This window comes from Silene latifolia, chromosome 3, assembly GCF_048544455.1.
Source record: "Silene latifolia isolate original U9 population chromosome 3, ASM4854445v1, whole genome shotgun sequence".
Taxonomy (NCBI): Eukaryota; Viridiplantae; Streptophyta; class Magnoliopsida; order Caryophyllales; family Caryophyllaceae; genus Silene; species Silene latifolia.
The window spans coordinates 11,880,834-11,952,922 of record NC_133528.1 but is presented as its reverse complement, the minus strand read 5'-3'; the positions used below and the strand labels follow the sequence as shown (position 1 = coordinate 11,952,922).

Below are 72,089 nucleotides of genomic sequence, written 5' to 3'. Positions count from 1 at the left end.
GAATGGAAACTTAGAAGAAGAAGTCTTTATAAATCAACCTAAAGGTTTTGTGGTTGATGGTAAGGAACATATGGTGTGTAAACTTAAGAAGTCAATATACGGGCTAAAACAAGCTTCCCGACAATGGTATATTAAGTTTAATGATACCATCACATCTTTTGGATTTAATGAAAACATCATTGATTGATGCATTTATCTGAAAATCAGTGGGAGTAAGCTTATAATTCTGGTCCTGTACGTTGACGATATCTTGCTAGCTACTAATGATCTTGGTTTACTACGTCAAACCAAAGATTTTCTATCTAAGAACTTTGAAATGAAAGATATGGGGAGGCATCCTATGTGATTGGAATAGAAATATTCCGTGATAGATCACAAGGATGGTTGGGAATGTCTCAGAAAGCGTATATTAATAAAGTTCTAGAGAGATTCAAGATGGACAAGTGCTTTGCAAGTGCTGTTCCAATTCAGAAGGGAGATAAATTTAGTCTCAATCAATGTCCAAAAAATGAACTGGAACGTAATCAAATGGAACAAATACCTTATGCGTCTTTAGTTGGAAGCTTGATGTATACATAGACTTGTACCAGACCAGATATCAGTTTTGCTATCGGAATGCTGGGACGGTATCAAAGTAATCCAGGAGTAGATCACTGGAAAGCTGCAAAGAAGGTATTAAAGTATCCGGAAGGAATGAAAGATCATATGCTCACTTATAAACGGTCTGATCATCTCCTCGAGGTGATAGGATATTCCGATTCAGACTTTGCTGGATGTGTGGATACAAGAAAATCCACTTTTAGCTATTTGTTTCTTCTAGCTGGAGGAGCAATATCATGGAAAAGTGCAAAGCAGAGTGTCATTGCTGCATCCACCATGGAAGCTGAATTTGTAGCATGTTTTAAAGCTACAGTTCATGGTTTATGGTTGCAGAATTTTATTTCAGGTCTTGGAATAGTCGACATTATATCTAAGCCGCTGAAAATTTATTGTGACAATTCTGCAGCTGTTTTCTTCTCTAAAAACGACAAGTATTCGAAGGGTGCTAAGCATATGGAATTGAAATACTTGGCCGTTAAAGAAGAAGTTCAAAAACAAAGGGCGTCGATCGAACATATTAGCACAAAGCTGATGGTTGCAGATCCATTAACTAAAGGATTACCCGCTAAAGCATTTATTGAACATGTTGATAGAATGGGGATCATGGGATGTCATCCTTGATGTTGTTATGTTTTATGTGATCGACATTTTGAGCTCATTCGATTTTTTTCTTGTTTTTGTTTCTTTTACGAGACTTATTGAATCTTGTTATTTATGATTGGTATATATACATAATGCTTACGTAAACAAGATTATTTGTCTTTGACAAGACATTATCGTTGGACCGTTAATGAATGCCTTAATTATTGTGTCATTCTGAGTGTCAAGCTAGTAATGTGATACATGGAAGGGACTATGTCGATAAAATGACATAGAACCGCTATGATCCTTACCCGCCTTTATGCTTGAATTGATTTGACGTTGTAATCAATATCATGATGAAGTTATCTCATATTTTGCGCACTTATGTTATTCTAGATCAGATTATATACGTTTGAGCCAAGTGGGAGAATGTTGGACTTTTGAGTTACAAGTTCGGCTCATAAGTCCGTAATCGTTATTACTTTATTTTGGCTCAAGTATGGTATATTATATGGCCTAGTTTATGTAAAGATAATATTCTATTGGTTATAAAATAAGGTAAATTCCTAATATATTCTGATGGTGAATATGTATAAATGAAGGCTCTAGGGATTGGTCCTCTCTCAACCCATTAAAAAGAAGTTCTTACGCCTCCATCACAAAAGGAACTGCCAAGTGCTAAAGGGGTCAAGAGGGAGAAACTCAATCTCAGTAATAATCGTTTCCGCTGTTGCACTTAGCTTCTCATCATGGACCAAGGTAGGTGCTTTCTAATCTTACTCTTGTGATAATCATATTGTTCAAAGATCCGGGCTTTATGTTAATTATTGATTAAAACTTACCCATATATCTTAATACATGAAGTATAACATTTCGTAAACAGCTTAATCATCTACTGATACATAAGATTTACGGGTTAATAAAAAAAAACTTTACAGTTACATCATGAAACCCTTTCACTAATAGCATTATAAGTTAAAACAAATTATTATGTGGAGACGGCTAATACAAATATTTATGAAAAAAGTTATATAACAACTTTTTCATTTTCTGTATTTTCGCTTTATTTCATATAGTTACATTTTTTTGTTAGTTGGGTTTGTCTTATAATTATGTAAAAGGACTACATAAAAAGTTATTAAAATATCTCAAAATGTATCCAGTGTTAATTATTTTCTTCAACCAAACACGTGGTTCATAATTACTAAAAAATAAGCTTATAATTCCGCATTTTTTTGTAAACCAATCCTTTAATGAATATATAACATGATCTAACAAAGTCTAAATGTCCTATTCTTTTGCTTTCATAAACAATTGGATTTGTCAAATAGAAAATTTCCGTTTTTTAGGATCAAATTCAAAATATAGTCATACATCAAAACGATATAAAAACAAATTAATTAAAACAAGTTGAAATGGCATCAGCTGTTGTGGCTTTGGCAACACCTATTAAAGGGACAAGCGTTAACCATAAGAAAAATAGAATTCAAGTTTCTAATACTAAAAAACCTTTGTTTTTCTATGTCAATCTCGCAAAGGTTAGCCAACTATCGTCTCAATCTTTTGTAAGACCGTTATATGATGTAGAACAATTTTTAATAACTTATGCATCTTAAAAGAATCTCTTATAACCCGATTATACAATGTTTTATTGAAAAATCACATTATTTATCAAATTAGACGTATAGGAGAATTTTGTAACTACATGAAATAATATGAGTATGCATGATTGTAAAATTGCCTTAAACAAGTCATTGAACGAAATACATACCATGTTCCAAATTTTTACCCATGCATAATTGAAGTTGTTATTTGTATTTCATTTATATAATTATATGTTATATATCCATATGCAGTAAGTAGATTATACATCTACATCGGATGGTGTGTTTTTTGAGTTTTATGATAAAATTTTTGAATTTTGTTTTAAAGATTATGAGTTCTATTATAATGTTTTTGAATTCATTCACTTAAACATTAAGCTCAAAAAATTACAATATAACTCGAAAATATTACATATAAGCTCGGAAAATTTGAGTTTTGACGTCAACAAAATTAAAATGTAAATTATAAATTTAAACAAAAAAAAACTCAGAAAAAATACACGCATACTCAGTAACATATTAGGTCTGATGTACTATATCAGATGTGTATTCCTTTTTTCCATTCGCATAAGTTTATTCTTATGAAATTCCTAGCTTCCATATACAAGTATAGATTGACATTGTCATTGGCTCATTGCACATATATAAAAAGGTGGCTACAAATGATAAGGAAAATTATGGATCATAGGATTTTAATTTAGCGTGACGTTATTTTGATGCAGAGATACATTCAACAACATAATGAGGTTGAACTTTCAGCATTGGGAATGGGTATGTTACATTCTGTCTTCTGATCTCAACAATATGTTTCGAATGTCGGCTTGTAATACTTAAAGTAATCCAGCAGATGTCAACTAACTTAATTGATAAAGTCATGAGTTGTGATATTGTGACTCTCTTTACACCGAAATCAATTAGAATAATTCATTAATGAAAATGTTTTATAAAAATAAGTGCATAACTCCATACAGTCTTTTAATTCTTGATTATCATACTTCCTTTTGTACGAGACACCGTAAAACTAAATCAGTTATATTTGAAAACCAACTTAAATATGATGATAACTAATGTTATGGTGCAAACTTCTGAAGAATCCAATATTAACCCACATGTGAGTGTCCCACATTGAAGAAGAAAGAGAGATTGTACCACTTTATAACCAATGGGGCTACTCCTCCTATTGCCAATTGGTTTTAGGATGGAACCTCTCTTGTGTTGTTAAGTGGTCCGTCTCTCCTCCATTCGGGTAAGGCCTAGGCCCATTTGCATGATTTAACAAAACTCATGTCTCACATCGGTACGAGCCTTTTGGGAAGGAGTCCAAGAGTAAATCCGTGAGGGCTTGGCCCAAAGCGGACAATATCGTAGTATTATAGACAGTGGACACCGGTACAGCAGAGGCCCAACACGTGATATTTCACGCTTCCGCACAACAAGTGGTATCAGAGCTAGCCCAAGGTTCGACTTGGGCTAGACACAGAGATTCATCAGGCCAAGACTTGAAGGTGGACGTACACTATAAGGCGTGAAACGCCTATAGCTCGAGGGAGAGCTAATATGTTCGCGATAAGCGGGGTGGGCTGAGGCTTAATGGAGGGAACAAAAGCGGTTCATGGTAAGTCCAAAGGCGGTCCGGTATGGCGCGCTGAGGCAGTGGATTCAGGCCCCAGTCCAGGGTATATTGGATGCAGAGGAGTTTGGTACGCAAGTGTAGCACAAGCACCGTGAGACACTTGGTGTGTCGTTTAAGGGGAGGTTATCAAGATTTGGTGATGCGGATGTCTAAAAAGTTGGGGTTGTAGAGTGGGGGAGTTCTCCGTAGAGGTCAAGGCGGCTCGAGTCAAAGATGATGGTCGCTCAAGAGTAAATACGTGAGGGCTTAGCCCAAAGCGGACAATATCTTACTATTATAGACAGTAGACAGCGGTACAACAGAGGCCCAACACGTAATATTTCACGCTTCCGCACAACAACTAAACTTAAATTGAAATTATTTTTCAATATATAACATAATTACTTTTAAGTATACAAAGAGTCGGTCTTACGGTAGATCAAATTTGTGATAATCGTTGATAACATAATAGGACTAGGCAAGTAGGTAATTTATTTATTTCTAGAGTTTGTAATATTTTCTTCGAATTATGTGTGATACAGCAATTACAACTGTCGTCACAATAGCTGAGATTCTGAAGAACAATGGATTTGCACTTGAGAAGAGTAATTGTCTCTCATACTGTGTGTTAAAAAACTTTTTTTTCATGGACTATTGTTTTAATATTTCATTTACCCATTTCCAAATATCCACTTTGTTACAGAGGTTTGTACATCTACCATTGGTATGAACGATGAAAATAAGGGGCGAGTGGTGCAGAAAGCAAAGGTAAACATATATCTTTTTCGATTTTACTGGAATCTACAAAACAATTTTACATGTCACTCATAACTTTGGTTTAAAGTGAAGTGTTATGTATACAAGATCACTCATTATATTAAAAAGTGAGACGTTTTCTTGAAAATTTAAATGATTGAATGACTTTTTAGTGACAAGACAAAGATAGGTACATCAATTTAAAATCTATTGAAAATACTAATATCAAGAACGAGACTTGCTTTAAAGTAGGGAATCTTCTTGGTTGTTAAGTTTATATGTGAAGTCCGCGACCAAGAAAGAAATATTTTTTCACAAGAACATATATTGTTGATTTTGATAAGTTAGGTTGCTATATCTTTTGATGACTAACAACATATTTCACATCTTGTGTTCCAGATTGAAATTGTATTAGAAAAGACGGAAAAATTTGACTCTTTGATGACTCTTAGTCCCACAAAAAAACACGATAATGGCAACAACAACAACAACAACAACAACAACAACAACAATGTTAACGCTAACAAGACGAACGAGGACAAGCCCGTGCTCGATGAGAAGAAGGAAGAACAAAACCAAACCCATTGACTACTAATTTATCAACCTTTACTCTAGGTCATACATTTTTTTAGCCAGCTTTATCCTAATTAGCAAAGGTTTATATATTATCATAAAAAGATTCATATGGTACAGTCGTTAAATCTATATATGCACATTTCTATAGATGAGGCTATTTACAAAAATAGAATTTTGTAGTTAGACTTATCTAATTGGCCATATATATATTTAGTTGCTTATTATTATGTGAAATTCTGCTTGTATTTATTATCTTGTTTTTAACCTTTGTATTTGTATTATGTCTTATCCCATTATTTTGGGAGTAGTTTGTAAGTAAGTTGTGTATTTCATGACTAATAATGGAGTAATGGTTGAAAATAATATGTAGAGTTCCTTTTAAGTGTTTTTTTGGTGTAAACTGGGGTGTCCACCGTCAACAACAGTGGATAATCTCCTCGCCGCGCGTGCTCTCACGAAGAGGTAAACGGCTGGCCAAAGCGTTTGCTCCATTCCCATTGGCAGAGATCGAACCCCTGACCTCAAGAGTTCCTTTTAAGTGTGACCACCTCGTTTTTCCTTGCCATATAATATTCCATATTTATGCAAATATCGACCAGATTAGCCGATAAATTAAAAAGAGTAATACTCATAACCTGAGTTTAAAATTCGTCAATATCAAATCCGTCTTAATGACCCACTTTACACAAAAAGAATAATCTATATTTGATTAGTTCTGTTTCTTCTTTGAGAGTACTATCCTAAGGTTAAGAACATATATATAACTGGTACAAAATAAAGTATACAAGTAACATGTTATACACTTATCCCTACGTAAACTGAATAGGTTCTTCAGGTAGGATAATGCATTGAAGAGGTTAATTGATGATAAACTTAAATGACTAATGTTTAAAAGGAATTGAAAATACTACTTACCCATATAAACAAAATGAAGTTTCTTTTCGAAAAGCCTATGATAATATAGAACTCTATAGTTAAGCATGCTTGTTGGGGAGTAATCATAAGATGAGTGACATTTTGAGAAGGTTCCTAAGATACGCATGATTGCATGAGTGAGGCTAAAATACGCTAGAAATGAACTCGTATTGATATGTGGGTCATGTACACTGTTTGGTGAGTTACCACGAATAACCGAACCTAACCCAAGATTTGGGTCGTGTGTTACACAACAATTGAGAGAGCAGGGATATTAAGGGTCCAAGGATACTTGTTTGAACATTTTTCATGAACTAATCCAACTAGAAAAGACGATTTGTTTAGTTCAAATTAATAAGTCAATAATCTAGTTTAGGTAATTAATTTCTTTATTCACGTTAAATGAGTTTTGTTCAGTATCAAATCTTATAAATTCCGTTCAGTTGAATAAGTATAAATTGATCAATGCATTTTAATTATATTCAGAAAGTTTTAGTTCAAAACAAAACATAATCTTCTATAACAGGATCAAATAAATAATCTTGATATAACAATCAAATGGGCATATTGTGTTAGGAAAAGTAGGGGAGGGTTTAGAATTTAAAAATTGTATTCACCCTTAGAAAAGGGCAATGATTATGAATTTCACTTGGCAATATAAAGAATTGAAAGGAAAACAGAGAGATAATCAAAGTTCATTGCCCATTTTCATAGTGGTTGTTTAGTTGCATGAGGAATCAATACCTAGTAAATGTCAAACCACGTGAAATATAATCCCTTATCAAATTCATGGGATTTTATATGAAGTGTTTTTTTAGTCGCGTGGGAATGGATGAATTCGCATGTATCGCCAATTCATTAGGGAAAGGTAGCTTGGTAAGCAAATTTTGACTTCCATTATGTAGAAATTGGTAATTTATTTAGAATTTTCGAAGCCCACATTTTTTCAGCTTTTGGCAACCAAACAACACCATTATTTTGTAATTTTTAGGATTTTTAATTCATGTGATTTAGAAACGATAGCCACTATAGAAAAGTAGCATAACATCATACATCCGCTTCTCCGGGCGGAGAAATTCTATTGTGATGCACAAATTCTCATTGAAGATGGACACTATATCCATCACAAGCTGATGACGGACGGATAGTGCCCGTCTTCAATTAGACAAGTTGATTGTTATGTTAGAAGGGTTGCCCCAAGGGCCACCGAAGTGGGATCTTTTGTAACACCCCCTCATACCAAGGTACCTTACCAGGACTACCTAAGCATGAAAGGCTGTTACCATCTCGGTTGCCCGAGGTTAGTATAGATCAAAAGCGTCCGTCCCAAACACATTTATTAGAAGTACTGTAAAGTATTAATGTTTACAACAAAACAAACCCAAACCAAAACCAATACAGTGAATACAACTGAGGACAATTACAAAATCATAGCTAGGACTCGTGGATCGTGATACTACAACTGGTGATGACGACTTCCCATGACCGCCCAAGCTCATCAAATGCAATACTGTCAAGTCTGCTCACCATCCCCGAATGGATCACCGCAGTTTTACAAAACAACAACAACGGGTCGGTACCACTCAATCAATATAAGACAAAGAAACAATAACACCAGTGATCATCGATCTCACTCGAGAATCGACTACACACCGAAGTGTATAGCCCCGCCAGATTACCCATCGCAACAAGTAATCCTCGCCGCGTTGGGTGACCGCAGCCCATCCCCACCTAGTCCAGCTCATCAACGAGCGACTAACAATCCCCGTCCCTTAATGTGCACATCCCCTCCCGTGGCGGGTTCCACGGAGGGCGAACTAGGGTGTGAAGCCACTCCCGCAAGTGACTCCACCACAATCACACAAACCACAAATTGATCACAAAATGTCTCAACACCACAACCGTCACCACACAATCACATCACCACCGTCACCACAACACCCATAATCCGATGATCAGCAGATAACAACAAATACAACATAACTACAGTCTTAAATCAATTAACGATGAATCGAGTAGGAAACCCTACCTTTTCGCAATCCTCTTACGCTGCAATCAATCATACAATAAGCATAACAATTACCACATCGTCACCTACAACAATGATAATCAACAATCACATAACGCACACACTATATGCAAAACCCCATTTCCCCCAAATTCATAATCAAAGACAAACCCTAGGACAATCATCAACAAGCATGGGGAATAAAGACTTACCGACGAAAGGATGAATGATTGAATGCGGTTGCTAAGATTGTCCATACATACACAGAGGAGAGATTGGGAATGATTAGAGCGTCGTAGGTTTTGATTAGGTTTACAAACCGTGTTTTAGAAACTGATTTCTCAAATTTTATAATCTCTAAAAACACTCCCATCAACCGCTGAATTAATACTCGTCGGGCGGATACTCGGTCGAGTATGATGTATACTCGGCCGAGTATCCTCTACTCGGTCGAGTATTCATCTTACTCGGCCGAGTATTCCTCGGCAGAAGCCAAACAGAACATACACTTAGCACTACTCGGCCGAGTAGGCTCTACTCGGTCGAGTACTTAGCTTAATAAAATCCGTAGTGTTACAATCTTCCCCCTTAAAAAGAACTTCGTCCCCGAAGTTCCAACCCAACCTATAAAACATGGACACCTAACACTAAGTCTACCAACAACACTTACTTCCACAACATGACTCACGGTATCATCCCAACTACAAAGATAGCCTCTCGACACTAACTCCATAATATTATCGAATAACCACAATATAACGTTGCCAACCTTGTCTCACTTCCATAACACTCGAGCACTCAATCCACAAAAGAAGATCAATCATCAAAACGGAGTGTTACATTCTACCATCCTTAAAGCGAACTTCGTCCTCGAAGTTTACTCAAATACATAAACATCATCTTCCAACTGTCAAAACTATCGGACTCATAATCATTATCATACAACTGTCAACACTGTTGAAATATTCTCTCATTGCTAAACATCGAACTACTACAAGCACGGTCATGACCTTTAATCAAATCAATACAAATATCCGTCCTTTATACTACACCAACACTCTACTTCCAATTATACTACCATATGCACAACCATCAAAATCTCTTTTATCGCATCCTACTCCTCTTAAGATAAATGTTACGTCCTCGTAACTCACTAATACTAGATCCTTCGTTATACCTCTCATTATCTTCATCACCACCACATGTCAAAGATAACCACTTATAATAATCCGAATAGTCGCCATGCATATATCTTAGGCTCTCTTACTTAAACAACTCTCATCCTTCAATTCACTCGTCACACCCCCCTAACCTATACCTCAAAATCCTTAACTTAACCCAAAACTTCAACTCTTCCACATTACCGCAACATGACATATATCTTTATATAAACTATATAAAACTCATATCACCAAAAGCATAATTCACACTCCACACTTGTTACGTACACTCACACTAGATCCTCAAGTTCTTTTCTTTCATTACCGCAAAACTCATACATAATCGAACATGACACTAATTCCCAATATCCTGCACTCACTATCTCAACAAAAGATTATGAACCACTTGTCGCTTTCAGATCATTACAACACATATTCCACGAATCACTTGCCATGACTATGACTACCGATGCCTCATCTTAAAACAAGATAAAAATTATCAGAACAACTTCTCACAACCGTGTCCCATCAACAGAATATCACTATACCATGACAACAACGAAAACATATACAACTCTCTTTCACATCATACTCTACCCTCATTCCCAAACTGAAACGGTAAGAAACATCAACAAAACAAAACAACGATCTTTATGTTCAACCAAAACTCACAAGGAACAAAGAAAAACAAAACAACAATCTATGTTTAACCGGTATGCACTTACGAAAACTCGTATTATAGTCATCTCACCTACTCCACCACAACCGGTGACAACATCGCAACATTGCCACCAACAAATAGCACCACAAAGGTGCGAAAATACCCGCATCACAACAAATGAAATAAGTACCGTGCCATACACAATCCCATAAACACTGACTCAATATAACATCTTGGACAACAAACTTACTCAAAACTGCTTTACCAGATCACAACACCATACATAATACGGAATAAATAGACAAGAATCTCATGCATACCATCCATACTTTTCATGGATTAAACATATATCATGAATACACATGCAAGTATAACCGTCTTGTCGGACCACCCAAACTATCATTTTTTTTTTTTTTTGATCATCATTCCATTAAGTTACCGTATCCAACATATATTACAAACATTCATATAACAACTTTATGACTATCACACCATACCGCATCTCGTGAGGTCACAACCTCACACAAACATTTACATACTCCTAAGACCCATAATCACATCCAAATAGCCAATCCTGATTACGTAAGTTACCACTTGACAGTGAATACCTCTCATCCGGATTTAACCCAGGTGCCTTTCATAACATATCCTCTCATACCCACAATTATCACTCCTCCGAAAATTGTAGCCATAACATCAGTACCCAACTTCGAGCGAATACCTCACATATCTACATCTTATACTCCCTCACAACCAAACATATTAATTACCCCCACAAAATCAACCTCATTAAAACAACTAACTTCCCTAAAGTAACATCATCCTCAACCACTAGTGACAATACGATGGCACCAACATCCTTCATGTGATCACTCTCTTACTAACACTTCGTAATATCACAATCCGTTTTCTCTCTTTGGTTATCATCCCAAATAAAGAACATCCAATCCATCAACAAGATTTACCTCAATATTCTTCCCAATACTATGCTTAATTGTCATATTACCCGATTCCCCACCAAGATTTCATATCGTGCAAATTCTCTACCCAACTTTTACTTTACTTAGTTCCTCGAAACTCCTGACTAATCATGTTGTTCTGAAACTCCTATATAACCATTAACTCAAATCCTCATGCTAGTATCATACATCTCGACGATTATTTCTTACTTTATATCACATAACTTCGGTGAACATTTTCTTAGTTTTACTCCCCTCATTCTTTTCTTTTTACACTCGACAAAAGCAATTAACCACTCAACTCCTTATTACTTCTTACCTAACTCTTAAGTAATTTGTTTATTTCTCCCATAGCTCCACAACTCTAATTCCATTAATTCATATCAATATCTTATCATTCTTCTTATCATTTATCCTCTCTCATCTTGCTTCTCACTCACCCTTGTCACATCAAGTCTACACACTAATGGTTACTCTTCCATTAGTCGTATCTCCCTTTCGTATCTCTAGGAAACCAAAAATTTATGTCATACCGTTAATTTTCCATAGAATTACACACTAGGCTCACCCCTTAATATTCCAACTTCCCAAGCTTAGCCACTATCTACAAATCCACATCGCGACATCACTTCCTTTAAGTTCACTATATACCTCTCTTTCCTATCTTCTTACAACAACCTTCCATTACATATATCCTTAAGCAACTCTATCCTAGCTGTCTTCCTCCCTAAATCCTTACACATCCAAATATGCCACTATTCTTGTCCCATATCTCAATCTTTCATTCTCATGCTTCTTTACACTTACATCACCTTTGTCCATATACACTTACTTTTATACTACTCAACACACCGACTATATCACTCATCATATCTCACAAAACATGCTCTTTGCCTCAATTAGCTCACATTCTTCTTTTTTTTTTTCTTTTTTTCCACTATCTCTCACATGTCTTCCTTATCCAACACATGTCCCTCATAAGCCGGCATTCCCCCTATCATAGTATTTGGTAACTTACGTATCAAGACCGTCTCACATATAAGAGAATGCGTTAAAACTCAAAACATACATGTGTATATACCCTATGACTCAAACAATGTAAAAACATAGCCACCGGCTCAAAATAAAAGTAAGAACATAGCCACCGACTCAAAGTGGCCGCCCAATGAGGTACTCGGTCGAGTACAGAACATACTAGGTCGAGTACAAAGTACTCGGTCGAGTAACTATATTACTCGGTCGAGTTTTCGACTCCAGAAGCAAACTCAATTGTCGCAGAAGGATTACTCGGTCGAGTATTGGGAATACTCGGCCGAGTGGACCTTACTCGGTCGAGTATGAGACTACTCGGCCGAGTTCGGACTCCGACGCTAAACAAGTATTATCACGGAGAGATTACTCGGCCGAATATGGAACACTCGGTCGAGTACAAAAGACACTCGGCCGAGTAGGGACTACTCGGTCGAGTATCGCAGATTCTCAAGACCGTCCAGTTTTCGTAAAACAGTCATATCTCACTCGTTACTTGGTCATTTTGGGCGTGTGACCTATCGTTAGAATCGTAAGAGGACAAGCTATCACCTCAACTTGGAATTACAGCAATATCATTTCTAGAACTCGACTTATGACAGTTTTAAGACAACCCTTCCAAAATCGATTTGTATACAAATCAAAAATTTCTTTTCAAAACAACTTTAACATGCATAAAACAAGCAATAACGACCCAATGCTTCTAAAAACCAGTACATAGTTGAACATTTATCATATTCACATTAAAATTAAACACCACATTTACATATACAGACGCATGACCTTAATCACATGCTTCTACCAACAATCAAGCATTAAAATCATCATATTCATATGCACATGTACCACTACCATACTTTATGCTCAACATTGTATTAAACAGGTAACATGATCACATTCTTCATGCTCAATATCAACCAGATACAATTTCACAATTCACTTTTCATCTTTTACACTACTACAAAAATAGATAAAGAGGATGGTTCAAAACCGTCCTTACTTTGTAAACAAACCGTCCTTAATTCACCCGTCCTCGTTGCCTACGAGGACGGTTAACATAAAGTCAAACCGTCCTCTTAAGTTTTTAAAAGCAGGACGGTTGTGCATATGAACCGTCTTCTTTATGTTTTCTAAGAGGACGGGTGGAAGTTAGAACCGTCTTGTTTTGGTTACAAGGCAGGAACAGTTTTTACGCCAACTTCATGACGTTTTGTCAAGGAACCGTCTTCTACACTTTTTTTTTTTGAAATCAATTTCGCACGAATTTATGAATATAGCCTACACTAATATTGGCAAACATCCATACTCTTTCACAACCTGATTTTTGAAAAGGAAATCGTTTCATTCATACCCTATACGACAATAGTCGTATAGCTTAAATATTATATCCGGCTACATTTCAAAAAATCCAACTAATCTTACAATTATACTTTAAATCCCAACCAAACAAAACCAAACTATCCGCGATCTAGGTAATATGCAAGCGTTCAGCCAAAATACTTTAGACGTTGCCATCAAATACGTGCGCCTTAAACTCCATTGCATATTTAGCCTAAACTTCTCGCACCTCATCAATTTGCTCAACCGAACATGTCTCTGGAGCTTTAATCATGAACTACATACAAAGTAACCAAAAAATACAATTACAATTATTCACATACCAACACATGTAATTTATATAAAATGAAGTAAATATTGAAACAAAATAAAGAAATGGAAAGACGGGGATTTTTCTTTGAATGCTTACTGAAGTCATGGGAAAGAAACAGAGTGATCCTTTTGCCCTCTGTCCAAATTTAAATCCTTCAAAAATAGAAAAGATAGAAGCAAAATCATGCAACTTTTAAATACAAGAATATGGCTATGAAGTCATGTTAGAGTGATAGACCGTTAAGAGTTCGGAAGCTATCATCCCCATTGCCAACAAATCAATGACCTAACACGTACCTAAGTCAAAATTCCAACATCCTCTTGCCTAACCTACCTTGTCAAAATTGCTGCCTCTGATTGTACTACCTTCGTGATCAGTCAGCGACCATAAGTCAAGAGTACTCACACTTAACTGTTATAGTTACAGATTGCTGAATAGTTTACTACTAATAATAAACAAAATAAATTCTGAACACTTTACTTCATCGAACCATTGGACCTTTCTACAGCCCATCATAGTTAGCCTAGTTAACCTGGCCACTTATTAACCATTCCCATCGAGGGTAGGCCCTCAGACAAGGTAAAACAGCAGACCAAACAGCAGAGTAAGTCAACTTTTATACTTCCGCTTTTTCAATCATTTCTACACATTTGTTGAATATATGTGAGTTATATTTTAATCAAATTTATAGAATTGAATGTATGTTTTTCACAAGTAACCAAGTCAATTAAAAAGTCGTTCAAGAAAATGACCAAAAATTTTGAAGAAAATGATGATCGTGTACCTGTTTTTAATAGAACCGCTCATGGCCATAAAAGCTTCTTATACATTAGTAGCATCGTTAGCACTGGTCTCCATAAAAGTTATGCGTATATCATCAGCAAAATCCTAAATAGACCACAAAGTTTAGAACAATCAATTTTCATCCCTACACGTATTGTGTAAATTAAGCACCCAAATTTCCGTCAAGTACCTTAGCGGTTTCAAATGGTTGCCTGTGATTGTCATGAAACACTCTTGTCCAACAATGTCCCTCTTTGAAGCGCAGCGATTCTGAAACTCCATTAGTTTAGAGTGAGATCAATACGCCATGTTAAGAAGCACTCGTTATGGAAGATATTACAGAATACAGATGGAAGAGAATCTTACAATTTGAAGTTTGATAGTCTTTCCTTCTTGCTCCACCTGCGAATTTTCTACAACATTTAAGACAAGAATACGAGATCAAGCTGGCAGGCAACAGAAAAAGTTCTCTCAGTGTTCAAACACTTGGATAATAGACACTCACGAAATCAACTCCAATGATGCTAATGTAACTCTCTAAATACAAGTCATCCTGCAATGGCGAGGAAGTGGTATAGATGAACGGTATGCTGCAATGAAAACAACTTAATAGTTCATGGAAAGTCAATGGATTAAAGTTGGTACACAAAAAAATAGTCAGACAAATGCAACATCTTGCAATCCATAGGGGGAAAGAAAAATGCAACACGCCATACAAAAAGTCATATAATAAGAGGAATGCAACACAACCTTGACAATAAACTACAGTTTAACACCAGCCAGAATGAATGTCAAATCTCATACTCGGTATTTAATTACTATTTGTACTACTGCAGTATCATCCACAATAACCCCGACAGTTAATATCACAATAATGCAACAGTTACTTCAATTTTCTATTTATACAAGTGAAGTATCATCCACATAACATTCGTACCATGCTAAATTTTTATATTGCGACACACTAACATTCAGCAGCAAAAGGTGAAATATGGTGTAGTTGACTCACCTGAGCATCGAGTACTGTCGATAGAGTTTCCATTTGTTTTAACAACTCATATTCAATACGCTTGCTTTTCACAGAATCCCGTAGTTTTGATATTTTTACTCCCAAAGAATACAAATGTCTCTACAAAACAGAAAGGAGTACTTGTAAGCGAAACTCGATACCCAAAACACTCTGCATGTACTCTGAGAAACATCCAATTGCAAGTATCATCTATAAAGAATTTAAATTTTAACTAAGTAAGAGTAAAAATTTGAATTACAAAAGATATGTGCAATGATTCTTGAAGTTTTGAACCAATTGCTCATTCAATCCCTGGCTCTACTTAATTTTTTACCCAAACACAATCTCTTCCAAATGAAGGGATTAATAAATTACTCCCGTAAGGCATAAACATATATTTATCCGAATTATTTTCATACACTCTCTTTCTCTCGGTCATTTATTTACCTATTCCATTTATGAGTGTCTCATTCATTTGTTTTCCTTTTTATATTAGGAATTTTTTTGAAGCGTAATTTGATCATCCACATAACCAATTATCCACTTGTGTAATAACACCCCCATAAATAGTCCCCTCCCTTCTCCTTGATCTTTGTGCTAAAACGAAAGGTAAACAATAATCGAGACAAAGGAAGTACATCTTTAAGAGTAAAGCGTAAAGATACATTTACCATCAAGCGACATTTTACCATCAAGTCCGATAATTATTTTCCCCCAAAAGTATAGTCATATCCTTATTATAACTAGTAATTTTGATGAAGTATAATCCAAAATTTACTATTTGTTACACTATTTAAGCACATTGAATAAATGTTCAAAGTAGTGTGCATTAGGCGTTCAAGTGTCAATTAATTCTAACAAGTACAGATTTAACGGCATTAGTGTATAATTCCTAAATGCTAAACAGCGACAGTCTAGGTCCTCCTTGCTAAAACATTGCAAAGTTCAGACCCTGATTGTGGTTTTAGCTCTTAACATCGCTAAAATTAGGAAAAGATGAAGAAGAATTGATTCAAGTGAAGTCATCAATGCTTTTATGTATACTCAGTAAGTCCGCTTAGTTCTAAATATACTCAGTAAAACCAACTTAAACTAAAAAATCACAGAAATTTGTGAGCTTTTATGTCCCCTGATCATCCAAAAACCTAGTTAATGAAACTAAATGCAACACAAATCACAATCAAACTAGGAGAATTTGACAGAAACCTATTAATCAAAAACCCATTTAAAACAGCAAAAATAAGTTATATAAATGAATTATTAGGTATTAAATGAAGAATATGATATGCACAATTGATTTGATTGTTCAATTATGGTGTTTACGAAAACTATTTATACTAAATAAACGAATTATCGGGTACTAAATGAAGAATATGACACATAGTACCTCGATATATAAGGAGATGAAAGAAGAGATCAACGATGATGAAGGATAACATGGTGGTGGTGGTTTGTGAGGCGCGATGGTGGTGGCGTCGGGGTAGGCGATGGTGGCCTGGAAACGAGAGCCGCTAGCCGGTGATGGTAGGGTATATCGAGGCTTTGATTGTATTGTGTGAATAAAAGGGGATGGAGTGACGTAGTGGGGATTTTGGGAATTTTGATAGTCATTAAAAAATAAGAAGACGGTTCAGTAAATAACCGTCTTCTATATTAATAAGAAGACGGTTTTATTGACCAACCGTCCTTGTTACTTTTACAACGAGGACGGGTGTCTTTATTAACCGTCCTAAGTATGTGATCACTAATGGCGCCCAATTTATTGTCGGATATAAGACGGTTCCATCCCCAACCGTACTCTAAGGGGCGTCCTCTTAGCTTAAAATTGTAGTAGTGTTACCATGTTCCAACACTTAACATGCCAACATATTCCATGCTCAAAGTTTCAACATCAACAAATCGTCGATACATCTTTCAACTACTACCATATTCCACTTCTTTCCTCATTTAATCCAACCATGCACAAGATTCAAACTACAGATATCAAACACACATAACTCAAACATACAACAGTTTCCCCCATGTGACCGGCTTGAGATCGTAAGGGCCTTAATGCGACTTCGGACGTCTCCCAAGTCTTTGCGGTAGCTCCAAACAACTCTCCCCGGGTTCATTTTATTTAGACTCCCTAAGTTCATTGAGTTCATTAGTTTTAGGTGCCTAATCGTCGGCTCGATACCACTTTGTAACACCCCCTCATACCAAGGTACCTTACCAGGACTACCTAAGCATGAAAGGTCATTACCATCTCGGTTGCCCGAGGTTAGTATAGATCAAAAGCGTCCGTCCCAAACACATTTATTAGAAGTCTTGTAAAGTATTAATGTTTACAACAAAACAAACCCAAACCAAAACCAATACAAAGAATACAACCGAGGACAATTACAAAATCATAGCTAGGACTCGTGATTGTGATACTACAACTGGTGATGACGACTTCCCATGACCGCCCAAGCTCATCAAATGCAATACCATCAAGTCCGCTCACCATCCCCGAATGGATCACCGCAGTTTTACAAAACAACAACAACGGGGTCGCACCACTCAATCAATATAAGACAAAGAAACAATAACACCAAATGATCATCGATCTCACTCGAAGAACCGACTACACACCGAAGTGTGTAGCCCTGCCAGATTACCCATCGCAACAAGTAATCCTCGCCGCCGGTGGGTGACCGCACCCATCCCCACCTAGTCCACTCATCAACGAGCGACTAACAATCCCCTGTCCCTTAATGTGCACATCCCCTCCCGTGGCGGGTTCCACGGAGGGCGAACTAGGGTGTGAAGCCACTCCCGCAAGTGACTCCACCACAATCACACAAACCACAAAGATCACAAAATTGTCTCAACACCACAACCGTCACCACACAATCACATCACCACCGTCACCACAACACCCATAATCCGATGATCGGCAGATAACAACAAATACAACATAACTACAGTCTTAAATCAATTAACAGTAACTGAGTAGGGAAACCCTACCTTTTCGCAATCCTCTTACGCTGCAATCAATCATACAATAAGCATAACAATTACCACATCGTCACCTACAACAATGATAATCAACAATCACATAACGCACACACTATATGCAAAACCCCATTTCTCCCAAATTCATAATCAAAGACAAACCCTAGGACAATCATCAACAAGCATGGGGAATAAAGACTTACCGACGAAAGGATGAATGATTGAATGCGGTTGCTAAGATTGTCCATACATACACAGAGGAGAGATTGGGAATGATTAGAGCGTCGTAGGTTTTGATTAGGTTTACAAACCGTGTTTTAGAAACTGATTTCTCAAATTTTATAATCTCTAAAAACACTCCCATCAACCGCTGAATTAATACTCGTCAGACCGGATACTCGGTCGAGTATGATGTATACTCGGCCGAGTATCCTCTACTCGGTCGAGTATTCATCTTACTCGGCCGAGTATTCCTCGGCAGAAGCCAAACAGAACATACACTTAGCACTACTCGGCCGAGTAGGCTCTACTCGGTCGAGTACTTAGCTTAATAAAGTCTGTAGTGTTACATCTTTCACTTCCACGAGCGGATAGTACCACACTACCACCAATTGTGATTACAATTGGTCCACGATCCACACGTCACCTCAAACGAAAAAGAGTTGGTCTCTCTTCAGACGACCATTTTGGTCCGAAACAATAAGACGGGGTTTTGTGACCATCGTAACCATAATGTTTCAGCTAGTGTTACAGCTTATGGTAACTTGTTTTCCAAAAGATCCGTCTGAAACAAGAATTTGCGAACTAAAAATGAACTTATTCACTGAACTCCCACCGACCTAACCCATAACGTGCTATCTGTCACCTGCGCATAATTCACCGTCTTCATCTTTTCTGTGCTTTCAATGTCAATTTTGACTAAATCTCAACTTAAAAACTCAATCAGTTTTTATAAATTTTCAAGTAAATGACCGATCCTTGATTCTAATAACTTCATCAATTTTCATTCGAAAATTAATCCATTCCCATAATTTTAAAACGTAAAATTTACATCAAAAAGAATTTATATTCAACGTTTAAAATTTTAGGTATTCTCTTGAAATTAAAAGTACGATGATTTTTTGTTTGTTTAATGAATCATGTACTTAATCACATTACAATAATAGAGGGAGGGGGATTCGAATATAAGGGCATATTCACGTATATCCGTCTAAATCAGTAGATTTAGACATAACCTAATGTTCAGTTGTATTACAATGGAAGTAAGGGGATTTGAACCTGGACCTAGGCCCTGTTCTTTCTGGCTTATTTTCAGCCCACTTCAGTTCAGCTCAGCTCTATTCAGTTCAGTTCAGCTCAGTTCAGTTCAGTTCAGTTCAGCTCCATTCAGTTCAGTTCAGTTCAGCTCAATTCAGTTCAGTCCAGCTCAGCTCAGCTCCATTCAGTCCAGTTCAGCTCAGCACCATTACGTTCCGCTCATTTCAGCTTTACTCATCTTAAATTTAATAGTTATTATTAATTTTGTTATCAATAATACTATTTGTTTTAATTTTATTATTCTTTATTCTTTATTATTATTATTATAATTAATAATATTGTTAATATAATGTTAATAATAATTTATTTATTTTAATTACTATTATTATTATTATTATGAATAATAATGTTATTAATGTTAATATTATTGTTGTTGTTGTTATAATTATTATTGGTATTATTATTGTTGTTGTTAAAATGAATAATAATGTTATTAATGTTAATATTATTCTTCTTGTTGTTGTTATAATTATTATTGGTATTATTATTAAAATTAGTAACATTTATTATAAATATTATTGATGGGGCAAGCCCAAGTTCCCAACCGACTTGACTCACTAGCTAATACGGGGTCATACAAGTCAACACACTTGCCAACATGGTTACGGATTCACTTAAAATTGGTACCCTACTAATCACGAATCGTTAAAAGCGACTTCTATCAAGTTGATTACTGAAAATACATATAACACATTTTAAGCGAATCGCGAATCGTTAAGGCATATTCATAGCGAATCTGGTAACCATGCTTGCCAAGCCATCATTTGAGGTACACATAGAAACCTATAAATACTTCATTATTCACCAATCAATGGTAAAATACTTCTCACCAACAACTTCCTCTCTCTAGAAGTAAGACTACTCGAGCTACTATGAGAGGGCACGAAGATCTTAGCTTCAAGCACGGTCCCGACTATCCACCAGTACCGTAAGGCATCGGAGAAGGACCTCTTGCGAACCCTCTGAGGCCCTGTTTGTTACGCGTGCAAGATCCATCCGAAGAGAGCAAACATAGGCTCGATGTGCCATTTGAGATGAGCGCGTTGACCCGATCCGGATTCGAGCAACACTTACTTGAGTGTTTTTAGTCGAAACAATTATTTTTACTAATAATGATATTAAGAATATTATTAGTAAAAAATTACTACATTCTCCTAGTTTGAGTACCACACAAAACACCCTAGCCCATATGGAATTGAATTTGGACCACACAAAACTTACCAAAAAAGGAAAGAGGAACCAACACCCGACTAGCATGGAAATAGAAAGAGGAACCAACACTCAGACTAGGAGGAAATATTTTTTAATTATTATAATTTATGATTATTCATATAATATTCTAATTTTTTTCCTATAAATATTAATATTATACTATGAATATTAATATTATTATAGTTGTTAATAACAATAATATTAAATACTATTATTATTAATATGATTATTTCAGTTTAGTTCAGCTCAATTCAGCTTTATTCAGTTCAGTTCAGTTCAGTTCAGTTCAGTTCAGTTCAGCTCAGCTCCATTCAGTTCAGTTCAGTTCAATTCAGCTCTAAAAACCAGAAAGAACAGGGCCCTAGTCCAAATCCAAATACGATAATATTCTCGCATTAAAACCGTCTCAAATGATAATTTACGAGCCCATATACTCTTAATTGGTTGCCTCATAAAACGTGGACCAATTGTTGATCAGATAAACCTCTTTCGTAAAAACCTAAAAAGCATCCTCCTTCGTCTTCTCTTCTCTCTATCTCAATCTAATCTAATTCCCCTTTATTTCTCCTCAATTTTACCTCCAATTTCACTGATCATCGACGCCTAATTCAGCAATTCCACATTCCTGTAAGAATCCTTTCACTATTGTTAGCTATAATATGTAGGAATCCCCAATTTTTTTTAGGGTTTTATGTTGTTGCATCGTCAATTCAATTTTTGTTAGGGTTTCATATACTTGTAGACTTTTTTCTATTTGTTAAAAATCGTATGATTAATCACAAATTAGTTCCGTTTCCGCTGTTTAGTTTCTCTGTTTACGAGCTAGGGTTTGGGTATAGTGCGAAAGAGTTGAATTTCGAATGATTGTTTGTTTTATGTATTTAATTTTGTGGACATATATGATTTGGTTGACTATTGTTTGGGCTAGTTGCTTTTAATCCGTGAGCGAGGCGATAATTGAGTGAGTTCTGTGTATCTGCGATAGATGGGGTAAAAATTAGCATGCCGGTTTAAGCATACTTTTACAAAACAACTATTGACGTGAGGCAGGAATTGGTCTTGAAAATAGCTCGGGCTGTAAATTTGGTTGATTTTGGATCAATTTATGGTCGTGGTAACCATTAAATCCTTGATATACTCCCTGCATCACAATTAAATTATCCTCATTTTCTCTAAGTCAACGGGGTAAAGTTGCGCTCCTTTACCACTATAACACCAGAAAAGTCGTACTATGTAAATGGGATGGAGGGAGTATGATGCTGGTGAGTAATTCCAATTTATACTGAAGACAACATAAATACACTAGACGCCCAATTTATTTACTAGTGACAGTTTGGAAGAATAAATGACGCTTCTCATGGATTGATATATGCCTCTGCATTAATAACCTTTTGGACGGTCGGTGTGTTTACTGAACAACAACGTTATGGTATGGTTTAGGATGATTCTCTTGACCCTTTTCTTCTGGGTATACTATTTTGCTTAATTACAAGTTTTACAACTTTTAGAACGACTTATGCTTGTGTTGCCTTTGACTTAAGCTGGTGTTGAAGTTGCGTTTTCTTTTGTTTGATATTGCTGCTTGCTTCCCTAGACATGCTGTGCGTTGTCTATAACATTTTACTTGGTTTGTATGTTTACTCTATCAGCTGTAAGAATGGCAGAAGCTGAGCAAACTTTTGTGGAGAACAATGAGCAGCAGAACTTTTCTTTACCAGATTCTGACCAGCATGAACTTACTGTTGATGAGTTTGACCAACATAACATTAGTGGTGATCTGCATGCTGAATACGCTTTTCCTGAAAATGATGCTGAGAACCAAGGTTTGGTTGGACATGAACAAGGTTTTACGGGCATTGAGCCCGAAAACAATTTTGAAATGATCTCTGAGCAGAATTATGCTGAAAATGAAAATGAGCAGACATTAGACGGAGAGGAGCCTGATCAAGGTCTGGATGGGATTGAGTTAAAACAAGAATTTCCTGAAAATGAAGCAAACGAAACTCATAGTACTCCTGATGATTCACATGTTGAAGAAAAGGAAGAACACGGAAACAGTTTGGTAGGCGTACCAGAAGAAAAGAAATGGCCTGGATGGCCAGGGGATAGTGTTTTTAGGATGTTGGTTCCTGGCCAAAAGGTTGGCAATATCATTGGACGTAAGGGAGAGTATATCAAGAAAATGGTTGAAGAGACAAGGGCCCGCATCAAGATTTTGGACGGCCCTCCAGGATCACAAGAGAGAGCTGTAAGTTTCATGTTTTAAACTTAACGTTGGCCGAGCCTGTGTATACTTATTTCATGGTTACTCGTTTTCAATTGTGATACATGCATATTTTTAGATAGGTCAACTGGCCACTTCCTAACTTTATTCCTTTTTAAATTTTCTATTAGTTTGGTAACACACTAATTTTAAAGATCATTTTGGTTTCACATTTTCTGGAATATCCCTCCCCTCTGGAGGGAGGATCTTTCCTGTTGATAGAATTGAACATCTATGAGGAAACTTCATATTGGAAACATTGTTTTTAGTTTTTATAAATCAAGATTTGGTAAATGGATGATTTGCATGCCTCATTCTTGTGCGATATTTACATGTCTATATATAGATATTACTAGTATTATCTTACTGGTGATTGCTTTAAATAATTATTAGGGAATTCACAAGGGTGGCGATATTGAGTTGAGCTACTTTATAATAATATGTGTTGATTAACTTATACGTTATCGCCTGTTTTAATCTACTAAATTCTTTTAATTAACCTACCAATAAGCTAAATTATGAAGATATGTAACTCTACACCATCGCCGCAGTGTGTTTAGGACTCCTATCTATGACGACATAATTGGTGCAAGCTGTATGCTCTCTTTGCTTAACACATCGAGACTGTTTCTGGATGATGATATTTGATAATAATTGCTCGACATTGTTGTCAATAGACTGCTGCTTCGTTATATAAGAATGGATATAATTAGTGAGCCATTGTACTTTAATTAATAATACTCTGAAGCTAGGGAATAATTATTCTTCTAACTCCACTGGCTGAAAAGATATTAAATACAACCAATATTGGAAATAAAATACTGTATGATCGCTCGAGCAGTGGAGAACAACTGTTCATTTTTCACTTTTGAAGCTAAAACATCAAAAATCTTAAACACAACTATTGGATCGTACTGATGAGCTTCCTGATAAGAAGCCCACCGACAACATGAAGACAGAATAAAGATGTAAATTGGTAAAACACTTCATGGGAACTGAATAATACAGGGGAGAGTAAATGTATTCCAGTAAGGGATAAGTAAAATTTGAAGAAAATCTGATACTGCTGCAATAACGAAGATAAGTGTGTGCAGGTGTGTTGGCAGTTTCTAAGGCTTCAAATTCGTTTTTGCTGCCATTCCAAACCAGAAGCATTAAAGATGCAGATGCTGAGATCAGCTGGGGCATTACAACTATACAAGTGTCGAAAAAGTCTTATTCTCGTATAAAGAGTTGTACTTTGTATGTATATACCAAACCAAGAAGCTTTGCACCGGCTTTTGGGATCAGTGTTCTTGACGACTGGGGTTTGTCAACCAATTTCACATTCTGGGGAAGAACTCTTATCATGTTCAGCACTTACATGATGCTGATTATCATTGGCCAGCGGAGAGGTGCATTTTGAGCTTCTTTTGCCCATTTCAGACCTAAAATCACAATTTCAAAAACTCACTAAAGAAACTTAATGTATTCAACTTGGGTAAAACTTATGGTAATAGAAATCTTAAAAGAAAATTAAAACTTCTAACTAAGGAATAATTAACTTCACATTATGTAATAATCAATATTCTCTCAATTATTATTTTGTTGTACTGGGCTGATGTTTCATTTAAAATTGAACTCTAATATAACAATGTGCTTCTTGTAGTAGGGAGATTCTTTTCATATAGACCTCTCTATTATAATAGCCAATGTCAAGAAAAATTACATTGCCCGCCATGATTAAATGATTATTAATAATACAAAAGCGGTTGCTAACTAATATGGATAATCGTTGATGGTAAAATGGCCATAACAGTAGAAAATGGATAAGTATTATAGGATATCTATTAATGAAAACCAAGGTTAGGTCGTCCAAATACAAAAAGGAACCAAAAGGGTTACACTTGTAAAAGGAGCAAGATGCCTACATTCTTAAGCTCTCAATATTGTCTACTAAGAGTAGAAAAGCATAAATTACGATGTGAGTGAAGCACTTTACTTAAACTAGACAACAACATAGTTCTTTGATCATGAGGAAATAGTTTTCTAACAATGGTCCTTTCACTGCATATATTGAACTCGCACAAATCTCTTTTTAGCTTGACATGGAAATTGATGAGGTCTCGGTTAGTATACGGTTTTTTCTTTCCTCTGGCATTGTTGTACTTTAACTTTTTCACCTGTACTGTGTCTTCAAAAAAATTTGTGTAGAATATTGGGTTCTGTGAAGTATCCTGGCAAAAGGTAAAAAGCTGTGAAACTTTGTTTCCTTACAGGTAATGGTATCAGCTAAGGAGGAACCAGATTCTTCTCTTCCTCCAGCAATGGATGGACTTTTAAGAGTTCACAGACGTATAGTTGACGGCCTGGATGGTGATACTTCTCAGGCTCCACCTGCAGGGACCAAGGTTTCAACAAAATTGCTATTGCCTGCCACTCAGGCTGGTAATTTGATTGGGAAACAGGGAGCTACTGTGAAATCAATCCAGGAAACTGCTGGTTGTATTGTTAGGGTTCTTGGACATGGTAACACTCTGATACGTAGATTTGACTTTTAATTATAGCTGTATTTGTTGGCAATAAAAAGATATTGTTTAGCATAGTCAAAATTCGAAGTTTTTGGGATAAAACATAACCTTTGCCTTGTGTCTCGATTTGCACGCATGCTTTTCCAGATTTCCACCTTTCTGCAAGTAGTTGTACTTCATTGTTTTAGTATTGTAAATGAGCTTGTTTTCCTGGAATTGCAACAGCGTTGAGTAATATTGGCTAATTTGTTACTGCAGAGGACCGTCCTGCTTTTGCTCTTCAAGATGATAGGGTTGTTGAAGTTGTTGGAGAACCTACAAATGTTCACAAAGCTATTGAATTGATTGCCTCACATCTGAGGAAGTTTTTGGTTGATCGAAGTATAATATCTGTTTTCGAAAAGGAGGTAGTCGAACATATAATTATTCAACAAAACATGTTGATTGCGAAGCTTTGGTACTGATTAAAACTCGTTATCTCCTTCTAGATGCAAGCCAGAAACGCTCCCATGGAGCATATGCCTCCGCAGCAAGGTATGTGGGGTCCTCCTCAGGCTTTTCCTCCGCATGCAGGCCATGGGCATGGATACGGACCTGGCCCTCAATACATGCCTCCTCCACCGCGACAACATGAGAGCTACTATCCACCAGCTGATATGCCACTATCGCTAGACAGGCAGCCTCACCAAGGAATATCAGCTTATGGGAGAGAACCCGCTCTGACTCCTCATGCTTCATCTAATGCTCAATCTGCACCACCTATGACCACTCAGGTTCAACTTTTCTAATCTTCCGATCTGTGTCTGTCAAGTAATCTATGTATGACTTTCTTCTGTTGATTCAAACTTAATGCCCCGTGGAGGTAGTTAAAAGGGATAAGATATTGAATGGGTTTGAGGAAGGATAGGCAGGCCAGTTATTATCATATCGGTGTCTCCAAGTCAAGAGCGGATGGAGGGGGTAGACTTTTGGAAAATTCAGTATGTACCTGAGATTTGGGAGCGTGTTAGGCAGAAGTGATAAATCAAGTGATTAGTACTCTGATTATGTTAGACTGAATTCGGGTTATGTTAGATTGAATGTCAATTGATTTGACCACAAACTCAATAAGCGAGACAGCTTTGTTTTTTCTTACTTTCTGACCCCGGACTCAAACCTTATGCCCCCATCATCCAATGCCTAATTTTATGGTTCCACCACTCCCTGTTGATTTGAATTAGATGTTATACTGGGGACAAGGGGAAGATTGGAGTTTTTTTTTTTTTTTTTTGTGGGTTTGTTCATTTCCTTTCACCCTAATTTTCTGACGTGTTAACTTCTTATACCAGGGTATACAGCACATGCAGGTTCCTCTGCAATATGCAGATGCCGTGATTGGTTCTAACGGTTCCACCATAAGCTACATTAGGCGTGCGAGTGGAGCCACTGTCACTATACAGGAGACCAGGGGTGTGCCTGGTGAAATGACAGTTGAGATAAATGGCACTGCTGCCCAAGTTCAATCTGCTCAGCAGCTCATTCAGGTATTTTTTTGGTGCATTTAGTCATTAACCATGCTCTCAAAAGTGAGGTTTTTACTGAGCTTTTATTTAGTTGTTCTTATGGTCATTTATACTCTCTTCTACAGTCCCATTTTCCTTGCTTTTTTTCAGGGTCGTTCGATGAAAGTGCCCATTTGTAAATTTTTGAAGTTTTAATAGTGCAATGTCTTTGTCACTCACACATTTTGAAATCAGTTGCCTTTTTTTCGCCAATGGTTCACCTCATTCATGCAACCACTCCCATAACTACTGCTTACCGTTTTCGTGTATCCTTGCCTCCATAGATTAAAAAAGGGAGTAATTTCATGTATTATCGTTTGAATGTCCGATTTTGCATTGCTTGCAGAGTTTCATGTCAGATGCAGCTGCAGCGGCAGCGGCAACAGCAACCGCAGCACCAGCCCAAGCAGGTGGGGCCACAGAACAGGGGTACAGCCAAGGTTATAGCACGTATGCTGCTCCGGCCGCCATGTATGGAACAACACAGCCTGCTGCTGCAGGACAAGCTGCTCAGCCTGGAGCTTACGGATCTTTGTATGGTGGTAATTATGGCTATTAGTCCCGTTTCTGGGTTCTCCGAGCTATTCCCTTAATAGAGTTGCATTTTGTGTAATTGATTTATATTTTGGCTGAGAACCAAAGATCAAAGTTCAGTAACTGTTATGATGTCGTTTAATCGTCTTAAGATTCGTAGTGCTATTAGACAGCTTTCCAGGTTTCTCTAGCACATGTACTCGTCCCTCTTGTTACTGGGGAAACTCGAGAAACTCAGTCTACTTAATGCAAATCAACACTTGATAAAATTAACTTCATGTTTTCCACAAATAACTGGCCGTATAAGCATAACCTATACATGACATATAGCTGATTGCATGATAAACATGGGACTCTGGGAGTAATTGCTTGCACAAAATAAAGCAATTTACCGAAATAATCACAGTTTCTCCATAATATATTCCCTAATCCCTATGTGTAACCCGATTTAAAAAACAATAGCAGGCCAATTGCCCAACGTGGGGTTCCCAAAAAAAAAAAAGCGGCAATCTGCATTCGCTTCAACTCGCTCAATTTTATGCATGTCTGGACTCTTGCATGCACTGGTAGATACAGTCGAAATTGTAGAACTGTATTCCCCTGTTCGCCTTGGATGTACTCAATTTGTTTTGAACCAAAATTAAGTAAATGGAGAAATGTGATGAAGAATGAGTCCACATTCACACGAGAGTATTTTTGTGGGGCACATCAAAATAAATCCAAAATAACTCCACAAAATAACTCTACTGGATCCGTAACCCGTATCAGTGACTTAGTAGTTAGTACTGATAAATAACCACATTAACAGGTAACCGGAAGGCGAGATTTCTTTTTCTCAAGAAAGCAAGATTCCTCGAAGCATCCAACCAACCTTTAGATTTTGGAGAAACCCCATAATGAAAAATGTCTAACCAGTACATTATTCACTGAAAAATAGATACAGGTTGTACTCGGCACTGCACTACTATATAACCGCTAAAGTTTCTCCTGTTCATGATTTTTAACTCCTAACTAGAACTAACAAATGTAAGTAACTGAGTAACTGACCCCTCTCATAATAAATAGTCTGAAAATACTGAACTATAGGTTATAAGCTGTTTCATATACACTTGACAGGACACAGGTTGCCTGCCAAACACAGAAAACTGCAAATTCAATTAGCTGCAGCACATGTAGTTCTGAAGTGTCCAGTCTGATTGCATCGACTACAATGCACAACCCGTTTCTCACGACCACGATCTTCAGCCCTAACCCGTTTCTTCCTGGGTCTGCCAGGCAGCCGAAGAGACTTGGGAGGGTTGATAATCACTTGTGAAGAGTTGCTTGGATCCGAATCCTCTTTAGACAAATCTTTCCAAGAGGACCTGTCAGGAATAGGATGTATAGTCTGAGAGTATGTTTTCCTGTAAGTCGCAACTGTAAAACAGCTTTCCGTGAATCGATGAACATTCTGCCTGCAAGAAAGCAGGGCAGCCACGGCATGTGCACAGGGCAGCCCGAACAGTTGCCATCCCCTGCAAAGACAACAACGGTTTCTGATGTCCACGATCATTGTTCCTTGATGGGATATAATCTCAAACTCGGCTTCATTAGCTCGAAGCACTGTGAATGACTGAGCAAGCTCAATTGCCTCTGCCACGCGCCTCTCAGCGTTAGGAACAAGTATCGATGTCCATTTCGTGCTTAACTCACGCCGTTCATTGAACCAAGTCATTAGCTGCCTCCTTATGGACTCCAACATTTGAATGATGGGAAGGCCAGAGGCTTCAAGAAGCCAATTATTTATAGGTTCGACAGCGTTCGCTGTCAATTGGCCAAATCGGGTTCCCTCGAAATAGGCGGTGGCCCACAAGCGAGGTGGAATCCGTCGGATCCAATACCCAGCTTCTTGGGATAGCTCCTCAACCTCTAGAACTTTCCCCTCAAATTCAATTATAGTGAGAGCATGAGCGGCTTCCCAAAGAAGATTGGTTAGCAGTGTATTGTTGAATTCCTTATGGAAACTATCGCTTAAATGGCGCAAGCAAAATCCATGAAAAGCAGTCGGGAAATTGGCATCTACACCATCAACAATGGCCTTCTGTCTGTCTGACAAAATGGTCAACCTAGGCATGTTTTCAGTATTAGTATCAAGCAAAGTGCGAAGCTCCGATAAAAACCACAACCAATTCTCATCATTTTCCTCATCAACCACCCCAAATGCCAAAGGAAAGCGAGCACCATCCCCATCAAAGGCAGTGGCCAGTAGTAAAGTACCAAGATACTTACTCTTCAAATAGGTTCTATCAAGCCCAAGCAGCGGCCTACAAGCATTCAGGAAACCAAAAATCGATGCTTGATATGAAATAAAGAGACGTTGGAAACAGTTGTCCACCGGGTTACCATAAACCAATGCAATGCTACCCGGATTAGTGCATTTGACTTGTTCACAATACTGAGGCAAAACCCGGTACCCTTCTTCAACAGATCCCCGCATGGCTGCCATGATCCTCTCCTTGCCACGCCACGCTTGCTTGTACGACAAGGTAATCCCGTGAACTCGGTGGATTTCTTCTAAAATTTCCTTAGGCTTGCAGTTAGGGTTCTCCTTGAGACGTTGTTCAACTGATTTCGCTACCCACTGAACTGAGGCTTGCTGGTGACCAAGATGGGCTATCCCATTGCAGGCATGAGTGCCATGGAGAGTTCTTATAGTGAAAGTTGGAACCCCAGGGAGTTTTGCAGCATGTATACGCCAAGGGCATCCTGTAGCTGCACATCGAGCAGTGAACCGGGTCTTGTCAGATTTTATGGTCTGAATTTCAAAGTGGAGAGCAATAGCGGCGTCTCTCAACGCTCGACGACAGCTCCCAACATCTGGGAACTCTTGGCCCACATGAAGCTCATACCCAGGCACAATATCAAGAGAACGGGCCTGAACAACAGACCTACATGTTATATACTCTGGTTGTCGAATTCCCATATCATCTACAGTTTCAATTGACATGTCATGGTTATGTTCCGCGTTTAGCTCCATATTCTCACTGAGGTGTTGATTGTCAGAGACAGACAACTCATTGGTTTCTACTAAAGCCAGTTCGCGGTTATGTGGAGAAAAATCAGGACCTTCTTGATCAGATTTACACTTCATTTGCAATTTATTACCTTGCTCAAATGGATCTTCTTTACTATCTTCATTCTCTTGAGTCTGTTCTGGAGCCAACCTCTCACAGTCATCGGCTTGTCCTAAGCTAACTTCCCTTTCATGCACTTGTTCCAAATCCATATCACTCTCGTGGGCTTGTCCCAAACCCCCTTCATGTTTGTGGGATTGTCTAAATCCTAAATTATGATCATGATTATGGCCAAGCACCAAGTGTTGGTCGTGGCCTAAAGACAGTCTGTGATTTTGCCCAAGTATCACCTCATTGGTAGCCATACTTCCTTAATGTCAGTAGGAAGCTTTACAACTAGCACTGATCGTTACAATGGTGATAAACTACCCTCGCCGACAATTATCTGTCGAAAAAAATTGCATAGATCATTAAAAAATTTGATTAAAAACCTGTCATGGATCGCTAATCAAAACGACAAAATGCTCAGAAATCCCTTTTTATAGAAAAGAATGAACTTTGATATGCACAATGGGGATTGCAATTTGTAATTTTAATGTTTCATGGCAATAATAATGATCCACTCACTGAAGCAAGCATTAACTCGAGGTAAAAGTAAAACGATGGACAAAAGGAACCATTCCGAAAAATCTACAAGTTTTATCCAATCTACTGTATAGTCGTTAGCTTATGATGGATTAGGGAACGAGGTCACAGTAACTGGCAATGTTGACTGAAATCTGGTAGCTAACTTCAGTTTATTTGGCCAAACCGAGCATTATGAGCTCAGATGGAGTGTCCTAGTAAAATCAACTCTAGGTATTCCGAAGGGGAACAGGTGTACATTGGAAAAAAAATTGAAACAGCTGAGTAGAAGTAGAATACCAACGAAACAAAGGAACCGAATGACCTAGTAAGTTAATCAAGCTAATATTTATTAAAAACCATTATGAAGATTAGTGAACACTGAACACAAGCAAACTTCATAATTGCATTTCTCTATCTAAAAAAGATCGTTCAATCCGTGACGCATAAGTAGAACTAAGAAAGTTGGTTCAGCATAAAATAAGTTCACAACCCTTAATCCAACCACATATTCACTACAAATGTAGCAACTCATTCATGTGAATGTTAGAAGGCCCAAACCTAAGATATAACAATTGTACATTGTGAGACGGTCCCCTTATATAAAAAAACACTCCTTTGATAGTAATCACTGAGTACTTAACCAACAAAAAGACCGTCATATTCTATAATTTGAGACAGTCCTAAGTTTGTAAATGAAAACTCAACTTTCAATTAATCAATCCAGAATCAAAAACACCAAACCAACCTCAAATTCTAAACTGAGCTTCTCTCAAAACCCAAGAAATCGAACAACAAAAGTAATAATCAAATTAGAATCCCCAAACCTAAGATATAACAATTGTACACTGTGAGACAGTCCTCTTATATATTTAAACACTCCTTTGATAGTAACAACTGAGTACTTAAACGATAAAAAGACGGTCTTATTCTATAATTTGTGAACTAAATCAACTTTCGATTGATCAATCCAGCATCAAAAACACCCAAACAAGCTCAAATTCTAAACAGGGCATCTCTCAAAACCCGAAAAATCAAACAACAAAATCAATAATCAACAAAAAATACCTCAAAAAAGTGGAAACCCTAACTCAAAAACCCACACCACAATCCATCAATTCATCAATCAATCTCAATAACCCATCAATTCCACTCAAATTCCCAACTGGGTTTTCTTCAAACCTGCAAAAAATACCATAAAACATAAAAAGTTACAATCTTTGAAAAATCTAACACAGAATATAATCAATCTAAGAAAAACCCATGAAAAAATAAAAGAGAAAGGGAGAAAAATTACACAAAAATTAGTTGTTGATAACTGTAATTTGAAAATAAAGAGGGAAGAAAAAATTGGCGCGTAAAAAAAAGAAGAAAAGGGTAATGAAGGAAGAAAATGGAGAGAAAGGGGATTTAGAAGGGAGAGAAAGGGTGAATTGCAGGGATGAGATGGGAATTGCAGGTAGGGTTTGTGTTGGGTGATTGAGGGTATTTTTGTCATGTTTTGGATTTTGTTTTTATTTTCTGGGTTTGGATTTACACTATTGCCCCTTTTGGGAGTGTTGGGCTATCTATTTAATTTAGGTTTGAGTAGCCCATTGTGTGCAATAAATTTGTCATACCCCCTCGATTCCGCCCAATTATTTAGCACGATATTTGTGAGGGTTAAATTAATTCAGCTTGTAAAAAAAAAAAAAAAATTATATAAATGAGTTGTAGTTATAATAGTGTGTTGTAATGTGATGATTATAATTAAATTTTTTTAAAAAAAAAAAAAAAAGGTTTACTATTCAAAGGACTTTTAGATTAAGTTATTTTTATGTGAACCTATTTTTATTATTAAAAATAATTATAGATGATTATTATGAAAAAACATAATCTAACTTAAGTCATAATTTTAACGGTTTTTTCCCATGGTACCCTCGAACTTTGGCAGATTACACATGGTACCCCTCATTTTAAGTTTCTACATATGATACCCCTGTATTTACCTTTTTCTTTCCCAGAATGCCCCTTGCCCAACTTCCGTCATCATTCCGTTAGTCCTCTAACTAATGACCCCTTTTTTGGTTATTTAATACACTAATAAGACATAAATCATTAATTTATACAATAAACTAACTTCAATATCTAAATCCCAACCATCACTCCCCCACCCCACCCCCACCATGCTCAGACGACGTCGCCAAACCAGTCCACCACGCCACCATTATATCAACCATCAACATCATCTTTGATCACCACTACCCACACCAACAATAACCACCACCATCAGCCGCCAACAATAACAACATCACCAACTCACAAATAACAATCACCACACTAAAAAAAATCCAAATCTGAAAAAAATCTCACCAGAAAATAGTAGAAAGGCGGCGACATCACCAACCGCCCATTCTCCACCTTGTCTCTTCCAACCATCAACAATCCTCAGATCTGTTTGTTTTTTTCATAATAAAGGGTGACGACGAGTTGCACCGACGATGGTCGCCTGAACTCCAGGAGTGTCGACGACAGGTGGAAAAAGAAAGGGGAGGAGGAGGTTGTGCGTTGGTGAAGGTTGTGCGATGGTGATCACGGTGTTGTCGTGTGGAAGGAGTACAGAATGGGAGAGGAGGAAAAGGAGAGAGAGGCGACAATTGTGGGTTGTGGACTGGTTTGGCGTCGACGGCTTGGTGGTGGTGGCACGGTGGCGTCGACTTGGCGGTGGTGCAGTGCGGGAAGCTGTTGGCAGTTAAGATGATGATGAAGGTGATTGGTATGGTGGTGGGTGAAAGAGGTTGCTTTTTGGGGTAATTTTGAAGAAGATGGTGATAATTGGTTTAGGGATTAAGATATATTAATGTTAGTTTATTATAAAATAAGGATTTATGTAGTATTAGTGTATTAAATAACAAAAAAAGAGGGTTATTAGGCAGAGGAGTAACGGAGTGATGACGGAAGTTTGGCAAAGGGCATTCTGGGAAAGAAAACGGTAAATACAGGGGTACCATATGTAGAAACTTAAAATGAGGGGTACCATGTGTAATCTGCCAAATTTCGAGGGTACCATGGGAAATTTCCGTAATTTTAATGTGGGCCTATCATATGTCAATCAATTGAGCGGAAAAATTGTGACCAAATCTTAATCTTTTAGTTTAGTAGGATTGGGTTAAAAAAGGTTGTCGGGATCACTTGTCCCACTTTTATGTCCCATCTTGTGTCCCATTTCTTTAAGATCTTGACACGTCACATTTGAAATAATAAAAGTAGTAATATTATATCTCAAAGTGCTAACGTGTCATTAAGAAAACTAATGGGACATAAGATGAGACATAAAATGGAACAGAGAATCTGCTCTAACGTTTTGTAAGGAATCGTTGAGATTTTTTAGAAAAAAAAGATAAACACTACCCTTTTATTCTCTGTTTCTTCTTTTCTCTCTCCAAATTCTCCCAAAACCAAATTAAACTATCAAATTAAAACAAAAAAATACAACATTTGATGATTGAATCAGTAAGTTAACTAACAAATAATCTATAATCTGTCGAATTATAAACTTGTTTGGACTGTCTATCAATATCATATAGGACATTGCATAATATCATGTTTTACGCTCGAATCCGCAATTAAATTACGATGATTGTACAGTGTAGTTTGTACAAAGATTATATGTTTGTTAATTCGATTTGTAATTTACAATGTTGATTGGGCCGAAGACGTTTAATGTTAACGTCTATGCTGATGGTGGGCGTTAATACCCAACGTTGCTATTGGCATGAACGTTGAATGTTGACGTACATGCTGATGGTGGACGTTGACATTCAACGTTCATAATGGCCTTGGACATTGAATTTGGACGTTTGTGCTGGTTGATGTTCAGCGTTGAATATCAACGTCATTGCCTATGACCAACGTTGATGTTCAACGGTTGACACCCTCCGCAACGTTGAACTTGAACATTCCGTCCACCCTCCAACGATGAGTAGCAACATCCCATGCCCCCTCAAACGTTGAGTATCAACGTCCCAACAAAAAAAAAAACATTCCACCGCCAACAACCACGAATCTAACAGAAAACGAAATTCATACACCCACATTTCTCAAATTTAAATCAATTAATCAATTAAAAAACAAATTGAAAATCTGGACAAAATGGAAGATTGAGAAATAAAACCAAAACCAACGACATCGTTAGAGGATAGTGGCGATGGTTGGTGTAGTGATTGGCTGGCAGTGGTGGACGAGGTGTTGGCAGTGGAGGGGGAGTGGTGATGCGATGACGGGCGACGAAAATGAGAACAGAGATTGAGAAGAAAACAGAAATGAGAAGAAAGACCAAGAGGGGGAGTGGTAATTAATGCAGTTGTGGGCGACGGTTATTGCGATGGTGTGGGGTGTGGCAGCGGTGGTGGCAACAATAGTGGCAACGGTGGTTAGGGGATTTGTGATTGTAAATTGTAAAAATAAAAGAGTGAAAGAGTAAGAGAGAGAGGGGGGAAGGGTAGTTATGTCTTTTTTTAATGAAAAACGTCGACGACGTTTCGCAACCCGGTTATTTATCTTTGGTTTATCACAAAAAATAAGGAAATAATATGGGGGCTAACTATTAAATGACAAGTTTGCCAATTTAAGTGTGGAAGATCAAATTACTAATCAAAAGACTTTTCTAAAATAGAAAGATGAACACTTGACTATGACACCTAACAAAGTAAAGGGATGCATATAAATATGACTCATCAACTGTTGCACATACCCATGTTGGTACTAGGTTAAAGTCAACCTAAAAGTGTTAATGTACTACGCCTCCATTGACTTATTGTCCCTAGTCTTTTTAAAAGTTTTATTTTATTTTTATACGGATAACCAATATAGAAAAATCAAAGTCCAGAAAAGCCAACTTATTTTTTCCCTCTTACTTTCAGATAAGAAAACCCCATCTCGAGAAAATAGTTATGTATATGAAACATGCGAAATAAAATAAATAAGCCAATAAATCAATAATGATGTCCTAAAATAATAGATATAACTAGTGTAGTTAGTTGTAACTCTAAATAAGAAAAGCTACACCTTTTTTACTCTGTTTGCACCTTTTTTTACACTTGTGAAATGTGATATATTCATATAAACTAGTTTTAAACCCGTGAAATTCAAGGGATGTTTTATATTTTATGGTTAGATGATTACCTTTATGCTAATACTCCATATATTGTTAATAAAGTTAAAGGTCATACGAAAGTCGATATTATATAAATGTAAAACACCACAAATTAGAGTTGGTTATTTGTACAATTCGTGTCCATATTATTTTAATTAAACGATAAGTTATAAGTTTAACACAACCCGACCCGACCTCATCCATTTTTTCAGGGTTAAAACCTAAAAATCTCGAGCATTGACCCATTCGATCTGGAACCCGAAATGAGCCGTTAATTTAAGTGAAACCCGACACGAAAACGTCGACCCGTTGAGGAAAAGATAAATTAAAATAATTTTTATTAAAATATCAATATTTGTTATATAATGTATTTGAAAAAAATAATTAAAAAATTAAACATTGTGTAACACCCCGATTTATAAAGGGGCCTCTAGCAAGACATTCCCTAATAAACCGGACTGTTACCATCTCGGTTTCCCGAGGTAGTGAATAACAAATTAAACTCCAAGGCAAATTACATAATTTCTTTAACTTAACCTTTTTACAAAACCTCATTTACATCAAATTACAAAGAACTAACATAAATAAAAGTGAAAGTCTTCTAAATGATGATCTAGCTACTAAGTCTTCTGATCCAGTGTCTCACGCCCATCAAGCTCCCGTCCTATCTCTTAAACCTGTCAAGTCTGCTCCCCAATATTTGGATCGTCACAGGTGTTCACGAATACACAGGGTCAACCACGAGGTTGAGTAGGGAATACAATGAAACAACAAAATATGATATGCATGCTCCTCCGTCACCTCCACCTCCATCTCAACTCATATCTCATAACCCGTACAACCCAAATGACCATACCGATCCCCTTAGACTATATATCGACCGTAGCCGATCTGCCAGCTCGCAGCTGAGGACACCAGGGCAAGTCCTGCAGAACCCGCCTGGGCCTTATCACAACATCATCATCACCACACTATCCTCCAACTCCAATGCACATGAAATGCTTAACAGTAAACAATGCAATGCAATATGTATACCATTGAACTGATCAATTATAAAATCATGCCAGCTACAAAATGTTGTGATAGCATACTCAATACGATCAACTCGATCAATCACAATCCAGTATATGAGGCATAGCATAAAGCAACAACCACGAAGTAAGTCAACGTTCACAACTTGGTCATACGAAACACAACAAATCAACACCATTCAACAACAACGATAATAAGTCAAGTGTATTCCCTACCTTTTCGCAATCCAAGCACGCACAAGCAATCAATTATGATCCTTCACATATCCATCACCTACATAACATAATTATGTATAATTACCACCTACTCAGTCAATTAATCATTCACATAACCTAGACTCATCGTAATTTAATAGGAATATCAACTTAAGGAACAAACACGACTTTCCCTGATTTTCCTGCACATGGCAGACTCGGTATAAAATGAATAACTAATTCCAGAAAATTCAAATTGATGCAAGGCCAATTGAATTGGAACCCCATGAGTCTTAGCTACAAATTATATCTAACGTGTTTTTCTCAAATTCCAAACTTATCAAGGGTTTTCAGACTGATTTCCAAAAACTGACAGAAACCGTCGCATAAAAAGTATTGATTCATAAAACGAGTTTGACAAATGATTCTTAAGTAAAACCAACGCCTAACTAATCTAAACTCTTTAAATTAAATATATGAAAAAGACCCAGCACCAATTCAATATCTAAATTATGCTTTAGAAGTAATCTTTCAGCCTCTACTGATTTGCGGACTTTTTAGATAGATGTTCACAAATAATTTCTTCAGGAAAAACTACACGGTGAAATGCTACCAATTTTCACAGACATAAACTAGGCTTGGAATAAACATGAGTCTCTTCTTTAACTTTTTGCAGCCCATGGCTTTAAGACAGGTAAAACACTCAAATAACACAGACCAACGAATCTGTAAATTGCTGTAACTATTCCATTCATTTATCTCATACAATTTATAATCAAAAACCCTCAAACCAATTCTAGGGTTACGAAAATTATCCCAATACTACTATAATTATGCTAATAATTGAATAAAGAGGTAATAGGATAGTCTACTTACGAAATAGGATGAGAATAGGCTGAGAAATCGCCTCGCAATTCCTCACGCGGCTCCCTTCACACACGGCTCCCTCTTCTCTCTTTTCTCTCTTTTCTCATGGTTAAAATGAATATGGTGATAGGGAGATTAGGGTTTGGTTAGATGGGTTATACATATAGGATATGTGCTATTAAGACGATACGGGCCTAGCCTAGTTAGATTAATTAAAACCCGAGTCACATAATTACCCGAGTCACAAATACACTACACGACCCAGCTGGTAACTCGGCCTAATATAATATCATATTAAAATACCGGGTATTACAGTCTACCCTCCTTAAGAGAAACTTCGTCCCGAAGTTTACCCTCTCTACCAACCAACGCAAACGAATTATGAAACGCATATACAAAAGTTTGTAAGGCACCCACCAAATTGAATATTAAACGCAGTATTACATTCCACCCTCCTTAAAATAAACTTCGTCCCCGAAGTTTAACCATAACAGAAACACATCATGTAACACTCCAACATAACCCACACAACGCATAACCAATATAGCTAAACTGAGAAATCACACATGAAAGTATAAAGATTTTACAATCCTACCCTCCTTAAACATGGTTACGTCCCCGTAACCTTCATTATTATAACAAAAGTTCTCAAACTACTGCTAACAACCGAAAGAGGATAAAAGATTCACAACTCACGTTCAAGTTAACTAATCCCTACTAAAGACAATCAATATACAAGCTCTCTCAAGGAAGCTACGATTCTTCTATCGGGCCGCTAAAGACATCGCCACGGATCGGAGCAAAAGCCACGTTGAATAACTTAAGACATTTCAGTATTAATCTAAACACTCTTCATATCAATCAATACATGCAATAACATTCACAGGATCTGCTTGTCAATCTAATTTATACATTACTACTCAGGTTACAAAGATGAAGATGCTTAGGTGCTTACATATGGTTCATGTCAAATAGCATATTTTCCAAGAAATATTGGTCGAATGACGAATGACGAATGCACATTGATTGGCAAATTTTACAAGCTTATTGGTCGAGTCAGTCAAGCGAGTAAAACAATGATATTGGAAAGTTAACATACAATACTATCATACATAAAATTTCATTCTTGGTGTTAAATATATTTAAACTGCACCCAACACCATGACATAAAAGATTAAATGTATTTAACTACACCAATTTTACAAATATTCATTACATATCATGCTAATATCAACATACCATGTTAACACACAACTCACTTAAATCACCACATTACATTTCCCGTTTTGACATTCGTAACTAACCACAACCCACTAATTCACTACATGAACGAACAACATGACTAAATTAACCCACTATTTGTGACTACGTTCTAGCTTCATTCCCTCGTACTAGCAAATATCATGAAACCATACAACCGGGACACTTTGGTGAAATCTCATTCAAATTTATACTCACACGACAAAATTTAACTTCATTTTCAAAACTTTTACTTTCATACTGGACGGTAAATAACTTTCTTAACATAAATCTTATAACAGAGCCGTCCATAGAATCCATTTAACTCAAAATCAGATAAACCTAACTCAATTCCTTCAAACAATACAAGCTTAGGTGTCGACTCATATTTCGTAATTTACAGGTTCATCTTATTCATTTCAGTCCTATCTTTACTAATGAACGACTATTACCTCAACATCAGGATTTTAGTCGCACTTCTTTACTCAGTTATATTCACGGCTAACACGACTACAACATTTAATCGGAGACCCCTTTTAGATAGTACACATTCCCTGGTGACGTCTTGTCAAAGCATACGATTCGTACCATAATGTAAAGCAAGTAACTACAATTTAACTGTGTTCGATCAAAATTTTACCTCTTTATTACAGATCTATTTATCACAGGTTGCATGGTCACACAAAAGTATAAGTACCAACTCAATTACATGTTAAATTTTAAAACGATTTATCACGTCATAAGAACTAGACAAGAGTCTAACCATATAGTCAATATAAGAAGATTATTAGTTTAGATCGGAGGCACACTATAAAATTCCCAGTTAAACTCCTTACGGAACCATCGACTGTGCGTCATGAGTAATTAACTTAATAATGTAGAAGCCAAACAACTGAAATTACAATTGAGTATTAATAGTTATGTGATTCACAATAACAACAAAATTACTTCCATATCACACATATGTTTAACATTTTAGCAACCATACCATTCAATTGTATCCATCAACTCAGTATAATTCATTTTCAACAAAAATAAAAGATATCGCATAAACAACTTAAACATGTACATATACCATCATATAACTTGTAAAACATTATCTATGACAAAAGATTAGTAAGGTGAACAAGTTCTCTGGTTTGCACGGTTTGAACAAATAGGCAACTCGCGGCTCAATTAAACGTAACTATAACGACTATCATTTAAACATACGTATGACATGTGAATCATCAAAGGGTTATCTCATTATAATTCGACGGTTCGAGAATATATTTCAAATATCGTAACTATATCGTAACTATATCAACTATGTTTCAAATATCGTGACAATTGCAACAATCACCTTAGCATTTCATGACAATACAACTATGAACATATCCAATAAGGAACAACAACACTATTTATTATCATATCATAAGTTTAGGTTCAACTGAAATAAATTAATGCAATGAAAGTAATAAGTATAACTATAGGCACACAGACTCACATAAAAGACATTAGAACTCAGATGACATCCTACATGTGTGAACATTTAGACATACTCATTACTACCATCCATGTGTAAACATTTAAACATAATTATTTTAAATATTCATGCGAGTATATTAGAACAATCAAGTTAATATTTAACGCCACCAACTTTACCAAGATATGACAATATAGTTTTATATTTATATATATCCGACCACTATACAAATATGATGAACACACCAGAGATATTATAACATGCCAAGTATAAAATATGCAAACAACTGGACTCGTATAAAATATTTCACCCTCGATTAAGAATCAAATTAAGCTATTCAATTTCACTCATACTATCATGCCAACAATGTTATAAACTAAACTTTAATTTTTTTTTTTATCACTAGTTAAGATACATAACCAATGAATATGTGTGCTACTATCATCATATAAGGACACTATAATTTCACATTAATAAGGCTCATGAAATAATCGAACAACTGCATGAAAACTCAACATAGCATTCACATTTTAAAAGTTATGATTCACGTTGTAACTTCCAAAAAAATCACGAATAAATAACCGTTCAACGAAAACTTGAGTTATATTACTTTTTATAACATACAGAGAGTTAATAATTCGTGAGAAAAAGAATGAGGTCCAAAGCTCAAGAATTCAATTTTTAAAGGATTTTACAACTCAGTTGGTCCAAACAAGTATGTGACAGCAATTGGTCCGAAACTTGGGTCAGTTTGCAAAACTTACCATTTAATTTAGAGACATCAAGAATTTTCGTGGCTTATCAATTTGAAAACATATGCGAATCTTCTGATCGATGGAGTTGGAATTATGCAAAAATTATTAATACAATTTAAATGAGGATTTTTACAAAATCGTTGGTCAAAACATCACTGCACAGGAACTTCCTGACCACAGCCCACTAAAACATTTATTACTCCTAATCCATATATCCTATAAGCATGAAACAAACGCCAAATGAACACTAACTCACGAGGCTATCTCTCATAAAATTTTCATCCAGAGGCAATAAACAAAAAAGAAATGGCAGTAAGGTCAATTAAAGAGTAAAATCAAACAAAACGAGTTTCAGCACTAGGTCATTCTTTACTATGTTACAAGCTCTTATGAACATACTATGTATACTAACCCATCCCAACTTAAATCTCACACTTTGTACTTACGTAAAAATATATCCCATAGAATCCCTTCGCATCTCGATCTACTCCTTACATCTAAATCACGATTGCTATGACTAGAAACATGCAATTCAATAGTGTTTCTGATTACTATCACAATACTATACTAGCATGGCTTCGGGATCACATAACCGCATATCATAAGACATAATAGTACTATCAACACGTCATTCAATATCCATCCAGATAAATATCATCAATTCGCAATTATTTCTATGCTCACGATTACCACAATCCAACACTTCATTGATTATCAACCTGAACACGAAAATTTATTTCTCATCTCCACAACATCATATGATCACGTCATCATTCATACAAAATACTTACCGTAACGTTGTCCTGCAGCATGGTTAGAATATATGGGTCTCAAGGTGTACATCCACTCGATTATATCCAAGGTTTTCCTTCTAACTACCCCATTCACTCAATTTATCTCGGGTTACCTGGTTCAAAACTGAGAGGGCAAAAGAGCACGCATTAAGGGCGCCTTCTTAACCGCACTGTGAGCTCCTAACAGTTTATTCCCGGGGGTTCATTTTATTTAGACACATCCTACGTTCATTGGGTTCATTGGTTTAGGCCTGAGGATCGTTCGCTCTGATACCACTTTGTAACACCCCGATTTATAAAGGGGCCTCTAGCAAGACATTCCCTAATAAACCGGACTGTTACCATCTCGGTTTCCCGAGGTAGTGAATAACAAATTAAACTCCAAGGCAAATTACATAATTTCTTTAACTTAACCTTTTTACAAAACCTCATTTACATAAAATTACAAAGAACTAACATAAATAAAAGTGAAAGTCTTCTAAATGAAGATCTAGCTACTAAGTCTTCTGATCCAGTGTCTCACGCCCATCAAGCTCCCGTCCTATCTCTTAAACCCGTCAAGTCTCGCTCCCAATATTTGGATCGTCACAGGTGTTCACGAATACACAGGGTCAACCACGAGGTTGAGTAGGGAATACAATGAAACAACAAAATATGATATGCATGCTCCTCCGTCACCTCCACCTCCATCTCAACTCATATCTCATAACCCGTACAACCCAGCCATACCGATCCCCGGTAGACTATATATCGACCGTAGCCGATCTGCCAGCTCGCAGCTGAGGACACCAGGGCAAGTCCTGCAGAACCCGCCTGGGCCTTATCACAACATCATCATCACCACACTATCCTCCAACTCCAATGCACATGAAATGCTTAACAGTAAACAATGCAATGCAATATGTATACCATTGAACTGATCAATTATAAAATCATGCCAGCTACAAAATGTTGTGATAGCATACTCAATACGATCAACTCGATCAATCACAATCCAGTATATGAGGCATAGCATAAAGCAACAACCACGAAGTAAGTCAACGTTCACAACTTGGTCATACGAAACACAACAAATCAACACCATTCAACAACAACGATAATAAGTCAAGTGTATTCCCTACCTTTTCGCAATCCAAGCACGCACAAGCAATCAATTATGATCCTTCACATATCCATCACCTACATAACATAATTATGTATAATTACCACCTACTCAGTCAATTAATCATTCACATAACCTAGACTCATCGTAATTTAATAGGAATATCAACTTAAGGAACAAACACGACTTTCCCTGATTTTCCTGCACATGGCAGACTCGGTATAAAATGAATAACTAATTCCAGAAAATTCAAATTGATACAAGGCCAATTGAATTGGAACCCCATGAGTCTTAGCTACAAATTATATCTAACGTGTTTTTCTCAAATTCCAAACTTATCAAGGGTTTTCAGACTGATTTCCAAAAACTGACAGAAACCGTCGCATAAAAAGTATTGATTCATAAAACGAGTTTGACAAATGATTCTTAAGTAAAACCAACGCCTAACTAATCTAAACTCTTTAAATTAAATATATGAAAAAGATCCAGCACCAATTCAATATCTAAATTATGCTTTAGAAGTAATCTTTCAGCCTCTACTGATTTGCTGACTTTTTAGATAGATGTTCACAAATAATTTCTTCAGGAAAAACTACACGGTGAAATGCTACCAATTTTCACAGGCATAAACTAGGCTTGGAATAAACATGAGTCTCTTCTTTAACTTTTTGCATCCCATGGCTTTAAGACAGGTAAAACACTCAAATATAGGGATGTCAACGAGGCGGGTATAAGCGGATACCGCCCCGCACCCGCCCCAGTTGGGGCGGGTATGGGTACAGCTTTCGCGGGTGATGGGGCGGGTACGGGTACAAAAATTCCACCCGCCATGGATGGTGGGGCGGGGATGAGTTTTACGTCATACCCACCAAATACCCGCCTACCCACAAATTATTAAAAAAATATATATATTATTATGACTTTCGATAATGTTATTTACTAATTTTATTGAAAATCTTAAACTAAGATTATAAATATGAAGATTTACGAAAATTTATAGTGATTAAATTACATTTTATTATAAAAATATTGACAAAAATTATGACATAGGTGGTTGGTGGGTAAACGGGGCGGGTACGGGTCTAGATTTTCTTTTGGTGGGGCAGGTACGGGTATGGAAACTTGTACCCGCCATGGGTGGCGGGGCGGGTACGGGTATGGGAATTGCTTGGTGGGTATGGGTACGGGGGAGCCTATATCCACCACCGCCCCGCCCCAATGACATCCCTACTCAAATAACACAGACCAACGAATCTGTAAATTGCTGTAACTATTCCATTCATTTATCTCATACAATTTATAATCAAAAACCCTCAAACCAATTCTAGGGTTACGAAAATTATCCCAATACTACTATAATTATGCTAATAATTGAATAAAGAGGTAATAGGATAGTCTACTTACGAAATAGGATGAGAATAGGCTGAGAAATCGCCTCGCAATTCCTCACGCGGCTCCCTTCACACACGGCTCCCTCTTCTCTCTTTTCTCTCTTTTCTCATGGTTAAAATGAATATGGTGATAGGGAGATTAGGGTTTGGTTAGATGGGTTATACATATAGGATAGGTGCTATTAAGACGATACGGGCCTAGCCTAGTTAGATTAATTAAAACCCGAGTCACATAATTACCCGAGTCACAAATACACTACACGACCCAGCTGGTAACTCGGCCTAATATAATATCATATTAAAATACCGGGTATTACACATTGAATATGATTAAAATATCAATATTAAATATACTTTAGTTTTAAAAAAAAAAATTGCTGATCTATAAAAGGCGTTAGATACTAATTATTGACCCGCACTTTACCCCTAATAACCCGACCCATACCCCATATTACTCGACCTGTATTTGAAGTTTTGAACCAACCGTACCCGTATGATCTGATCCGACCAACACGTTTGAGATATATAGGCAACATAAAGGATATATAACCCCACTTAAATGGTGTAAAAAATTATCGGGAAAATAATTTCAAATGAAGCCCGTCATTCTACCCTCGTATACACATTAAAAAGTCATCCGAAAATAATAATAATAATAATAATAATAATAATAATAATAATAATAATAATAATAATAATAATAATAATAATAATAATAATAATAATAATAATAATAATAATAATAATAATAATAATAATAATAATAATAATAATAATAATAATAATAATAATAATAATAATAATAATAATAGCAGATCACCATTATACAGGAGGTGTCTATACCTGGCACAATAAGCAAGCTCTCTCCCCAAGATGGGCTAAATTGGATCGTTTACTGGTAAACTCTCAGTGGTTTTTGCAATTTCCCTCTTCTGTTGTGACTTTCTTACCTGCTGGGGTCTCAGACCATGCTCCAGTGCTGCTCAATGTTCCTTATGCTAGGGTGTGTAAGCCATCCTTTAAGTTCCTGAATTGCTGGGCACTTTCTGGGGGTTTCCTTCCCCTTGTCTCTCTTAACTGGGTAAACCCTGCTTATGGCAGTAAGATACACTCCCTCTTTTTAAAATTACGAAGGCTTAGAGGTGGTCTTAAACATTTGCACTCTTCTGAATTTTCTGGAATCAAGGCTAGGGTTGCAGAGGCTAAGGCGAGCTTATCTAACTGTCAAATTCTCCTTCAAGCTTCTCCTCTGTGTCCTTCCCTTATTCTTCAGGAAAAGGATTTGCTTCTTACTTATACTACTCTTAAGGCTGCTGAATTGCGAGTTCTTTCTCAGAAAGCCAAGGTCCAACACCTCAAACTGAGTGATGCTAATACTCACTATTTTTATGCTAGCATTGCTGCTCGCAGAAATAGAAATACTATAGGGGCCATCAAGGATGCCCAAGGTCAATTTTGTCAAGGGCACAAGGAAGTGACGAAGGCTTTCCTTACTTTTTATCAAACTCTCTTGGGTTCTACTGAGCCAGTGCAGGCTCTTCCAGCTGATCTTTTCTCTTCCAATACTCTCTCTGACTCCCCTCAGCTGGAGGCTATGGTTACCTCTCGTGAGATTGAGCTTGCTCTTTTTTCTATTGACAGAAACAAAAGCCCTGGGGTTGATGGTTATAATTCTGGTTTCTTTAAAGACACTTGGAGTATCACTGGCCCTGATTTCCAAGCTGCAGTCCAGGAATTTTTTGAAAAAGGACGAATGCCTCAGGTTGCTAACTCTACCATCATTGCTCTTGTTCCAAAAAATGATGCTCCTTCCTCAGTGACTGAGTATAGACCCATCTCTTGCTGCACAGTTTTCTATAAAACTGTGAGCAAGATTCTTGCAAATAGGATGAAGCCTGTGCTGAATTCTATCATAGGGCTAGAGCAGGCTGCTTTTATAGAGGGCAGGGACCTCTTTGATAATTCCATGGTTGCTCATGAGCTTGCTTTTAAATACAATAGGAGCCTCCTGACACCTAGATGCATTTTAAAGGTTGATATTCGCAAAGCATTTGATTCTGTTAGCTGGGATTTCTTATCTAGTTGCCTGACTTTATTTGGTTTCCCTGAAAAATTTAGAAAATGGATCTTGGCCTGTGTTACTACATCCCACTTTTCTTTGAGCATCAATGGTTCCATAGAGGGGGTTTTTCCTGGCAAACGGGGTTTGAGGCAAGGAGACCCTCTCTCCCCTTATCTATTTGTCATTTGTATGGAAGTTCTTTCTAGATTGCTGAGGAATCTGCCCATTCATCCAGGCTTCTCCTATCATCCCAAATGCGTTCAAGTCAAATTAACCCACCTTATCTTTGCTGATGACTTACTGGTTTTTACCAGAGGAGACCTCCCCTCTGTTCTTGCTGTGGATAAGTGTCTCAAGTTCTTTGCTGCTCTTTCTGGCCTTCAAGTAAACCCCATGAAATCTAATCTTTATTTTGGTGGAGTTAATCCTCATGTCAAGCAGCTCATCTTAAGTACTACTGGCTATGTTGAAGGAGATTTGCCTGTTAGATACCTGGGGCTTCCCTTGTTCAGTTCCAGACTCACCCAAAAAATGTTCCTCCCTTTGCTTGATAAAATCAGGGAAAAAATTTCTCACTGGGCCAACCATCAACTCAGTTATGCGGGTAAGATTGCTCTCATCAACTCTGTCATCTTTGGTCTTCATAATTTTTGGGGTGCAAGTGTCTTATTGCCTAAGGGAGTTGCTAAGAGAATCAATAGAATGTGCAAAGATTTTTTGTGGGGTGTTAAGGAGGGTAGCAGGAGGATGGTGTTCAAAAGTTGGGAGAGCTTTTGTTTGCCTAGACAGGAAGGTGGCATGGACATAAAGGAAATTCTCAGTTGGAACAAATCACAACTTATGGTCTGGGTCAAAAAACTCATCACTGATGCCCCAAATATTTGGGTGAAATGGGTCAAGGCTTACTTGTTAAAAGGGGAAGACTTCTGGGAATTTCGACTTACAGCTGCTCACTCATGGTTTTGGGGTAATGTCATAGCAATGAGGGACTGTTTGCTTCAAATCACAGGTGGGAAAGCTCAAGCTATAACTTTGTTGTTGACCCCTGATTACAAGCAGCAAGTTTATCAGCTGCTGAGGACTAAAGGCTCGCCATTTCCTATGCATAAGTCCTTTGGTGACTCGTTTGCTTATCCTAAACATGCTGTGGTAGGTGTCTTGGCGGTTCAAAACAAGCTCCCTACGGTTGATAACTTGTGCAGTAGGGGTATGGTGCTGGTGAATCGCTGTGTTTTGTGTGAGCATCAGGCTGAGTCTGCGGCCCATTTGTTCTTTCAGTGTTCTTACTCAAAGGAAATTTGGCTAGGAGTGGCAGCCTGGCTGAGGTGCATCTCCTCAACTGATCTGCGTCTTATTTGTTCCTGGTTCAAAACCCATAACAGGGGGCGCAGTTGGCTCAAGAAGCAAAGAAGGTGTGCCTTGCTTAGCTCCATTTATCTTATATGGGCTGAACGCAACAAAAGGGTATTTCAGAATCTAGCTCGTCCTCCCTCTGCTCTGCTTTGGAAGGTCAAGTATTTGGTGTTTGTTAGATCTCAATGTAATGACAGTTAGCTTGTCTTAGTTTCTTTTTGTTGGTTTCTTGATTTGGTTTAAGGTGGCCTCTCTGGCTTTCCTTGTAGGAATTATAGGATATGTACCCTCTAACTTTATATTTAATATAATGATCATAATCTTTCTGCAAAAATAATAATAATAATAATAATAATAATAATAATAATAATAATAATAATAATAATAATAAGAATAATAAGAATAATAATAATAATAATAATAATAATGCCTGTAAAATGTATTCATAAATTATAGGTTAAGACAACCTCAATTATGAAACTGTTCATTTTTGTTAATAAAAAAAACATTTAGTTTTATTGTTAAATTAATAAAAAAGCTGTCTTTTTATTTAATGAGTTAAAAATTATAAAATAAAAGGGTCTTACACCATGAGACGGTCCATTTTTATAAAAATAAAAATAAAAAAACTATTTATTTAATGCTAACAAATAAGTTGTCTTTCCACATTATAGAATTGTCTCACAGTATAAGACTGTCTTAACTTAATAATTACTGACAACCACAATAGCTGATGGAGTATTTTTTATTTTTTATTTTACCATTACTGTAGCTTGTAGATTAACATGGTTAAGAGTGCGTTTGTGAAGAGTACCACCAATATAGGAATTTAAAATATATTCCGTAATTTCGGTTATAAATTAGTTTTAGAATCATATATTCCCTAATTTTGCTTGTATAAATATATTCCATAATTTTGCTTGAAACAATATCATCTATAGTAAATTATTTTATAATATATTTTTTCCATTAATTATATGAACTTGAAATATTCGTGAATTTAGAGATTGATTGATAATCATAATTTAATTTTAGTAAATAATGATATGTTTTATATTGCTTCTTTAATTGATTTAAGTGTTATGTTAAACTTTTTTTTTTCCCGCGATATGCGCAATGTTCAAATAACTCAAAATAACAACTCAAAAAAATTACAGAATGCCATGTAAACATGGCTGAAATGATTAATATATATAACTAGTTTAGACCCCACGCAATAAATGCACGGCATACATAGAGTTTTTTTTTAATAAATTACTTATATAATAGTGGTATCTCATTAATTGTTCATATTTATCATCATTGTATTTTTATTTCAGAAAAAAAGCTGTAATTGACACGATTATTCAAGAGAATTGAGTAATGTGCTGAAATATAATTGAAATAAAATATTTTTTATACCACAAATCTAATGATTTCAATTTTTTAATTCTCTTAACTTTTTTTTTTCACGAAAGAATAATGGTGATTTACAGTTTTGTTTTATACGTAATAGGTTTTGTTTTATAGGTATATGGATGTAAGGGTCAACTCACTCTCATATAATATCATAATTTTTTTTTTTGGCAATTTATAGTTTTATATAAATTTTATTTATATTTTTGTTAAAATATTATAGTTTAGAGTTTTATGAAAATAATATAATTTGATGAAAAGATTAATTTTAATGAAAATATAATAATTTAATGAAATAAAATATACTCCCTTTCCCTTTCTTTTGGGCACAAAAAATAAGAAAGGGGAAGAAAGAATGGAAAGAATTAATATAATAGGATAAGTTGTAAAATTTATAGGAAAGAGAAAATAATAAAGAATGAATAAAATTTACCAAAAAAGGAAATATGGAAGATAATCAAATAGTGTGAAAAAGGAAAGAGGAAAGATAATAGGAAATTGAATAGAGTAATTGTTAGTTTTTTATTTAGTGAATCCAATTAATTGTAATTAGTTTCCCTATTTAAGAAGATGCTTTTTGGAGTGAAAAATTAGAAATCATCTATTCTTTTAGTGGATAGGTGATGGTTTATGATGTACTTTAATTTATACGTGCTTTTCAGTGATATTTGAGATATTCTTCACTTCTTCAGATATGGTTATCATTTTGGGTTATAGTATAATAGGATTATCTGAAGATCATTGAATAACATGTACCTCCTTTGTTATTAGAGTATTACATAATGGAGCAAAAATGTAAACAATATTTGGATGACAAGATAACCAACCACTCATTTAAACTCGTCTTTTTAATAACTACGATATATTTGCTACTGTAGAAATTTCAAAAAAATTCTTAGGTTAAAAATTAAAAAAATTTAAGATTTTTTTTGAAATTTGTAATCTCTATCAAGACGAAATAATCTTAGGGAATAAAAGTTGTAAAGAACAAAAAAAACATACTCGTATATGTTAAATAAAGTTTTGATCGGACCTACTTGGACCCTAGCTCGATCTAGCTCAGCCCTAAGGGCCGATACTGATTGGGCCATACTCGACCCTACTCCTTGATTTCCAAGATTCAACGTAAGACTTTCCCAAGATTTGGGTAGATTATATTGGGAGTTTTGTCTCAAGATTCATGTCAAGAATCACCAATAATCTTACCCTTAAAACAAGAAAGTGTCAACATTTTTTAGTAAAAATAGTCATTTAATGATAAAATATTATAATTAAAGTTGTCGTTTTTTAACCAAAAAGCTCTTGGTAATATTTTAGCAAAAAAAACATTTACATTTTATTGTAAAATGGTCACATCTAATCAGACTGGCCCATCTTAATTTCAGACGAAAATAATATGTCTGAAACAAGAATTTACTTTGCTCAATTCTCTTTTACGACCCTTTTTCTCTCATTTTTGTAAATACATTGATTGAAAAACAAGGCGAGCTATAATTCTGCAATAATAATGAAGGTCTTCACCATTCGATGACGGTGCATTTTTGGAGTATCATTATACACCTTGTATGACTGTATGAGGTGTTCTTATTATCATTATATCATTATTATAATATTCATTTTACTTGTTTTAAAATATAAGAAGTATTACTTACTCCATCTCAATCATTTGTTATCTTTGGTTTAACACAAAAATTAAAACAAGAAAAGATGAGAGCCAACTATTAAACGACAAGTTGACCAAATCTTATCTATATTAATACAAAAGACAATACTCAATCCTCAGCGCGCCACGTCATTAATGCAATTTTTTTTTTTTTTGGAAATTCATGTTATGGTGGGACCCGTGAGTGTGCAATGTATTTATTTCTTCACATTTCCGTCTTTTCAAACATGCGATAAATTCCGTCTTACAACAACTTCTATGAAATAATATTATGAAAAAATTCTATGAATTAATATTATGAAATAATTTTATACATTCCGTGTAAATAAAATTAATAACATATACGCGGAATGAATTACAAATGCGAGTAAATGAAATTGAATTACATAATTTTTAAAACAAAATTACATAATTTCAAGAAGGAACGAATAACATTTATATACGGGATCGAACAGAAAACGCAAATGAATTACATACATATGTTAAAGTTGATTATATTAGATTATATTTCTTTTATCCGGATGTAAAGTTTTTTATGTATGCAATTTTTATTTACAAGAGTAGATTACGTTATTTCCTTATAAACCAGTGTATGTGAACACATGTTTTTAACAAATTTAAACATAAATTATGTAGATCGTAGATTTAGACCAATTAGATAAGTACAATAGAAATGCAAAAATAAATATACATCCAAAAACATTAATACTGGCCCAAATACATACCCGTGCAATTTTGCACGGGTTTAAAACTAGTTGAGGGTAAATGATAAAATCTCTATCCCTATACTATAAAAGCCAAAACATTTTTTGCAGTTCTATTGGTCCCTTATTTTTGGGGAGAGAAAATGCTTTGATTTCAGTAGGTCCCCCCTCCCACCATGTTTTTTGTGGGAATTAATTACCCTCCCCCTTCTTAATCTCTCCATTTTTTTTATTTCCAAGTTTCATGCTAACTACTATTAAAATCACCACTCAAAAAAATCCAAATTATTAAAATCAACATGCAATAATATAGATATATTATAATCATAAGAATTTTTATCTAAACCAAATATCATGTAGATCAACCTTTATTCAAATCAAGATGCATGTGTTTAAAAAAACCATTATTAAACTTATTTTATAAGAAGAGCATGGTAAAAGTAAAACAAAGCCTAAATTATACTTCTATCTTCACCGCACAATCAATCACACATCCTCTTTGCTTAATCGAGTCCCCTCCATCTCTTTCCCTTTTATGTTTTATATTTTTATTTTTACACACTCAAATTTTTTGTATCTTTTACGTTTTCATAATTCATCATATTATACTGAAAAAAATATCAAAATCTCTATCTAAAAAATAGGTTTTCCATCATATGACATGAAAATTCGATTTTCAGTGATATAGGGTTATTTACTTTTAATATTTGATTATATTCTTCTTACTGTATTTGTTTACATACTTGTGAGATGCATGTAGTCGATGTGAATTAATAATATTTTTTTTAGATTTGTTTAGTTAATTGATGATATTATTATATTTTGATTTTTTAGTTTAATAATGGTTTTTATCTATGTTTTTTTTAAAACACATGCATCTTGATTTGAATGAAGGTTGATCTAATTTTCATGATTTTTGGTATTATAATCCCATATCAGATGATTTTTTTTCCAGATATATATTATGATTGATAATTATTTAATTTTTGTAAGATTATTAATATTGAGTATATGACTAACTTACTGAATAATAATTATAGATACAACTAATAGTTGGGGAAATTGTAGGGCACAACTGCACAACAAAAGAGTTAGCCATGTCGATCTCTAGTACAGTTCACATCGATGGGATAAAAAAACATAATTTATGCGACATAAACATGCATGGTACGGAAAAAAGTATCCTTAGTCGTTTATTACAAGTCTTTGTGTAATTTAATTGATCAAGTGAGCATCGATGTAAATGCGAGTTTCTAAAATCAATCAATTTTGAAATTTTAGTTTTTATTGATAAATACTGCCATTTACAATTTATAATAAGCCTTATATGTGACTATGCTAGTATACGACTGTTTTATCTTTAATTTTATATGAGTATATATGTTAAAATTTAAAAAAAAAAAATTAAAAGAACTGAAATTTTTAATATAAGAAAATTATTGAACTTTTTAATAAATATATATCGTAGTTATTAAAAAGACGAGTTTAAATGAGTAGTTGGTTAATTTCCCATCCAAATTTTGTTTACATTTTGCATGTTTATTCAAAGCTCTTACAAAACTTTGCGTCATTATGCAGTACTGTAATAACAAAGCTGATACACATGTTTAACAGCTGATGATGGTTCCGCCATGCATGACAATTGTGTTTATTAACATTAACAAAATTAATATCCGCGCACTACAAGTTACAACACACTGCTCGTATAATCTAGCGACAAAAAGGTTTTCATGACGAAAATGCATCAACAGTTTCACTTCGAACCAAGTATTAAACATGTATTATCGGACTTCAGCTATGTCGATAAGGAGAAGATCAGAGTCAAATCATTTCATAAATAAAAAGAGTTTTTGTTACCAAACTAATTGACAACAAGTGAAATAATTCATTTATTAATTAGGTTACTACTAATGACAACAAGTGAAATAATTCACTTATTAATTAGTTACTACTAGAAAAGATAAGTTAAAGACAATTCTTACAAAAGCTACACTTTACTTTCAACTGGCTTTTTTACCTTGCAATCTCTCATAACTGCAATAATAAGTCTAACATTTTCTATACGTATATGTTCTAGACCCCGCTTATTAACACGAAATTCGGTGCCCAATATGAGATGTCTTTGAAGAGATAACTATATAACACTCCAATTTTTAATCTCCGTTAGGGTATCCTCATCCAAGTCAAAACTCCTTATCACATCCACCTCCATATTTCTCTGAAAATATCGGACCACACAATGGAATCTAACCGGCTCCACAATGTCTATGCACAGGGTAATGAAGTTATTTCTTTAATCACGACTGGTATACAACCCGTATACCGCATTTCTCAAATTTGTTATCCTAAAGTTTGTCTATGCCTATGCTATCGGTTGCTTGCTCGTAGCTTGCCTTAAAACCACCATCTCCAACATCACTTGGCATAACTTTACAATCTCTACATTTTCGCTCAGCCGAATTGTTTTTCGGGTCATTAGTGTCAGGTTCACTTGTCCCTATTCTAAATGCAACAAAATAGACTGTAGCTCTCACGCACTTCACCGTTACATAAATACGATCTTCGTCCTGAGTCATTTCAAACAACACGTTCATTAGGGATGAGACGAAACTCCAGCTTGTTATCGGAAAACCTTTAAGGTCTTTCGAAACCGAATAACTCGTACGTAACGATATACAATAGCCATTATACTTCTCCCAAAAAAGTCTTGATAGCCCACCTAAATAATCATTTTTGGAATTAAATTCCGGATCATCTAAGTTAATTATGAGATCTTCCATTTTTTTTAGTTTAAAAAATAAGTGAGAAATAAATATGGAGTAAAAAAGGTGAGTTAAGTTTTCTGGTTTGTGTAGAGGGTTATATTGATTTTATGATACTCCAACGTCTAGGCCTGCTAATGTCTTTAATGTTTTTTATTTTTTTATTTTACAATTAGAAATGTCTTTAATGTTAGACTACAAGAAAACAACCATATATTACTTTTTTTTTTATAGGACATATATTTTACTTCGTACTTAATGAGTAGTTTTAATTAGCCTAAGGTATAATTTTTCGAACAAAGAAAATGTATTAGATCCTCCATTTTTTTTAAGCTTAAAAGAAAATAAATGTAGCCAGTTATTTGAAGGTAAAATGAATGTTGTTTGGCCCAGTTTTAGAAGTGCTTTTCCATTGAATAAGCACAAGCTAGGCCAAAAAATCAATTTTGAAGAAGTTAAAATAATTTCTTTTAAGCCCAAAAGTTAATTTTGGGAGCCAAAAGTAGAAGCATCAATTTGGTGCTTCTAGCTTTTACTTTTATTTTATAAATTTTTAATGCATAAATGACTACTTATATGTTGTAAACATGTCAAAAATAAATAAATTAATACTTATTAATTCATATTTTTTCATTCTCTACAAATCGAGACCCATCTTGATATACTTTTCAACAAAAAATTTTATTTTCCATCCGCTTACGTAAAAAGTGTTGTTGAGAAGTCGTTTTTTTTGTAAAATATTAGGCCAAACACCAGCAGTATCGAGAAGTAGCTTATTAAAAAACTCATTTTTAAAAGCAAAAACAGTTTTCGTAAAGCGGGACCAAACATGCCCGTAATGTGATTTTGATCATATAAATTTACGTATTTATTAGGAAATTAAAATAGGCTAAATAAATTACGTAATAAACAAATACAAATTGTACATTTTTTGTGATATTCTAAATCCTAAAGATAGCACTTTTATAAAGACATTTTCGATATTTGTGCTTGTTTTGAGTAAGTTTCTTTTGCTTTCGTTCGTAGGAATTTTAATAAGGTTGCGTGTGGACTAGCTCATGCAATGCCATGGGTTGCTGACAGACGTAGTTGGAATGTTGATCTTCCGAATTGGATAATGTCTTTGGTTCTTGATGATTTAATAGTAAGGTATTAACCCTTATGGGGTTTTTATCAAAAATAAAATAAAAAATAATAATAATACAAACAGTGTCGTTAAATGGATTGTGCAGTATTAAATGAGAATTTGTGAAATTCTTAACGCTCCTTTAAAATTTACAAAATTAGTCGTCAATCTAACGATACATGGTGAAATAACTGTGTAAGTAACTTACATCGGTTAAAACTGGTCGCCAATCTAATGACATGTGGTAATTGATAAAAAATTTCTATACTCCCGTCTTAAACAAAAATTACATTGGAGTGCTTAATATAATTGATCGTTATATAATATAGTATAGAATATAGTCTTAGACAATATTTACTCGTACAAAGGTAAAATTACTCCGATCAATATGCTTTCTTGATATCTTATCTTGCACCTTTTATAAAAGTGTTAGCCCAGTTTTACTATTCAGTATTCACTAATGCATAGTATCTTGTAGAATGAATAGTAGCAAGCAATTGGGTTGGGCAATTGGTTATCATGCGAGTTTGGACAGTGATTTGTTGGGGATTCTCTTTAGGCTGGGCTAACAATGGGTTACAGTTTCATCTTACCTTTCTCATCTTATGTTTCCTGTTGGGCCTATTCTTACAATGCCCTTTGTTAACCCAACCACACACACTCTCATTAATTCCACTTTTCCCTCTGTTCCTCTCCGACTTTAGTTCCTCTTCCTCGTTCATATTTTCCAATCTATTCTTCAACTTCAGTCTCAAAATCCATATAAATTCTCCTTTCTCTTTGTTTATCTCATATAGCTTTGGTTGAGGGGTTTCATTTAGTGAGCTTCTAATTTTCTGGTATACATTTCTTCTTCTCTTTCTCCCTTTTTATGGAAAATGTCTACCTCTTTTTCTAAATTAGGGTTTCTATTTCAACATTAATTGCAATTTAATTCACGTTATTTCTGCAATTCTGCTCATTTGAAGGCTATTGCTATTGATGATCCTCGTATTATAGATAGTATTGTTGCGCTAATTAGTGGCCGTTTCCCTCTTTTCAGCTGTGGTTTACAAATTCTGCTCGCAAATCTCCTCAAGCGGTCTCTAATTCTATTTTTTGGGGTTTTCAATTTGATTGGGATGTGGTAGCATGGGGCTGCGCTTGGTAGGGAGGTCTGCGGATCGATCCCGCACAACTGCGATTGGGAGGGGTTTAAATACCGTAATCCTTGGACACGCCCCGAAATCCGGATTAGTTGGTCCAATGTGGTTCGGATTACTGGATGGTTTAGACCGGAAAAAAAAAATTTGATTGGGATGTTGTTAAGGTCCTTTTAGGTGTTAATCCTATTACTAATGTTTTTCTTATAGGTCCGACTCTTCTTCCGTATCCGATTTGTTGTTTGCGTTTTATCGAGTTGTACTGCATTTTATGTTTATCATTTACACATTCGTTCTAGATTCTTTTATTTTTTTTTTCTTTTACGTGTTTTTTTTCTCCTTTTAAACAGATCTTATAAGTGATTCAGAATATTAATTCTCTTTTTTTTTTTTTTAATTTGATTTCAATTGTGCACTGTTGATTTGTTAGGTTTTTCTTTCGGATTTGTTTGTTGATTATGTTGTAGTGTGTAGGTGTTTCATGGTATTTGTGTTGTTGCTTCACCTGCTCTACCTCTTAAACCTGAATAAAGTCAAATGGAATTATAGATAGGAGATATGATTGACTCAGTTTGTGATAACTTTAGTCACTGGCACATTACTTTAGTAGTTTGTGATATGGTATGATCTGATTAACTTAGTTTGTCGAAATTGAATGCTTTTTTGTTGTTGTTTTATGGGCCATAAATGTTAGGTATAATTCTAATACCCGGATATTTAAATACCGATAAAGGAACCTTGAGATGCTTGAGAGAAACCTTAGATTGGACGAAAGACCATTTGTGAGTAAGACATAGCGGCGTATTGGACCAAGTATAACCTGTACGAGATCTAGTGGAGAGTCCAATTACCGAGTAGGTAGAACTCGGTCGAATACGAGTTGTACTCGACCGTGTAGGTGGCACTCGACCGAGTGGACTGTCAAAGACCGATATAACTTAAGACGGGATAACATTTCACCTAACTCTAATTCATTTCTCTTTATCTATAAGACTCTCCCTAGACCTCTCCCACGATGTTCTAGCTTGAATCTGAAGTTGGTGCTTCCTTGCCCCCACCTTATTCCCGATCTATCCTTTGTAAGTCAGAATCTCACTTTTTCTATTTTTCTTATCTTAAGACCTCACGTTTGGGGGTTTTGTTATGGGTAATTTATTAGTATTCTTATGGGTAATTAAGGGGTGTTAATAAGGGGTTTCGTGTTGTGTAATACTCCCTCCCATTCCAAATAACCTTCCCTCTTTCCTTTTTCATCTATTCACAATACCTTCTCTTTTTTCTCATTTAGTAAAGTTCTATACTTATTTTAATCACTTCACCCCACAATACTCATATTTTATCTTATTTAATCAACTCACCCCACAAAAATACTTATTTTAATCACCTCACACCACAATAATATCCCATAATACCTTTCCTCTCTTCAATTATCTCACCATATAACAATACTTTAGTTTATTTAATTCAAACACCCTTAATTCTCGTGCCATCCATGAAGAAGGAATGTTATATGGACTAAGAGGGAGTAGTTATTATGTAATTTATGAAGGATGAGACGGTTTTGTGAGATGGATTTTGCTTGTTTTGGACCCATGCATTTCTCATTTTTTTTAAGAGGATAAGCGCTATTGCTTAAGGAGTATGCTAAAAGGTATGTTCATCTACTCGGTTTTGATAATGTGAATACTTATTGGTGTGTCAATTGTCATTGTTTTCATGGTATAAGTCGTATTACACCATATTGAGATATTTGGGGATTGTTGTGGATTTCATGTAGTTGTCGAAAATGCATTATAATATGGTATTGAGTTGTGATGACTCGAAGAGTCGGGATATTTGAGGAATTGATGTTCATAACGTATTTGGGAGTGAGTCCCATGATAAGTCGTATATTGGCATATTGCATTGCGTTTTACATTCACTGTGATTATCGCATGTGTTGGAGGACATTGTGGAGACGAGGTTGTTGTTGAGGAGACGTAAGGCGGTTGGAAAACCGTCTTATATTTGGGTCGCCTCTTGGAGATTCTCACTCCAAGAAAGATGTGCACATTAATGACTTGAGCTATAGAGGGAAGCGTGTGGTTGAGGCAGGACGTCTTACAGGGATTCGGTTAGCGCCCGGGTCCAGCTGTTTGATGGGCAATACTGCGGTGTCGTCACCTTACTGTGGGTGTTTTCCTGGTATCGGTGAAATAATGGTGTAGTTGTCATGGATGTAGCATCGTGTCTTATACATTCTATATCGTATTGCATTTTCATACATTTGTCTCGTGCTCAGGTATTTATATTGTTGAAACTGGCGTGTGTTGGTTCTATGTAAATTGTCACCTATTTTCGGAGTGTCCTGTGTTGATCCATTGATATTTTTTTTCATATAGGGGGCAATTGATTACAGGTTTATATTTGGTAACACGCGGGAGCATGGGCGATACACAGAGGTGGGGTCAAGTTGTTTAGTCGTACGATAATTGGCATAGATGTAGTAGTGGTCATGTATAGAACTCACTTGTATTATTCATTTATTCAATTGTAATTTATTAAATATGTTTATATAAAGAGTTACTTAATTGTAGTTTCGATTCACTACCTCGGTAAACCGAAATGGTGACATATCCCGATTACCTTGAACGGGTAAGAAGGGGGTGTTACAATAATTAAGTAATTTAGGGTTATTTTAGTTGTTTATAGAAACGTAGCACACCCCTCTTAATGAGAATTCACCTCTTAAACTCCAACTTGTAGTTTGATTTAATATTAGTATAGAATATTGGTCTTCTAAATGCTTTTATTGTTTCAGTCACGCTTGATCGGTTGTATATAAGGCATGTATGACATGCTATTAGTCATTTTTTTTCCTGCGCTGATAGTAATCTGCTTGTGATTATGAATTGTTTTAGGGTATCCATACCCTGGAATAACCACTCCATTGCATCTGGTATCGCTCCTACTCGCTGGGAGGTTATCAATCCTCCTGACTCAGTCCTAAATGGACTATTCTTCCTGCTAGTCTTCGTCTAGCTTAGCACCATCGGTATCTTGCTTGCGTGGCCTCCTATGCCCGAGGTTTTGGGTGAGTGCGGAGGTTTGGCTGGCACCGGGGTCGCCTTGGCCGATAGACTGGTTGATGCGGCTGTGGCCCATGTTGTTGCAGGGAGAGAACTTACCACGGGTGGCTGGGAGGTCGAACTTTGGGCATCAGAGGTGTTATGGCTGGATCCGGACTTGCTGGGCTGACTTAAAATTTGACCACTTAGCCCCACGATGGGCGCCAAACTGTTTTGGTAAAAACTTACCTATTCACGATTAAAATTAGAGTGGATTTAAATGGTCAATTGTAGGTCGAATACTTGGTAGTGTGTACGAAACGAAAAGCAAGAAGGACGTAATAAAAGTGCAAAAAGGTATATGACACAAAAAAAATGGTGTCGCGGAAAATCCGAATGCGGGAAAAACCGCGGAAGATGTCGGTATCACGCCAATGGATGCACTATAATGTTCTGGGAGTATTGAGGTGGAACAACGTAACAATACAATTGTAGGCAAGATAAATGACGTAGCTACTGAATAAAGCTAAATGAATATTTTCTTGAGTGGAGATTGAGTAAATGATTGATGCCCCTTGCTATTGGATCTCATGTGGTATTTATAGGCTTTATTCTTGATAGGCTGTTCTTCAACAACCCATTCCTTTTTTTGCTCAACAGTCCCTTGCTTCGTGGAGGTTTATTTGACCGTGTCGAGGGCTTGACTTGATTGTGCTTTTTCCTGAGATATTTGTTGTGCCACATCATCAATCCACTTCCTATTTCATGCGCTAATCATCTGATGCGACACGTACATCCGAATGTGTGGCAAAAAATAGCCCAAACATTCAACTCAACTTAACTAAATTCGATTAAAATTTATGCAAACGAGGCCGATCGATTACCTCATCTATCACATAAATTGACTTAATCTATCTAATGATGTATAATTTACTATATACACTAGTATAGATCTCGTGCATTCGCACAATATTTTAGATTGTAATATATTGAGAAATTAAGATTATTAATAAGTATGCTTTAAATTTATTGTTAAGTCTAAAATATTGATGTGTTCTATTAACTATTAAGATAGAAAAGTGAAAACTTGAGTACAATTTTACATATGAAAATCAATTATCATTACATTGACTAATTTTAATAATATTGTGTTTTTGGTGTTGTATTTTAGGGAGATTTCGTATTTTATAAAATTACATTAATTAGTATTCCGATGATGTATTTTTCAAATAAAATAAATAAAATTCTTTAATGTAATAATTAAAATATATTTATGGTTAAAATGTGATAATAATGATATGAATAAAATATATAGTAATCTTACAATGTGACATATATTATAAAATATAGCATACGTAAAATATACGGTAGTCTAAAATATATTTAAATATAATATATTTCTCTAAAAATATTGAGAAATAAGAGTTATAAAGTAGGTCACCATTTTTGTATAGAATAAACAAAAATTTAAGCCCAATATTTGGGAATAACCAAACCTATTTATTATTAAGGCCCAATTTGTAGTTGGTGGTGATTTGAGCGGGAAAATTCCTAATTTCACCTATTCATTTAGTAAATAGAGGATTCTCAAAGTCATGAATGAGTCATAGATTGTTTCCAAACATATACTCCTAATTACAACGTCAAAGCAAAAATAATTGAAACACTCAGTCGAAAATGAAGAAGACAATCTTTAACTATGGGGATTTCCATCAATTGAACTACTACTGATTAGATGCGCAATTGATATATTTCTTTCCCTTAATGAATGTTCAATGACCTTGTTAGGATTGAATCAAAGAAGCAATTAGACTGTTGAACAAAAATAATGTCAGCGAAGTAATTTTTGTTGAACTTTGTAGCAGCTTGAATTTATTTAGTAGATAGATAACGCTCAGATTTTCCAAAATTGGGTGAATTGAGTATAATGAGTGCGAGGTGACAGAGTGTTTTTAATTATAAAGGCTATTATGGTCATTCTAATTAAATGAGAAGCGATAAAACATAAAAATGAAGATAAATAAGAAACAACGACAATAAAATGAAAAATAGGAGTAAACAGTGAGGGTTTTCTTCAAAATTAGGTGCCTATTAGTAAAGTTGGACTCAATAGGTGGTAAACCTCTTGGACTCAATAGGTGGTAAAACACAAAAAAAAAAAAAAAAACCTTACTTATAACGTTAACTTTTTTAAGGGTAAATTGATATCTTATACCTTACATAACACAACTTTTCAATCTTATACTTAACATAATTTTTTTAAAACTTATACCAAAATTGGCCAAATCTTATATACTTAATACCAAATTACAAGTCTGGTGGAAAAAACCAACGGACTCCGGGAGAATTCAAATATTATCCACTTAATGAAATACTAGTTGAGATCCCGTGCTAAAGCACGTCATTTGTGAGCTAAAGCACAACGTTTGTGAGCTTAGCTTATATATTAGAATTTAAAAAATATTTATATAAATGAGTAGGAATTGGTATTTTGGGAAAGGATATAATTTCTGCAAAAAATCATGCTAAATTGATATAACGCAAAAAAAATATTCATAAATCAATATATTTCAGTCAATATATTTCGTAGTATATAAGTATATAATCTCGTAGTAATATAGGATAATTATACTCCGCATGAGTATATTACAATATCAAAATTATATTAATATATTTTTTGTATATGTCTAGTATATTGTGATATGATTTTATAAATTATATTAATATATTTTTTGTATTTATTTTCAGGTTTTGTGAAGAAGTTATTTGGTAGTGTATAATATGGAGGTCCACTTTATTTTGTACTCCGTAAAGAATGTCAGTGTAGAATATTGTATCAATTGCATTGAGTAAACTTGTATAGAATAATATGGGACTCACTTTATTTTGTTAGTCAATTAATCGGCCCCACTTTTTCTTTTGTACTCACTTAATACTGTCGGTGTAGAAGATTGTATAAATTGTGTTGAATAAACTTATATAGAATAACATGGGTTCCTCTTTCTTTTGTAAACTAGTATTGGTGCCCGGTTTCGCCCGGGCTACCTCTACTTACCATTAAATTTTTTTTCATTAAATAAATTAAAATTACTTAAAGTTTCATAACGCATAAATTTATCATTAATATATTTTTCTATGACAAATCCTAAAATTACGATGAAATAAATTTTGAGACAATTTTACTACTACTGCTATTAATATTTTACTCTTATTAATAAAACAATAGTAATAACATTTCACTACTTCTCCGTAATCATTGGTACTTTCATTACTCCCGCCGTAATTATTATTACTGTTACTACTGCCACATTAATATTGATAATTTCAATACTCCCGCCGTAATTATTGTTACTTTCACTATTGCCGCATTTATTGATTATTTCACTACTCCCGTTGTTGTTTCTGCCATTTTCACTAATCTCGCTGATAATATTGTTACTTTTACTCTTCAAATGAGTGATTACTATCATATAACTATATCTAGTGTTACTACAATTCTTTTCTTTACTAACGAAATTACTTTTACTACTTAGACATGCAATTTTAATAGGATTATATATATTTATATAAATATATTACATATATGCATTAAATCAAATCGAAAGAATTATGTAATATTATGGAAATTGACTACTTAGGCATGCAATATTATAAAATCTAACTTGAATTATTTATAACCTAATTATTATATTTTTATATGTTAAATAATTAACATCTCTATACATCTAATAAACTATAAAGTTTAATAAAATTGCATAGATTTTAAATTTAATAAATAATTTTATGATGATAATAAATAATACAATAAGTGTGTATGTTTATACTAATTAATTATTTTATTTTAAGAAAATTCACCATCTTTTAGTCATCTATAAATATTTAGGAAAATTACCAAACATCTTCTCTCTTTTAGTCTCCTTGAAACTGACCATCTTAATTAATTATTTTATTTTAAGAAAATTGACCATCTTAATTAATTATTTTATTTCAAGGAAATTGACTATTTTAATCTCTTACAAATGTTTAGGAAAATTACCAAGCTTCTATATAATTTAATTTTGACCCAAACTATATAATATTTGCATTGAGATCCCTTAATCGGGTCCATCAAACGGTGCTATTGATTTAAAACTATATAGTATAATTAATTTGTATAACTTTCTTTAATTAAATTGAAGTCCCTTGGTTTCTGGATTTAATATATAGTATTGATGAATCATATCAATTATTAATATTTAGCATGACCCACCACTATAGTCAATCAATTGACTGGGAAAACATTCAATTTTTTTTTTATTGGGGATTTATTTCTAAGTTTACCCTTCTTGTAGTTTATATAACATACTCCGTATAATTTATGTTCACTTTGTCTGATTTCTTCTATCTTCCTTCTTTTTTCCTTTCTTCCTCCCAGATTCCTTAAAACTAAATTACTAAATCTTGATCTTTGATTTCATGAACCCTGGTAACTTTTTTTGCATCCTTTTTGCCCCTTTATTATCTCATATTTCAATATTTTCTTTGTCTCCTCGGTTTGGCGGAGAATGCGGCAAAAAAACCCCAAAATTGAATTTAAGGTTTCATGAATATGATTATTTTTTGTTATTTGCAGACATGCCCATTACTAGTAACTCTTCAAACTACTCCAGAAGTCAAGGAAGGTGTGGATGTGGCGCGCCTTTGGTTTTAATGGCATCGTGGACGAAAGACAATCAGAGAAGACGTTTTTGGAGTTGCAAATTTTACAACTCGGTGGATGGTTTTCGTGGTTGTGGTTATTTCAGATGGTGTGACGAGTTCCAGAATGAATTGTAGAAAGATGTTATCAAACAGTTGATAATGGATAAGAAAATATTAGAACGTGAGAATAATATGTTAAAGACGGAAAGTACACATTTGGAAGAACTGTAACACCCTAAGAAAATGAGAGAAAATTTGTTCCACATCGGGAAAATATGGAGCTTATGATATGTTTATAAGAGATTCCACCCACCAGTTAGTAACAAGGCCTTGTGCTTTAGGACTTAAGTGATGACAAATGACGGGCCCAAAGGTACACATATGATCTCATTGGGGTTGTGTTACGGGCGGGTAGGGTTGTTATAAATGGTATCAGAGCAACCCTGCGACCGTCGGCTGAACCCGTGGTCTGGAGTACCCGTGTTACTAACCTAGCGGAAGAGGGTTATGGATTTGGCTCTGCTGTGGTCCGATGCTGTTAGGCGCAACGAGGACGTCGCGTTCTTCAAGTTGAGGTGTGTGTAGTACTCTACTAAATCGAAGACGTTATTTGGGTGGGGTACCTCCTTGAAGAGGTTCATTGATAGGCTTAGAAAGGACTAGTGTTTAAAAGGATTGAAAGTACTACTCATATCAACAAAGTGCACTTTCTTTTCTGATTATCCATGCAAAAGAACTCCACAGTTAAGCATGTTTAACTGGGAGTAGTCTAAGGATGGGTGACCTACTCGGAAGGTTCCCGGGATGGGCATGAGTGAGGACAAAATGCGCTGAAAAGGACCCGTGTTGATCTGTTGGCCATATACACAACCTAGCGAGCTACCGTGAGTGACTGTTACCGACCCAGGGTTTGGGCAATAAAGAAGTTAAAGGAGTAGATCGAGCTATTGAAGGAAAATTTGGTTGAAAATAAAGTTAGGCCTAGGGAGAAGAAATTATTAAGAGTATTTGCATCTTTGTTCTTGTTGGACTTATGGCAATTGTTGTCAGTTTAGTTGCTTATGTTTGATACGTAGTAGTATCAACTGGCATGTGTCGTGTTTTCTAGGTAGTATTATGTATTGGTTTTAGGGTTGTTTGTTCAAATAATATGAGCAATTATATAATGTAAAATCCTTTTGTGCAATGAAAAGTGAGAAGTTTGTTTTCAATTCAAGATGTGCTCAAATTGTTGCTTAAACATTTATATTTCGTTCCAATTCAAAGTTGTTCAAAAATAACAAAGCAGAACATGAAGTATCTAATTCAAGTCTAAAAACACATAGTCTTAAGTTAAACAACAATAGAATAACCAACTAATAACTTGTTGAAAGAGTAAACCTAATAACATTTAGTCATCTATGATATTGACACTTGCTTGACTTTCTCTTATAACACTTGACCGCCCTTACACTGTTGATGCGGCCAATTCTTTTTGCGCTTTCTTACTTGCATTATTCTCACAGATCTTCTTCGACCACTCTGATGTGTTCTTTGCTCGGCTAACCCTTGGTGCTTGTTCATTTTGGGTTATATTTTGGTTGGTGGTCTTTGGAGGCTTTATTTGCCCCATATCCAACTACCTCTTTTTTCTGATTCACACCAACTACCTTCTTTTTCTGATTCACAACAACTTGCTTTCCCTTTTCTTTTCTTTTGCACTTGTCAACTAATTTACCAATATTATTAAGAACCTCAAAAAATTCAATAGGATCATCCTCTTTATCCCCATTCTCATTCACCTCAGGTACTACCTTAGATTTTCCTTTTTCGGCTCTCCTACATACTAATTTTGAAGGTCTTTGGAGTGGATTTTGTAGTGGTATTGTGGTGTGTGAATAATCAATAGTGAGTGGGATTTTCCTTGTTATATGAATGTCAGAGGGGTTTTTAGGTAACTTTATTGGACTTCTTCTCAAAGGCACTTTACTAAAAGGTTTGTTTTTTTGGAGGAATCTTTTTAGAAGGACCATATTTTTCAACAATAAGTCAATCCGTCACAAGTTTGTGACGGGTCAAATATCATCCATGTCGGTAGATAAGACAAAAATTAAAGTGTCTCATGAGTCACAAATGATTTGTCTTATCCACACATGTGGGTTTTACTTGACCCGTCACAAACTTGTGACGGTGGCCGTCACAAATGAGAATTTGTGATTTTTCAAAGTGATGGGAAATTGATGCTCTCTTTGTGGGGTCCACCTCAAAGGGAACATCTTTTATGGTGATCCATAAATCTATGTCATTGTTCTTACCTCTTAACTTTAATACCTCACTTACCTCCTGCCAAGTATTTAAAATAGTTCTCTCAGTGGGTACATCTCTACCAAATTTCCTATACCACACAAATGACGCCTCATTCTTGCCAACCAAATTATATGCAACAGTACAGATAAACCCGTATGTCAACTCCTGAGACAAAATCCAAGCCATTCATTGCATTTAACCTCCCATATACTTTATTTTATTATTGCGAACTTCAAACACACCACCAAAAAATATTCTCACATTAATTACAAGAGGTGCTTCCATCCTATAAACTCAGTGGACATCACTAAATTAGGAAAAATTTGAAAAATGACAAACAACAATTATTAGAAAAATACGACGGCTAGTAAGGGCAAAACTATTACAATTCAATTAAAGTAATAGGGCACGATTCAATAAGGGTTTTGTTAATGTAGAATTCTTCAACATTGGACAAAAGATCTACCAATTAGAATAAAGAACATTGAGTAATTAACCAAATTATGCGAAAATTTAATCTTAAATAAATAGACCTGATAAGTATTGATTAGAGGTGCGCGTTATAAGAACGTTAATAAGTATTGATTGATTCCAGAAGTTATATCGAAGAAGATTGATTCATAGTAGATGATTGATTTAGGGTTTTTAATTTGGGAATTTGGGGATTTTTATGTCGGGGAAAGAAATATGAAAGGGGGGGGTTGGGAGTTTAAAGTTAAATGTGGCTTAATGTTTATTACAAGGGCAAAACGGTCACATTTAGTTGTTTTTCACCGGATTTGTAATTTGGTATTAAGTGTATAATATTTGGGCAATTTCGGTATAAGTTTCTAATGAAATTTATGTTAGATATAAGATTTAAAAAGTTGTTTTATGTAAGTTATAAAATGTCAATTTACCCCTTTTTAATCCATATACTTCCTTCGTTCCATTTAATTCTTTACGTTTGCTTTATACACATATGCCAATGCACATTTTCTTTTGTTCATATCTTCAGCTACATGCTAAAAATTATAAAAGTTTGATTTTCATAATCCATTCAAAGAAACGATCTAAACAAGATCTCACATTACTACCTTTTATGTTATGTATTAGAAGTTGTATTGAAGATTCTCTTTACTAATGAATAATGCTGAAAAAGTATACGTAAAGAAACAAATGGAACGGAGGAAGTATTATTTATGAACTCAAGATTTGTTGAGTTTTTGTAAACTATGTAAAATATAATATAGGTGGTGAGAAAATAGAAGGAAAAAATTATCTAAAACTAGGTAGAATCCCGTGCTTCGCACGGTAAGTTTGTATATGTAACATATATCATCAAATAAAAATTATTATTATTGTCTTTATCAAAGTGAAAGTAATATTATCAATACCGCAAAAGTTTAATATTATCAATTTATCGCGTGTTAATTTAACGTTTGTTAATTGAACTAATTCTTTATTGTTTGCTAATTTAACTAATTACAAAATTAGTAAGATTCTTAGAATTTAATAAACTAATAATTTTTCTTATACAAAAATATCATATGTTTAAATTTCTCATATGTTTGCTAGTAAAGTCGTTGTATTTTATAGAACTATGCCTGTGTATATTTTGTATTACTAATATAATTACACTGTTAGAATGATTTCATAGTAAAATATTTCATTTTATTTTTGAGTTATATTATTCTAAAACACAGACTTTCTCTATCCTATTCATTAGTTTATTTAATATTTTTTGTGAGGGATATCCTAATCAAACGAAGATAAACAAATAATTGAGACAGAGCAAATATAAAACAGTAAATTAAATTATTTGAGTACCTTTTTATTGGATTATTACATCTACAAAGCTATCCATGAATAATTATTTTTGGTTGCACTCAACTTTCAGTTCAAATCGTAGGATCTTATAGTTCTACGATCCAAAAGTGATGACCTATTCTAATTCTATGTATTACCTTCAACGTTTATATTGATAAATTACTCACCGCATGTATCTTTTGCTATACCAAAATATTTATAATCCTTTATCTATAAAAGCTGAAGCCAATAAAGCTCTCCTATTGGTCCATGGTTTTTAAGGATTAAAAAAAACAAAATTAAGGTAGGACCCCCATGTTCATCCTACACATTTAATTACCTCTCTCCTATATTTCACTTGATTTGCTTTTCTTTTTCACCTTTTCAAACTAATGAGTTTACGATATTTTAATTTTAGTTTTAACTTTTTTTTTATAATTACATATTATACATATATATTTTCCTAAAATGTTAAGAATACATATGAATGAAAACAATTAAAAAAATTACAAAATGAATAAAATTAAAAATTATTTGTACTGGTTTTCTTATTAATAGGTACCCAAATAACATTTCTATACAAAAAAAAAATGCAAGTCTCGATAAGAATTAAAACACATTCATATAATAATAATTCATAATGTTAAGAATTATACAAAATTTAGCAAAATTTGAAGAAGATTCATACAATTATAATGTTAAAAAAAATACACATGGTAAAGATTTTAATGATTATAAAAAAGTATCAGCACTAATTTTCTTATCTTAAAAAAAACCACAGGTCTTACAAAGCATTATTATGAGACAAAAACATTTATTTAGTAATCAGGCATCAACAATATCATATTTACAATTTCAATACCGTCATTTGAATAAAGAAACTCAATTCATTATATGTGGTTACAATAATAAATAAGAGGCCAGATTAAATTCAATACCGTCTCTATGGACAATTTATATTATTACGATATTGAACACTTAACATCTGTTGTTATGACCCGTGCATTTTTTTTGCACGGGTGTAAAACTAGTTCATCACAAAGCTAAGCTATTTTTATTTTTCTCACCACATTAGCCCTTCCTATACCAAACTATTTCTCTGTACGGATTACCTTCAACGTTACATTAGTTTTGCTAATTTTACTTTGACAAACCAAAACATTGATCTCCTCCTTTCTCTACTTAGATACAACTAAGATTTGAGCATAACAATATACGCCACTACTTTGCTAATTGTCTGAAATATAACACGATGTAGTATAAATGTATAATGCACTGAAGATGTGTACTCCAATTCAATTGTTGCTATAATGTCTTTGCGATGCATTTAGCGACGCCGGGGATAAGGTTAATACAATTGAGATCGGTTTCCTGGTCGATAATCAACTTAATCTAAGGTGATGATGGCCTGGGACCAGTAATCTAAATTTTCATGGTTTAGAAAACATTTGTATAGTCTAAAGAATTCTGTAATTTCTAAAAGCTCGGTTTTTTATTGGCTCTTTTTATAGTTGTTTTGAACATATGAAGGGGGGAGAGAAGGGTAAGAATGCAAAAATGATGAGAGAACAACAAATTTATATGGTCACTGAAGAGTGTCTTTACTAAGATATATTGGATGTTGAAGGACATCGTAAAGATGCACATTGGTAATTGTTAACCCATGAACATTAGTTTAACCTTAAAATCTGCTTGGTGAAATACCAAATTTATTACGAACTTTTGTGCATAATGCTACATTCAAACAATAAATCTTGGTAATGTAGTAAGTATTTGGAAAATAGATACGGATTACATTGGATGTTGAGTGAGATTGGGAAGGGCACATTATTAATTGCTAACTATGAGCATTATTAGGGTAATTAAAATATCAATATAGTGCCAAATTAATTACTCGTATTTTGCATAATGGTTGCATAACTTGCATTCAACCTTTTAGTCCTATTATAAGACTGGAAATGGCTTGAGTGTAGATATCCTGGTAATGTAAAATTATATTTTAACTGTGCATGAACATATAAATTGCATTTAATTTGTTTTTTAATAATTTTTTTTCACATGTCACATGTCAAATTCACACTTTGTTAACTCAACTATAACATAAAGATAAGATAATATTAAGAGACGTAAAACATAGTGAGACACTCACCTAAATAACTTATACTATCAA

The 72,089-nt window shown here is 35.1% G+C and overlaps 5 protein-coding genes and 1 long non-coding RNA gene across 6 annotated transcripts; 3 read left to right on the top strand and 3 right to left on the bottom strand.

The window, feature by feature from the left end:
* Window positions 1-2,464: 2,464 nt before the first annotated feature.
* Window positions 2,465-6,112, top strand: LOC141647214 (uncharacterized protein At2g34160-like). Its single transcript, XM_074455325.1, has 5 exons — window positions 2,465-2,720; window positions 3,509-3,557; window positions 4,941-5,003; window positions 5,102-5,166; window positions 5,554-6,112. The coding sequence occupies exons 1-5, from the start codon at window positions 2,598-2,600 to the stop codon at window positions 5,740-5,742; spliced, it is 489 nt and encodes a 162-aa protein (XP_074311426.1). The 5' UTR covers window positions 2,465-2,597; the 3' UTR covers window positions 5,743-6,112.
* A 7,671-nt stretch (window positions 6,113-13,783) lies between these two features.
* LOC141647213 (uncharacterized) lies at window positions 13,784-14,554 on the bottom strand. Its single transcript, XR_012545688.1, has 2 exons — window positions 14,210-14,554; window positions 13,784-14,077 (listed from the first exon to the last, which is right to left on the bottom strand). It is a non-coding gene; the product is annotated as an uncharacterized LOC141647213 (long non-coding RNA).
* Window positions 14,555-15,174: 620 nt separating this feature from the next.
* Window positions 15,175-19,773, bottom strand: LOC141648672 (uncharacterized). Its single transcript, XM_074457396.1, has 5 exons — window positions 19,750-19,773; window positions 17,293-17,445; window positions 15,906-16,025; window positions 15,402-15,449; window positions 15,175-15,298 (listed from the first exon to the last, which is right to left on the bottom strand). The coding sequence occupies exons 1-5, from the start codon at window positions 19,771-19,773 to the stop codon at window positions 15,233-15,235; spliced, it is 411 nt and encodes a 136-aa protein (XP_074313497.1). The 3' UTR covers window positions 15,175-15,232.
* A 2,060-nt stretch (window positions 19,774-21,833) lies between these two features.
* LOC141647211 (flowering locus K homology domain) lies at window positions 21,834-28,453 on the top strand. Its single transcript, XM_074455324.1, has 7 exons — window positions 21,834-22,040; window positions 23,063-23,661; window positions 25,935-26,184; window positions 26,445-26,593; window positions 26,675-26,959; window positions 27,515-27,709; window positions 28,074-28,453. The coding sequence occupies exons 2-7, from the start codon at window positions 23,071-23,073 to the stop codon at window positions 28,284-28,286; spliced, it is 1,683 nt and encodes a 560-aa protein (XP_074311425.1). The 5' UTR covers window positions 21,834-22,040; window positions 23,063-23,070; the 3' UTR covers window positions 28,287-28,453.
* Window positions 28,454-29,110: 657 nt separating this feature from the next.
* LOC141647210 (uncharacterized) lies at window positions 29,111-33,481 on the bottom strand. The gene is made up of 3 exons (XM_074455323.1): window positions 33,236-33,481; window positions 33,007-33,120; window positions 29,111-31,759 (listed from the first exon to the last, which is right to left on the bottom strand). The coding sequence occupies exon 3, from the start codon at window positions 31,677-31,679 to the stop codon at window positions 29,415-29,417; it is 2,265 nt and encodes a 754-aa protein (XP_074311424.1). The 5' UTR covers window positions 31,680-31,759; window positions 33,007-33,120; window positions 33,236-33,481; the 3' UTR covers window positions 29,111-29,414.
* Window positions 33,482-36,301: 2,820 nt separating this feature from the next.
* LOC141648671 (uncharacterized) lies at window positions 36,302-61,355 on the top strand. The gene is made up of 8 exons (XM_074457395.1): window positions 36,302-36,367; window positions 46,822-49,487; window positions 56,877-56,994; window positions 57,945-58,023; window positions 60,326-60,399; window positions 60,500-60,569; window positions 61,019-61,056; window positions 61,140-61,355. The coding sequence occupies exons 1-8, from the start codon at window positions 36,302-36,304 to the stop codon at window positions 61,353-61,355; spliced, it is 3,327 nt and encodes a 1,108-aa protein (XP_074313496.1).
* Window positions 61,356-72,089: the final 10,734 nt, after the last annotated feature.

What these genes read in the sequence shown, in the direction of transcription:
- LOC141647214 (XM_074455325.1), top strand. Translation starts at nt 2,598, where the DNA reads ATGGCATCAGCTGTTGTGGCTTTGGCAACACCTATTAAAGGGACAAGC. An exon ending in TCTATGTCAATCTCGCAAAG is followed by an intron (nt 2,721 to 3,508) that starts GTTAGCCAACTA and finishes ATTTTGATGCAG; the next exon opens with AGATACATTCAACAACATAA. An exon ending in GAGTGGTGCAGAAAGCAAAG is followed by an intron (nt 5,167 to 5,553) that starts GTAAACATATAT and finishes CTTGTGTTCCAG; the next exon opens with ATTGAAATTGTATTAGAAAA.
- LOC141648672 (XM_074457396.1), bottom strand. Translation starts at nt 19,773, where the DNA reads ATGAAGACGGTGAATTATGCGCAG. An exon ending in TCATCTCCTTATATATCGAG is followed by an intron (nt 16,026 to 17,292) that starts GTACTATGTGTC and finishes TCTGTTTTGTAG; the next exon opens with AGACATTTGTATTCTTTGGG. An exon ending in GCATCATTGGAGTTGATTTC is followed by an intron (nt 15,299 to 15,401) that starts GTGAGTGTCTAT and finishes GAAAATTCGCAG; the next exon opens with GTGGAGCAAGAAGGAAAGAC.
- LOC141647211 (XM_074455324.1), top strand. Translation starts at nt 23,071, where the DNA reads ATGGCAGAAGCTGAGCAAACTTTTGTGGAGAACAATGAGCAGCAGAAC. An exon ending in TGTTAGGGTTCTTGGACATG is followed by an intron (nt 26,185 to 26,444) that starts GTAACACTCTGA and finishes TTGTTACTGCAG; the next exon opens with AGGACCGTCCTGCTTTTGCT. An exon ending in CTGCTCAGCAGCTCATTCAG is followed by an intron (nt 27,710 to 28,073) that starts GTATTTTTTTGG and finishes CATTGCTTGCAG; the next exon opens with AGTTTCATGTCAGATGCAGC.
- LOC141647210 (XM_074455323.1), bottom strand. Translation starts at nt 31,679, where the DNA reads ATGGCTACCAATGAGGTGATACTTGGGCAAAATCACAGACTGTCTTTA.
- LOC141648671 (XM_074457395.1), top strand. Translation starts at nt 36,302, where the DNA reads ATGGTGTGGGGTGTGGCAGCGGTGGTGGCAACAATAGTGGCAACGGTG. An exon ending in GCTCTGCTTTGGAAGGTCAA is followed by an intron (nt 49,488 to 56,876) that starts GTATTTGGTGTT and finishes TTTCGTTCGTAG; the next exon opens with GAATTTTAATAAGGTTGCGT. An exon ending in TAACCACTCCATTGCATCTG is followed by an intron (nt 61,057 to 61,139) that starts GTATCGCTCCTA and finishes GTCTTCGTCTAG; the next exon opens with CTTAGCACCATCGGTATCTT.